Source organism: Lycium barbarum, chromosome 7, assembly GCF_019175385.1.
Source record: "Lycium barbarum isolate Lr01 chromosome 7, ASM1917538v2, whole genome shotgun sequence".
Taxonomy (NCBI): Eukaryota; Viridiplantae; Streptophyta; class Magnoliopsida; order Solanales; family Solanaceae; genus Lycium; species Lycium barbarum.
The window spans coordinates 32,452,365-32,524,453 of NC_083343.1; the positions used below are offsets into that span (position 1 = coordinate 32,452,365).

A 72,089-nucleotide genomic window follows, 5' to 3' on the forward strand; every position below is an offset into this window, starting at 1 on the left:
CCTTTCCAGGATGATACAAAATACTCACATCATAGTCTTTCAGTAGCTCTAACCACCGCCTCTGCCGTAGATTCAACTCCTTCTGCTTGAAAATGTATTGGAGAATCTTGTGATCGGTATAGATATCAACATGAACACCATACAAATAATGCCGCAACATTTTTAGTGCATGAATAACCGCTTCATGGTCATGAGTCAGATAATTCTTCTCATTTTTCCATAACTGCCGGGAAGCATAGGCAATAACCTTACCGTGTTGCATCAACACACAGCCCAACCCGACACCGAAGGCATCAAAATAAACAACATAGCCTTCGGATCCTTCTGCAAGTATCAGGACTGGGGCTGAAGTCAATCTATCGTTCAATTCCTGGAAACTATGCTCACAAGCATCGGTCCATTGAAACTTTGTTGATTTCTGAGTTAGCTTTGTCAATGGTGCCGAAATAGAAGAAAATTCTTCTACAAATCTTCTGTAATAGCCTGCCAATCCCAGAAAGCTACGGACATATGTAGGTGTTATAGGCCTTGTTCAAGTCTTCACGGCCTCAATTTTCTAAGTATCTACCCTGATGCCATCAGCTGAAATAATATGGCCCAGAAAAGTTACAGAATTCAGCGAGACCTCGCATTTTGAAAACATGGCATATAATTCTCGAGTCTAAAGAATTCCAAGAGCGCAAATGATCTGCATGTTCTGTTTCTGATCGAGAGTACACCAGAATGTCATCGATGAACACGATCAAAAATAGATCTAGGAAGGGCCTGAATACATTGTTCATCAAATTCATAAATACTGCCGGGGCATTAGTCAATCCAAATGACATCACCCGAAATTCATAAAGACCATATCTAGTTCTGAAAGCCGTTTTCCGAATGTCTTCTTCTCTAACCCTTACCTGGTGATATCCTAATCTCAGATCTATCTTTGAAAAACACTTAGCACCCTACAATTGGTCAAATAAATCATCAATTCTTGGAAGCAGATATTTGTTCTTTATTATCACCTTGTTTAACTGCCTATAGTCGATACACATTCGCAAGGAACCATATTTATCCCTTACGAACAAAATAGGTGCTCCCCATGGCGATGAACTGGGTCTAATGAATCTTTTTTCAAGCAAATCCTTGAGTTGTGCCTTTAGCTCTTTCAATTCTGTAGGAGCCATTCTGTAAGGAGGAATAGATATAGGTTCGGTATCCAGTAGCACATCAATAGTAAAATTAATCTCCCGTTCCGATGGAAGACCTGGAAGTTCATCTGGAAATACATCCGAAAACTCATTTACTACCAGGACGGATTGAAGAGACGGTGGCTTTGCGTCGGTGTCGTGGACCCAGATCAAATGATAAATATAGCCTTTTGCAATCATCTTCTTCGCTTTGAGATAGGAAATAAACCTACCTCTTGGAGATGCTGCGTTACCTTTCTATTCGAGCACCGGTTCTCCTGGGAATTGGAATCGGACCATTTTTGTTCTACAATCCACATTAGCATAACAAGAAGCGAACTAATCCATGCCCATAATGAAATCAAAATCGAACATTTCCAGCTCAATTAAACCAGCAATAGTGCGACAATCACATACCACAATTGCACAGTGCTTGTATACAGGTCTAGCTACTATTGGATCACCAACAGGAGTAGACACTTCAAAAGACCTGATTGGCTCAGGTTTCACCCCGATACGGCCAGCAACATAGGGAGTGATATATGACAAAGTAGAACCCGAATTAATCAAGGCATAAACATCATAGGAGAATACGGATAATATACCTGTGACAACGTCAGGGGAGAACTCAAGATCCTGTCACCCGGCTAATGCATATATACGGGGCTGGGGGCCACTCGAACTGGATGCTCCCCCTCTGCCCCAGCCACGATCTGCTGAAGTCTAGAGAGTCTGCCCTACAGGGTGCATGGACGAAAAAGAACCAACTACTGATCTTGCAGGCTGAACCCCAACTCTGCCACTCATCGATAGACAATCACGCATCATATGCCCAGTCTGACCACAGGCATAACAAGCATCTGAACCTCGACGGCACTGACCCACATGTAATCTACCACACTGGCTACATCGTGGTACCGGTGATATCCTCTAACTAGAATCACCTCCAAACTGGGAACCCAAAACTCTCGAACTCTGACTCAGTCCAGAATAAATGGGGCGATCGAATCTCCTACCCGCATCGAGGAGGTGCGCTAGCGGCAGATTGATCGGAATATCTGGAATACTATTGCCTCTGGCTCCCTCTATACTCACTACTAGCAATGGCAGATCTGGCCCTCTTACTATGCCCTCTATCAATATCGCGCTCACCCCTGTGCGACTGTTGCTGCTCTTCCAAATTCTGAGCATGAGCTTGAATACAAGATATATCTATCCCTTCCTGGAGTGAAGCTGTCAAGAAATCTTTGATCAATGTGGCCCTAAGCCACTCACGAATCGATGCACTCGAACTCCTATATCGGTTACCATGGCCGGAGCATACCTTGCCAATGAATTAAAACGGAGACTATACTCTCGGGCACTCATGTTTCCTTGCCTTTAATTCAAAAACCTGTCAGCTCGAGCCCGACGGACCTCAGGTGGAAAATAATGGCGGATGAAAGCATCTACGAATTTCTGCCATACTGGGGGAGGTGCATTTTTGTTACACCTTGGAATTTCGTGTCGCTCACATTATGAACGTGACAAGTAAACCTAAAGTGGCCATGAAGTCCTTGTAAGTCTAAAAAGGATGTTTGATGATTCTAATTAAGATTCCAAAGGCATTTGAGGCTAACGAAGTAAGTTCATCAGAGAAAGTTAAGGTTGAGCCATGTTGTGGGAAATTTCGTTTCACTTGAGCTATGTATTGCCTAGCATCACCTTGAGGCAGAGATATGAGCCCGTTAGATGGTTAATGAAGTTCTATACAAGTGCAGAGAAGGTTCTATAAGGATTGGAGATCAACGAATCGAAAGGATCGCAATTTCGCGGAACCGGAAGAAAGTGGGCAGTGTGCGGTCGCACACTCAATGTGCTGACCCGCACACTGGGCGCCAACTTGACAATATGGCTGGCCTTTCTGCCCAAGCCCCTTTCCAATCCAAGGGAGGAGTTTGCGGCCGCACACTCAATGTGTTAAGCCGCATACTCTTCGCCAAGTCGGTCGGGGTGTATTTTTGCCACATTTTTAAAACCTAAACGACCCTAAATTCATTTCCACCTTCTCTCACTTATTTCCTTACCTTTCTAGAGTATTCTTGAAAGCTTTTAAAGGTTCCCAAAACCCTTCTCACCTTTCCATATCATCAAGAGAGAGGATCAACATCTAGAACTCAAGGTAATCCACGGAAGATGAAGTTTCTTACTTCTTTTCAAAGTGGTGGTGAACTTGAGCTTAGAGGAAGTTGAGTGAAGAGAAGTTCTTTGATTACAAGGTATGTTTTCCATCTTATTCTTATGGTTGAGCCGGTGTAAAGGTGTCACACCCCAAAACCCACCCTTGACGTGACCGGCATCCGACGTCATGAACAACAACGGAAGAACCTAAAAGATGCAATAACAATATTTGAACCCGCTAGGTTCAATATTTGCCTCCAAGAGTTTATAAAATAAATGTAACAACTCATCAATATATGAATTAAATCAGCGGAAGTCTTTATTAATCAAATACTTAGTCAAACGTAATAACATGCCTGAGAGTTAATCAATAACTCAATAACTATCCACAAGAACGTATACCATGGAGCTTCTAAGATAATGAGCAATGTCTAAATCGTTAGGACGCAGCCCGAAACTAAAAGACGAAAAGTAAAGATAGAATGGTGCCCCACGAACAATCATGTCGGCTCACCGAATAGTCTCGAAAGCAGCAAGTTCTCTTAAGTCGTAGGCGCATCACGAACCTGCTCCTCAATGATACCTAACATACCATAAAAAAACAATAATGGTATGCCTGAGTACTGGGTACTCAGTGAGTGTCTAAGGGGCAATAGTTAGCAAAACAAGATATAATGAATAAAATCAATAAAATGATATCAATGAAAATAACAGTTTAAACCCAGGAATAAAGTGAGTCGGCAACATTAAAGAGTCATCAAAGAATCCAACAATGACAGACACATTAACTTAACTCCTTACCAATTACCAGGCCAAGTATTTCACTGACGAATTCAAATAACCACAAGCCACTCATAGGCAACAAGATATGAAATGAGCCACTCACAGGTAGATCAATCAATATGAAACGAGCCACTCACAGGTAGATCAATCAATTGATACTCCGGGTTAGGAAACCGCGGAGGCTAATCGTCCTCTGGACTAGCACAGCAATAGATACTCCGGGCTTGGAAGCAACGGAGGCTAATCGTCCTCTGGACTAGCACAGCCATGGATACTCCAGTCTAGGAAGATGCGGAGGCTAATCATCCTCTAGACTAGCAAAACAATAGATACTCCGCGCTAGGAAGCAACAGAGGTCAATCGTCCTCTGGACTGACACAACAATACTCGTATTGATACGTTAGGATCCATAACGGCTAATCGTCCTCTGGATTAGCACAGCTTGCCCATACAAGCCCAAACACCAACAAAATACAAGTCATGGCATATTACGGAATCATCAATCATGGCTTAGAGCCGAATCTCACTTCTCAAGTCATCATCTCAAAATAGAGGCATTTCAAGTCATAACCGATTTAGAATCTTATTCAATCTCTTATTCAATTTCAAGTTCAAGAAACCCATTCAACAACAAAATAAGTTTAAGGTCCAGCCTTTAGAAGATTAAGTTCAATCATCCAATAATGGGAAAAGCGAGTTTCACAAAGTAGTATAGTTCTTATAAGGTTCGATGCGGGCTTGGCCCTACACATGCATGACCTTATCTAAAAGAAATCATCTTTAATTCCAGAATAAATTCCACCAAACAAGAGTTATAACTTATACAAACAATCAAGGAAGGATTCTCAAATACAATTCATGCTTTCACAATATAAGCATACTTCACAAGTAGACATAGTTGAAAAGATGATTTTTGGAATATAGACATACTTCAAGATTTTTTTTTAGGAAAATCTAGACATACATGAAAAGACGAATTTTGAAATATAGACATACAAATCACCTTCATAGTCAAAAAGGATTTTAAAAAGAGACATACAAATCATCTTTATAGTCAATTTGTCATTACGGTTCGTTATGCCATATTGAAAGAATAAGTCATTCCAACTAATGTTTTGAAAACGTATAACTTCTTTACGAAAGATTTCCATGTCCTAATTCATCAATGAGAATATCATTAATAACCTTTAACCATCATTATTAAACATCTCTTATAGAGGAAAACATTCATAATATCACATACATATATAGGGTTTGTTGCAATCTAGGTTTAATGTGGGTTTGTCCCATTACACACATTAAAACCCATTTAAACATGAATTGGAGTCCAAGAAACATAAAAAAAATAATTTTCCTTTCTCTCATTAAAGAATCTTGAATAAAATTTATACTTCCAACAATAGTTTCAAAAGTGATTTTCATTAAAAATAAGTTTTCAAAAGAGAGACATACCTTAATACGTTAAACCAAGTTTAACAATTCACTTTCCTAATGAAGAACACCCAAACCCTAGCTTGAATCACTTTGGGAAGAATTATGCTGCAACCCTAGGTTTTGGTCATAGGAATCATGGGTTTGATGTTAGAATAGATTAGTAATGTTAAGGGTGTTCTTACCTTTGATTTGAAGACTTGGAGGGATGATTTTCGTCCCCAGGGTTTGGAAGGATGAAAGAAATGGGAACAAAATAAGACCATTCCCATTTTAAACCCAAATTTCTGCCAAAAACGGAAGAAGTACGTCCTAAAAGGACGTCCCGTACATTCTGGGCGTACTTTGGGTGAAATCTCCAGCTTTTGTGCTCTTCAGTAAAACAGACATAACTTTTTGTACATAACTATGATAGGGCTGGGCGACCTACCATTGGAAATATATTTCAAAGATATAAAAGTTTCATGAAGGAAGTGTTTCCAAATTTGTAACACATTTTCATGAAAATTGCCCAGAAGATAAACCTACCAAAACTTAGGCGAATTTAAGAGCCCTTAAGAACTTCAATTGTTTGTTTGACTTCAAAACGACCATCTTCCACCTGAATTCATCAAGAATGGATTCATATAGATATAATATCATCTTAAAACTAGATTTTTACATATTCACACCTAACTTGAATTTACGGAGTGTTACAAAAGGTTTAGTACTCCTTAGAGAGGAAAAGAATGAAAGTGGAGAAACCATGGATGATGTAATGGAGAAGATGACTTTGAGTGAACTTAAAAAGGGGATTTCGGCCCAACTTGGGATTTAATTGAATATAACTCCTTGATTGTGATATTATGTATGTTGTTATGGTTGTTGGGGAGTTGTTTGCCATATGGTGGAATTCGATAAAATAGGGGAAGTGCTGCCCAAATTTCGTTAATCTCGTTAACTATGATAGTGTGAGCTTAAGAGTGTTTCTTCAAGATTTAAATTTAGTATAATTCATCTTTAATGTAGACTTTGAAAATTGGAAGGAGAACGTTAAGCGATTAAAGAGATGCTAAGGTATGTTAAGGTCATTCCTTCTTCATTTTTGGTATGATCCTATGCTATAACCCAACAAGCGATTAAGTGAGCTTCCATATTACTCTACTCTTAGAAGCACTAGGAGTACTTCAGTCTTTGATGCTCCTATACCCCATATGATTGTTCCTTCTATTCATGGGTCTTGATATTTCTTATGTTAATGATGTTAGCTCTAAGGTTGCTCATCGGAGGTAATATGACTTTATGTCACTCCGAGAGTTCTATGTACACGATTCAGTGATGCATTGCATTCATATACATATGCATATTGACCCATGACCAGAAGGTGTTATATCCGCGTGTATTATATATATATGGGGCATGGAGGAAAAGGACAGGCGTTATATACGCATTATCACCTGATCAGCTGGTGCACCAGGATGTTGAGCTATGGATCGGGCTGCACGTTCCGCAGCAATGTATATGATGATGATGATGGCTGCAGAGAGGCCGATATGATATGATAGGATGCCCATAGAGGCTTGACAGGCGTTATATACGCATATATATACATGTATGGCCTATATTTATATACATGAGCATGATTATCATTGAGAGCATGCAGATCATGCGCCCACAGAGGCATTGGCAGTTATACAGATTTATGCATGCTTACAGATACTGGTTCATACAAGTCTATGTGGACAACAAGTGGCATTTGAGTTCTAGATTCCAATTGTGATTCTTATGATTATGCTTATGCTTATGTTACTCTTATGGCTTCCATACTCAGTACATTATCCTTACTGACTCCCCTATTACTCAGGGGGCTGCGTTCATGCCAGCAGGTTCAGGTAGACAGACAGGTGGTCCAGTTCAGTAGGACCTCTATATCCAGCAGTGGTCAGTGCGCTCCATTTGATCTGGAGCCGCAGTCTATTTTTGTATGCCATTCTTTTGGGATGTACATGCATTATGGGTATGACGGGGCCCTGTCCCGTCCTTTCTACAGCAATGTACACCAGTAGAGGTCTGTAGACAGTAGTATGTATATGTCAGATGATGTAGCCTTGTCGGCTTCTATTCTTTTGGGTACAGTATATGTAGCAGCCTAGTTGGCTTGTGCTGTTCTTTCATCATGTATATATGTATTTTGAGATTATACACAGTTCTTAATGTCACCCTTTCGTAAGGCAGTATTGTTACACCTCAGAAATTTCTCCGTAACGTACAATGAATAGACCACCGAAGAGTATGAGTGTACGATGTTTTATTAAGAAGGGGATGACTACTTATGAGTTTTGAAAATGCGAAAGTTGCAGATTTGCACTTCGGCCCAGTTGGTCGTAAAATAGAATACGGCCCGTAAAGTGGTTTACGGACCATAAACTGCTATCGTCTTTCAACATTCCAAAACTTCAACTTTCTGCCATATGTCTAAATGGTTAAATACGACTCAGAATACGGACCGTAAATCGAAATACGGCCCGTAAACTGTGACCGTAAACCACCATGACTTCAGCAAACCTTTCTGGTTTCGTTATGCTTAAATACGGTCATGAAAGACAGACCGTAAACCATAATACGGCCCATAAACTGGGTTTACGGCCACTGTGCACTTCAGTCACTGTTCATTCCGGATTAGATTTTAAGTCATTAAAAGGAGACCTAACCTCATTCAATTCATTTCATTTCCACGATATTTCTCTCTAGAAGCCTCTAGAATACTCTCTACTCTTCATCACAAGAAAACCAAAGGAAATTAGTGATCAATTACGTAAAACCCACGAAATCAAGTGTAAGAATCACACTAAAGTTCATCTTTCTCAAGAAAACCCAAAAAAAGTAAAGTAGGGTTTTGGTGCTAAAGGAGTAATTCCATTCAAGGCTTGTTCGACCATCATCTAAGGTAAGTTTCATGACCAAAACATGTTGTTTAAGATATTGGAAGGTTAAGATACTTGAATTGTAAAAAGACATAGGAAATGGGTCATTTGTGAGTGAATAGTGTCATGGTTGGATAGTAGTTGGGTTGGATTATGAATGATGGAGTGTTGTGATTATGAATACGTTATAAATGACATTTAGGCCATGAAATAAGCATTAGATATGAGGAGACGCGATAGTAAGCTCTAACCTTAAATGTGGAGAAATTGAAGAAAAATGGTGGATTCTGGTCAATGTATATAAATGATGATTGTTGATTGCGATATTGTGAATGTTGTTGTGAGCGTGTGGGAGTTGATATAGAATGTGGGAAAAGTAGTATAACCAAAGGAAGTGTCGCTCAATTTTCCCTAGAAATAGTAGTGCGTTCTTATAGTCGAATTAACTAACGATAGTGCGAACTCTCTTTTGAAGGTAGAAACGTGATATCGAAGGAGAGAAAGCAAGCGGTATCTTAGTTAAACGTCAAAGGTATGTGAGGCTAGTCCTTTCTTTCTAATGTCATGAATCTCATAGCATAATTTTTGTTCCTCTTCATGAGTTCCTATATTCTGGAAAGCCAAAAGCCTATTTCTATGAATGGTAATATAAGATAAGAGATATGATATGATGATACGAAAATGGCATGATGTTATTTATTGCTCACACTCACCTTATATGTTAGTTCCTTCAAGATGAGGCAGAATGTCAATAATTGCTCTATAGTGAAATCGGGGGATCACGACCTTACGTCACCCCGATAAAGTAAAGTTGTTCTTAAGCCTTATGCATGTATTATGATAAGTATGTTACGATAAGCATATTATGATGAGCAAGTTTGATGATGATATAACACCGCGCCTACTTGGCCAGGCAGTCACCGATAAGGCGGGCAGCTATACGATACACCATGGCCAAATGGCATGGGCAGACACCACTAGTGGGCGGCATGAGATGATACCCTGGATGCGGGAGGCCTGGACGCAGGCTAATGTTATGATTATCACACCGATCCTATATGGACGGGCAGCTTATATATTTATGCATATATGACATGATGATGATTATGAGTAAGCCAGTATGCATTATTTCTTTTACACTTGACAGTCAGATACAGTTATTCCATATTGATACTTCTTTTATATCATTGCCTTATTTCCTTGTTTATGCCTCTCATACTCAGTACAATGTTCGTACTGACGTCCGTTTTCTTTGGATGTTGTGTTCATGCCCACAGGAAGACAGGGAGGAGAACTCGATCCAGATCAGCAGTAGCTGTCAGCTGATTGAAAGCACTCCTTTGTTTCGGAGGTGCTTATGATGATCATTTTGTGCATATTCATGTATATGTATTTTTGGGCATGACGGGGTCTTGTCCCGTCCTTATGTATAGCACTCCAGTAGAGGCTCGTAGATGCGCAGTGTGGGTTAGATGTTTTCACGATTTATTTCTATGTATGTATATATTATTTTGATAGCCGAGAGGCTTATGCATATAAAAGTATTTTTATGTTCTTGATTGAAAGATGACTTTTCCTACGATTTGAATATAAATTGATGAAAGAGCAATAAATGAGTAAGGTGAGTAGTAGGATGAGTGGTGCTCGGTGGTTAGCCCCGGGTACCCGTCGCGGCCCCTAGCTGGGTCGTGACAAAAGTGGTATCAGAGCGGTTCAGTCCTAGGAAGTGTTTACGAGCCGTGTCTAGTAGAGTCTTGTTTATGGTGTGTTGCGCGCCACATCAATAAACAAGAGACTACAGGGCATTTAGGAAAAATGACCATCTTTCTTCTCATGAGATCGTACGATAGAGCCGCGTATAAGATTTTATCATCCCTAATATTGTGTGATGATTTCAGAATGCCGCCAAAGGGAAACGCTACAGCCGCCCAGAAGGGCAAGACTACGACAAAGAGGCAGGTCGAAAGAGAGCCTCCGATGAATATAGAAGAAGGCGAATCACATAATGAGGCCTTGTCTAATACTTCTTCTACCCCGCCTAATGTGGAAGAGCAAAGGGGAGCCCCAGCTCCAATCCCTCCACCGGTTGCTTCGGGTCAACAAATGACCGAGGCCATACATCTATTGACACAGTTGGTCGCCGCTCAGGCACAATGGCAAAATGCGAGTTCAAGTGATCGGGCAGCAAGTACCAAAGCCGGTGATTTCATGGGTCTAAATCCTCCGGAGTTATTCGGTTCAAAGCCGGATGAAGACCCGCAAGGTTTCATAGATGAGGTGCTGAGGACACTGAAAATTGTCCATGCCTCTGAAACTAAATCCGTGGAGTTGGCATCTTATAGACTCCAGGATGTGGCAGTTTTATGGTATAACAATTGGGTATTATCAAGAGGAGAGAATGCACCTCCTCCGGTTTGGCAGGAATTCGTGGATGCTTTTATTCGTTACTATTTTCCACCCGAGGTCCACCGAGCTAGAGCGGATAGATTTCTAAATCTGAGGCAAGGAAATATGAGTGCCCGGGAGTATAACATGCAATTTAATTCTTTAGCTAGATATGCCCCGGCTATTGTGGCCGACATGGGAGATCGGGTACATAGATTTGTAAGTGGCCTAGGGCCACATTTATTCAGAGATTGATTGACGGCTTCCTTGCAAGACGGGATGGATATTTTCTGAATACAGGCCCATGCTCAGAATTTAGAGGGGCGACAACCACCACCAAGAAGTGACCGCGATAACGAAAGAATGCAAGGCAAAAAGGCTAGATCTATGGGAGCAGGCAGTGGTTATAGAGGGGGATCAGGGCAGACATATTCTGGCTACTCAGGCCAGTCGGTGACCAGTGCACCTCCTCGATTTACAGGTAGGAGATTTGATCGCTCCTTCCGCTCAGGACAGGGCCAGAGTTTGAGGACTCCGGATTCCCAGATCAGGGAAGATTATAGCCAGAGGAGACCCCCAGTACCGCGATGTAGCCAGTGCGGTAGATTGCATTCCGGACAGTGTCGCCAGGGTTCGGACGCTTGCTATACTTGCGGCCAAGTTGGGCACATGATGAGAGATTGCCCGTCGATGAGTGGTAGAGTTAGAGTTCAGCCCACAGGTTCAACAGCTGGTTCTTCCTCAGCACGCCCAGCAAGACAGATTCCCCAGATGTCAGCAGGACGAGGTAGAGGTAGAGGGGCAGCATCTACTTCGGGTGCCACTCAGCCCCATGTATATGCTTTAGCCGGACGACAGGATCTTGAGTCCTCCCCGGATGTGGTTACAGGTACATTGTCTATATTCTCCCGTGATGTGTATGCATTGATAGATCCCGGTTCTACATTCTCTTATATTACTCCATATGTTGCTGGTTGTATTGGGGTGAAACCTGAGTCAATTAAACCTTTTCAGGTACTCATTCCGGTTGGTGATCCCATGATAGCAAGGCAAGTGTACAAAAATTGTGTCATTGTGATATGTGATCGTCAGACCAAAGTTGATTTGATTGAGCTGAAAATGATAGATTTCTATGTAATCATGGGTATGGATTGGTTGGCCTCGTGTTATGCAAATGTAGAGTGCCGCACAAAAGTGGTTCGATTTCAATTCCCGAGAGAGCCCATACTTGAATGGAAGGGTAACACGGCATCCCCAAAAGGGCGGTTTATTTCCTACCTTAAGGCGAGGAAGATGATAGCGAAAGGCTATATTTATCACTTAGTTCGGGTTCATGACACCGAGTCAAAGCCACCAACTTTCCAATCAGTTCCGGTAGTGAATGAATTTCCGAATGTATTCCCAGATGAACTTCCAGGTCTTCCTCCAGAAAGAGAGATTGACTTCACCATTGATGTTGCCGGACACCAAGCCTATTTCTATTCCTCCTTATCGAATGGCTCCGGCAGAATTAAAAGAGCTAAAGGCGCAGTTGAAAGACTTGCTTGATAACGGGTTTATTAGGCCCAGTTCATCACCGTGGGGAGCACCAGTCTTGTTTGTAAGAAATAAAGACGGATCTCTACCAATGTGTATCAACTACAGGCAATTGAATAAAGTGATGATAAAGAACAAATATCCTCTTCCAAGGATCGATGACTTATTCGATCAATTGCAAGGTGCTATGTGGTTTTCAAAAATAGATTTGAGGTCGGGTTACCATCAGGTGAGAGTTAGAGAAGCGGATATTCCCAAGACGGCCTTCAGAACGAGATATGGTCACTATGAATTTCGAGTGATGTCGTTTGGGTTGACTAATGCTCCGGCCGTGTTTATGAATTTGATGAACAATGTATTTAGGCCTCTCTTGGATTTATTTGTGATAGTATTTATTGATGATATTCTGGTATATTCTCGCACGGAATCAGAACATGCAGATCACTTGCGAATTGTTCTTGGCATTCTTCGAGCCCGAGAATTGTACGCAAAATTTTCAAAGTGCGAGTTCTGGCTAAATTCTGTGACATTTCTGGGTCATGTTATTTCAAATGATGGCATTCGAGTTGACACTCAGAAGATTGAAGCTGTGAAGACTTGGTCGAGGCCTACGACGCCTACAGAAGTTCGTAGTTTTCTGGGCTTGGCAGGTTATTATAGAAGATTCGTAAAGGGTTTTCATCTATTTCAGCCCCATTGACGAAGCTAACCCAGAAGTCAGCCAAATTTCAGTGGAACGATGCTTGTGAGCGCAATTTTCAAGAGTTGAAAGATAAATTGACCTCAGCTCCGATCTTAACACTTCCAGAAGGGTCAGATGGCTATGTTGTGTATTGATGCAACAGGGGAAAGTTATTGAATATGCTTCAAGACAACTACGGAAACATGAAAAGAATTATCCAACTCATGATCTCGAATTGGCTGCGGTTATTCATGCCTTGAAAATATGGAGGCATTATTTGTATGGTGTACATGTTGATATTTATACAGATCACAAAAGTCTTCAATACATTTTCAAGCAGAAGGAGTTGAACCTGCGGCAGAGGCGGTGGTTAGAATTGTTAAAATATTATGATGTGAACATTTTGTACCACCCTGGAAAAGCGAATGTAGTAGCTGATGCGCTTAGCCGCCGGTCAATGGGCAGTCTATGTGAAGTCCCTCCGGAAAAGAAAGAGATGGTTCATGAGCTCCACCAATTAGCTAATTTGGGAGTACGTGTGATTGATTCAGGTAATGTGGGGATTAGTATCAATGATCCCACAATTTCATCCTTGGACATAGAGGTGAAAGAACGCCAATATGAGGATCCTAAATTATGTCGTTACAGAGACACGTCTCATGGAAAAGAGAAGTCTTCATTTGAAGTTCCTATGGATGGAATCCTTAGATACCGAGGCAGGCTATGTGTGCCGAATGTAGCAGAATTGCACCAACGAATTCTAGAAGAAGCACATTTTTCTCGGTATTCTATTCATCCAGGTGCAACTAAAATGTATCATGATCTCAAGATGATGTATTGGTGGGATGGCATGAAGAGAGACATAGCCGAATTTGTAGCACAGTGTTCGAATTGCCAGCAAGTAAAAGTTGAACATCAAAAGCCAGGAGGCTTATTGCAAGTAATGGAAATCCCTACTTGGAAATGGGAAGTGATCAACATGGATTTTATTGTGGGATTACCTCGTTCCCGCGGCAAGTATGATTCCATATGGGTGATCGTGGACAGGTTGACGAAAGCAGCCCATTTTCTCCCAGTTAAGACTACGTACTCAGCTGAAGATTACGCAAGGTTATATCTCAAAGAAATTGTGCGACTTCATGGTATTCCATTATCCATTATCACAGATAGAGGAGCACAGTTTACAGCTAAGTTCTGGAAGTCCTTCCAAGTAGGTCTAGGCACTCAAGTGAAGCTTAGCACGGCATTTCATCCGCAGACCGATGGAAAAGCCGAGTGTACTATTCAAACCTTGGAAGATATGCTACGAGCATGTGTGCTGGATTTCGGTGGTAGTTGGGACGATCATTTACCGCTAATCGAATTTGCGTACAATAATAGTTACCATTCCAGCATTCAAATGGCTCCATATGAAGCTTTATATGGAAGGAAATGTAGATCCCCAAACGGATGGTTCGAAATAGGAGAAGCACAACTAGTAGGTCCTAAATTAATTCAACAAGCGGTGGAAAAAGTTAAGGTGATCCGAGATCGATTGTTAACATCCCAAAGTCGCCAAAAGTCTTATGCAGACAATCGCCGACGAGACTTGGAATTTCAAGTTAGTGATTGGGTATTTTTGAAAGTATCGCCAATGAAAGGGGTGATGAGATTTGGTAAGAAAGGGAAGCTAAGTCCTGGATACATTGGACCCTATAAAATTATCCGCAAGGTGGGTCATGTAGCCTATGAACTGGATTTGCTTTCGGAGCTTGAATCAGTCCATCCAGTCTTCCACATTTCGATGCTCCGCAAGTGTGTTGGAGATTCCACAAAGATTGTCCCGATAGATGATGTGCAAGTGACAGAAAGGCTAACCTATGAAGAGGTACCTATTGCTATTTTAGACAGGCAAGTGCGAAGACTCCGAAATAAAGAGGTAGTTTCAGTTAAAGTCTTATGGCGAAACAATAACCGGGAAGAAATGACTCGGGAAGCAGAAGAGAGTATGAAGTCTAAGTACCCGCACTTATTCCAACCCCCAGAGGAAATTCAAGATGAAACGCCAATGATATAAGGTATATATGCTTACTTTTCATGCTTTTGGTTGTGTGGGAGGCCATAGATATGTTGCTATTGTGATGTAGCCCTGTGAGACAATGATATTATGGGTTGTTGTGACAGGATAGTAGTGTCGTGTTACAAAGGAAACTCTGGCAGAATTTTTCTAGAGTCCTCGCAGACTTAACGTTCGAGGACGAATGTTCCAAAAGGGGGGAAGAATGTAACACCTCGGAAATTTCTCTGTGAACGTACAATGAATAGACCAACGAAGAGTATGAGTGTACGATGTTTTACTAAGAAGGGGATGACTACTTATGAGTTTTGAAAATGCGAAAGTTGCAGATTTGCACTTCGGCCCAGTTGGTCGTAAAATAGAATACGGCCCGTAAAGTGGTTTACGGACCGTAAACTGCTATCGTCTTTCAACATTCCAAAACTTCAACTTTCTGCCAAATGTCTAAATGGTTAAATACGACTCAGAATACGGACCGTAAATCGAAATACGGCCCGTAAACTGTGACCGTAAACCACCATGACTTCAGCAAACCTTTCTGGTTCCGTTATGCTTAAATACGGTCGTGAAAGACGGACCGTAAACCAGAATACCCATATGAAGCTTTATATGGAAGGAAATGTAGATCCCCAAACGGATGGTTCGAAATAGGAGAAGCACAACTAGTAGGTCCTAAATTAATTCAACAAGCGGTGGAAAAAGTTAAGGTGATCCGAGATCGATTGTTACAGCCACTGTGCACTTTAGTCACTGTTCATTCCGGATTAGATTTTAAGTCATTAAAAGGAGACCTAACCTCATTCAATTCATTTCATCTCCATGATATTTCTCACTAGAAGCCTCTAGAATACTCTCTACTCTTCATCACAAGAAAACCAAAGGAAATTAGTGATCCATTACGTAAAACCCACGAAATCAAGTGTAAGAATCACACTAAAGTTCATCTTTCTCAAGAAACCCAAAAGAAGTAAAGTAGGGTTTGGTGCTAAAGGTGTAATTCCATTCAAGGCTTGTTCGACCATCATCTAAGGTAAGTTTCATGACTAAAACATTTTGTTTAAGGTATTGGAAGGTTAAGATACTTGAATTGTAAAAAGACATAGGAAATGGGTCATTTGTGAGTGAATAGTGTCATGGTTGGATAGTAGTTGGGTTGGATTATGAATGATGGAGTGTTGTGATTATGAATACGTTATAAATGACATTTAGGCCATGAAATAAGCATTAGATATGAGGAGACGCGATAGTAAGCTCTAACCTTAAATGTGGAGAAATTGAAGAAAAATGGTGGATTCTGGTCAATGTATATAAATGATGATTGTTGATTGCGATATTGTGAATGTTGTTGTGAGCGTGTGGGAGTTGATATAGAATGTGGGAAAAGTAGTATAACCAAAGGAAGTGTCGCCCAATTTTCCCTAGAAATAGTAGTGCGTTCTTATAGTCGAATTAACTAACGATAGTGCGAACTCTCTTTTGAAGGTAGAAACGTGATATCGAAGGAGAGCAAGCAAGCAGTAGCTTAGTTAAACATCAAAGGTATGTGAGGCTAGTCCTTTCTTTCTAATGTCATGAATCTCATAGCATAATTTTTGTTCCTCTTCATGAGTTCCTATATTCCGGAAAGCTAAAAGCCTATATCTATGAATGGTAATATAAGATAAGAGATATGATATGATGATCCCAAAATGGCATGATGTTATTTATTGCTCACACTCACCTTATATGTTAGTTCCTTCAAGGTGAGGCAGAATGTCAATAATTGATCCATAGTGAAATCGGGGGATCACGACCTTACGTCACCCCGATAAAGTAAAGTTGTTCTTAAGCCTTATGCATGTATTATGATAAGTATTTTACGATAAGAATATTATGATGAGCAAGTATGATGATGCTATAACACCGCACCTATTTGGCCGGGAGTCACTGCTAAGGCAGGCAGCTATACGATACACCATGGCCAAATGGCATGGGCAGACACCACTAGTGGGCGGCATGAGATGTTACCCCGGACGCGGGAGGCCTGGACGCAGGCTAATGTTATGATTATCACACCGATCCTATATGGACGGACAACTTATATATTTATGCATACATGACATCATGATGATTATGAGTAAGCCAGTATGCATTATTTCTTTTACACTTGACAGTCAGATACAGTTATTCCATATTGATACTTATTTTATATCATTGCCTTATTTCCTTGTTTATGCCTCTCATACTCAGTACAATGTTCGTACTGACGTCCGTTTTCTTTGGACGCTGTGTTCATGCCCACAGGCAGACAGGGAGGAGAACTCGATCCCGATCAGTAGTAGCTGTCAGCTGATTGAAAGCACTCCTTTGTTCGGAGGTGCTTATGATGATCCTTTTGTGCATATTCATGTATATGTATTTTTGGGCATGACGGGGTCTTGTCCCGTCCTTAAGTATAGCACTCCAGTAGAGGCTCGTAGATGCGCAGTGTGGGTTAGATGTTTTCACGATTTATTTCTATGTATGTATATATTATTTTGATAGCCGAGAGGCTTATGCATATAAAAGTATTTTTATGTTCTTGATTGAAAGATGACTTTTCCTACGATTTGAATATAAATTGATGAAAGAGCAGTAAATGAGTAAGGTGAGTAGTAGGACGAGTGGTGCTCGGTGGTTAGCCCCGGGTACCCGTCGCGGCCCCTAGCTGGGTCGTGACAAGTATGAGTTCAGTTTAAGTTATTTATGGGCCCTTGATGCTTAGTATGGTCCAGATATAAGCATAGGGGTGTTTGGTCACTAGAGATCAGACACTCGTCATGACTCATCGGTTTGGGTCATGACTGAAGTGGTATCAGAGCAGTTCCATCCTAGGGTTGTCTACATACCGTGTCTAGTAGAGTCTTGTTTATGGTTGTGTCGAGCACCACACTTATAAACAGGAGGCTACAGGACATTTTAGATGATGTCATTCTTTTCACTCTTAGATCGTGCGATAGAGCCATGAGTTGAGAGTTTATCTTCTGATGGTTTGTTCTGATTTCAGCGATGCCTCGCAAGAAAGCTACAGCTACCGAGAAAGGAAAAAGAGTGGCTGATGGGGCCACTAGCCATACTCAGCAGGCTACGAGGGCTAGAGATGAGATTCAAAGTGAGATCCCGTTTGAGACTTTGCATACCCCGCCTCCAGCACCTGCCCCAGTTCCTCAGCCGGATACACCGAGCCAGGATGTGAGGGATGCTGTGCAGTTATTGACCAGATGTGTAGCCGTTCAGGCTCAACGGCAGGGGTTGGTGTTGATCAGGCAGACAGAGCTGGTAGTTCGAGGGTTAAGACTTTCCTCGGGCTAGGTCCTCAAGAATTTTCGGTGATAAAGCAAAATATGGACTGCCAGGATTTCATTGATGGTATGCAGAGGACCTTGAGGGTTATGCACGCGGACGAGGTTGAGTCTGTGGAGTTGGCTTTGTATGGGCTTCATGACACTGCAGTACAGTGGTATCAGACTTGGGAGTTATCTAAGGGAGAGAACGCCCCTCCAGTTGTTTGGAGAGAGTTTTCAAATGCTTTTATCTGCCATTATTTACCTCCAGAAGTCCGACGAGCCCGATCAGATAGGTTTCTGCGTATTGACCAGGGCAGTATGAGTGTCCAGGAGTATTGTGCGTACTTTGATTCCATGGCTACATATGCCCAGCCATGGTGGCTGAGATGGAGGATAGAGTTTATCATTTGGTAGCTGATCTAGGGCCACATTTGATAGATGCTTGTACGACTGCCGCATTACAGCTAGGCATGGACATCTCCCGTATACAGGCATATGCACAGAATGTGGAAGATCACAAGCGTCAGAGGAGGACAGATCATGATCGCGACCGGGGCCATGGTAAGAGGGCCAGATCTTTAGATATCGGGGTTGAGTCCAGGGGAGGACAGAGGCAGCAGTATTCTAGATATCCTTTCCTTTCAGCAGGGAGTTCATCTCCACGATTTTTAGGTCCGAGATTTGATCGGTTTTCTTATTCCGAAGCGGGCCAGAGTTCTAGAGCATCAGGCTCTCAGCACAGACTAGAGTCAGGCCAGATGAGACCCCATTTGCCTTGGTGTGCCCAGTGTGGCAAGTTACACGCAGGTTAGTGTCGGCTGGGATCAGATGGTTGTTATGCTTGTGGCCAGCTAGGTTATAGGGTGCGACAGTGTCCGATGAGAGAGAATGGGAGTATGGTTCAGCCCACAAGGTCGGTAGCTGGTTCATCTTCTGTAGTACACCCTCCAGGGCAATTTTCTCAGGCACCAGCAGGAAAAGGTAGAGGGAGGAGTGGAGCATCTAGATCGAGCAGTCCTCAGCACCGCATATATGCACTAGCTGGTAGGTAGGATCGCGAGTCATCTCCTAATGTCATCATAGGTATATTATCAATCTCCTCCTATGATGTGTATGCTTTGATTGACCCAGGTTCCACTTTATCATATGTTACGCCATTTGTTGCCGGCAAGTTTAGGATAGAACCTGAATTGATTAAACCGTTTGAGGTGTCGACACCAATTGGTGATCAAGTCATAGCTAGACGGATATACCGAGGCTGTGTGGTGATAGTTTGCAATTGCCACACCATGGCAGATTTGATTGAGTTGGACATGCTTGATTTCGATGTCATTATGGGTATGGATTGGTTAGCCTCCTGTTATGCTAACGTGGATTACAAAACGAAGATAGTTCGATTGCAGTTTCCAAGCGAGCCAGTCCTAGAGTGGAAGGGCAAGGCTGTTTCGCCGAGGGGTAGGTTTATTTCCTACCTTAAGGCAAGGAAGATGATCAGAAAAGGGTACATCTATCACCTAGTTCGGTTTCAGGATGTACAAGAAGAATCACTGACCCTTCAGTCTATCCCTGTGGTTAATAAGTTTCCAGAAGTATTCCCAGATAAGCTTCCAGGCATTCCACCAGAGCGGGAAATCAATTTTGCTATTGACTTATTGCCAGTTACTCAACCAATATATATTCCTTCTTATAGAATGGCACCTGCAGAATTGAAAGAATTGAAAGAGAAATTGAAGGATTTTCTTGAGAAGGGTTTCATTAGGCCCAGTACATCGCCGTGGGGAGCGCCGGTATTATTTGTACGAAAGAAAGATGGCTCCTTCCGAATGTGTATTGATTATAGACGATTGAATAAAGTGACTGTGAAGAATAAGTATCCACTTCCGAGGATTGATGACTTGTTTGATTAGCTACAAGGCGCCAGATACTTCTCGAAGATAGACTTGAGATTGGGATATCACCAAGTTAGGGTGAAGGAGGAATATATTCCGAAGACGGCATTCCTGACTAGATATGGCCACTATGAGTTCCGTGTCATGTTATTCGGATTAACTAATGGTCCAGCAATATTCATAGACTTGATGAATCGTGTATTCAGGCCTTTCCTAGATCTGTTCATGATTGTGTTTATAGATGATATTCTGGTTTACTCACCGTCAGAGGCTGAGCACGCAGAACATCTACGAGCAGTGCTTGGAGTTCTTCGAGGTAGAGAGCTGTATGCCAAGTTATCCAAGTGTGAATTCTGGTTGAACTCTATGGAATTTCTTGGCCACATTATTTCAGATGAAGGCATTAGAGTAGATGCTCAAAAGATTGAGGCTGTGAAGAATTGGCCAAGGCCCACGACACCAACGGAGATATGTAGTTTCTTAGGTTTGGCTGGTTATTACAGAAGGTTCTGTCACGACCCCACTAGAAGTCGTGACGGGTACCCGATACTACTATACCGAGCACCTCTTATCTCGCATCCTACTTTTACTACTGAGTGGGCCGTATGGACGATACCGTTATTGCTTTACTCAACACCATCATTAATAGCATACTCATAAACAAGTGTCAGTAAACTTTACTAATATATTATACAGCGACAAGGACGAACAAGATTGTGAAACATCTGACTGTACATATCTGTCTACGAGCCTCTAAACAAAATACATATATTCATTCACAAGGAGGGTCGGGTTCTGCCGTGCCCAAATATATACACAAAAGTAGTACCGATAAATAGAAGCTCCGGAACAACTGGAGCGCTCTCAATGTACCGCTGGTGGAGCTCCTAGGGATCGAACGCGTCTACCTGCTTACCTGCGTGGCATGAAACGCAGCGTCCACAAGAAGGACGTCAGTACGAGTAATGTACCTAGTATGTAAGGCATGAATAATATTGTACGAGAGATACATAGCATGAATAATGACATAAAGAAAATATAGAGCATATCATGAGATAGAAGAGCAACCTGTACATTCGAGTGCCTCATAGGTCGGATGCCATGCATGCTTATCTTTCCTTTGAAAACATTTCTTTTTCATATACATAGAAAATAGAACATATTATATTGCCGAGTAATATCGGCTCCCATTCATGTAACCAAATATATCCCGCGTCCGGGACAATAGTGACCGATGTGGGATTTGCCTGAACCAATGTGGGATTTGCCTAAACCAATGTGGGATTCGCCTAAGGCAAGCCTTACACTCACCCCCTTTGGGACTCAGCGTTCTTGCTGAGGTTTGCCCCACCACTGGGTTTGCCCCACCATTGGGTTTGCCCCACCACCGGCTCTGATACCAACTGATCAGGTGGCTATGCGTCTATAGCGCCTCACCTTTTCCCTTACCACATATACATATACATAAATCATGTTCACGTATCATATACATATATCATGTAAGCAGCATGCAAGAGAGCCCAAAGAATGTTATGTCTCTATCGGAGTGACGTAAGGTCGGTAACCTCCGAATATATTATGGAAGACTCGATGGACAAGTATACTTACCGACACCTGAAGGCTCAGAAACAAGTTTCGGGTCAATCCGACTTAGTATAAGAAAGTTATGGGCGTTTGAAGTACAGAACCTTCTACAAGCGTTTCAGAAGCTATTTTTGGAAAATCAAAGCAACAATCATATCAAGTACCTTTCGGATTTCGTTATGGATCAAATCAAATATAGCTTTTGGAACCATATGTACATATCTAAATATATCAAAGACTCAAAGGAATAATCAAACGTGCTTTCATTTGAAAATCAATACATTAGTCATATCAATTATCTCTCGAATGTCATTCGGAAACATATCAACCGAACTTTGGACATCGTAGATAGGCATCAAAACCATATGAAACAGCTTATGGAAATCAAGAACGTTAGCCATCCTAGTGGCTCTAAGAATGGGAGTTTCTTTGAAATCATACATATACTTTGTCTTGTTGGTTTCACAAAGATCATGCCAAAAGAAAGAAAGGGTAAGCCTTACATACCTGCTCCGCGTCCTATTAGCTACGCTTAGTTGTCCAAGCTCGCTATCGCTAGTCTACATTCAAGAAGATTCACATAATCGTTAGATTCATCATCATATACTTGTCTTAATCCTTCAAATGAATTAATTTATATTCTGCCGAAATTTCGGCAGCATTTCCCCTGTAAATACACCATCCCCGAGAATCTAACTCGGCCAATTTCATCAACAACAATCTGAGAATTCAACTCGGCCAAATTATCAACAATAGTACCAACAATCATACTAACAACTTCAACAATCAATCCAAAATATATTCTACCATTAGCAATCTTCGTCACACAATTCAACGGCATTTCATTTATATTCAATTCAGTCACATATAATCCAACTAACACCAATGATCCCACATTCAAGTATTAATCTGAAATCTTGCTAACATGATTCAAGAATACTTCAAACAATTCACATAACATTCAAAAAAACCCAATCAACATACTACTTCACCCGAGACCTTCCAAATTCAACAAGAACAATAACAACATATTTCCTTCTTTCAAGTTCATAAACCATACCAACAATTTACACACTAACAACATCATTTTCCATGAATATAAGAAATGATCTTTAACATCACATTATCTTCCAAACAACTCTCCAACACTTACAACTTTAACTAGAATCATTAAACTTTCATTCCCCTCATAGATTCCATTACAACAACAACCAAAATACTAAGTAAAATTGATTCATTTTCTTCCACACCACACCATATCCACACGGCCACACACTACATATACACGGCCACATATAACATCCCTATTTTCATGAATTTCATCCACTTTTACATACTACAACATACATAATCATCCATAACATATAAGAAAAGGATTAAACCTTACCTTTTTCCCTTAACTTCTCACTTGGCTAGAATTGTAACTTGTAAGAATAGATGTTTTACTTGCTCCACTGACCACTTCACTTATCTAGGGATACAGCTCATCAGAAGGAAAAGACATCTTTTATTATTACAGAAAATGGAGTACTCAGATATCGAGGTAGATTGTGTGTTCCTAATGTTTCAGGCCTCCATCAGCAGGTTATGGGGGAAGCCTATTACTCTCGCTATTCTATCCACCTGGGCACAATAAAGATGTACCATGATCTCAAGTAAGTGTATTGGTGGGATGGTATGAAGAAAGATATAGCAGAGTTTGTCGCTCAGTGCCCAAATTATCAGCAAGTCAAGATAGAGCACCAGAAGCCTGGAGGTTTAGTGCAGTCTATGGAAATTCTGACATGGAAATGGGAGGTAATTAATATGGATTTCGTTACAGGTTTGTCCCGTACGCAATGGAAGTACGATTCAATATGGGTCGTAGTTGATAGACTTACAAAGTCAGCCCATGTCTTGCCTGTTAGAACTACTTATGCGGCTGAAGACTATGCGAAGCTCTACCTTAGAGAGATGGTGCGACTTCACGGTGTTCCTACAGCCATTATTTCAGATAGGGGAGCACAGTTCACATCTAACTTCTGAAAATCTTTTCAGAATGGATTGGGGACTCAGGTGAGTCTTAGTACTACATTTCACCCGCAGACAGACGGACAAGCGGAGTATACTATACAGACAATTGAGGATATGTTGAGAGCTTGTGTACTTGATTTTCAAGGCAGTTGGGATGATCATTTACCTCTTATCGAGTTTGCCTATAATAATAGTTACCATTCCAGTATTCAGATGGCTTCTTGTGAGGCTTTATATGGACGAAGATGTAGATCCCCTATAGGGTGGTTTGATATTGGAGAAGACTGGTTAGTGGGCCCAGATTTAATTCAGCAAGCAGTTGATAAGGTGAAAATGATTTGGGAAAGATTGCTAGCATCACAGAGTTGACAGAAATCCTATGCAGATAATCGGCGACGCAAGTTAGAGTTTGAGGTAGGCGATTGGGTCTTCCTGAAAGTGTCACCTATGAAAGGAGTAATGAGATTTGCAAAGAAAGGTAAATTGAGCCCTTGATGCATAGGACCATATAGAATTATTCATACAGTGGGAAAGGTGGCATATGAGTAGGAGCTACCTTCTGAGTTGAAGTCTGTACATCCAGTATTTCATGTATTCATGCTCTGTAAGTGTATAGGAGATCCTTCGACAGTCATACCGATAGATGATATTTTGGGTTGTTGTGTACAAGATGGATTGGTACATTTACAAGGGAAACTCTAGTGAAATTTTTATAGAATCCTCGAGAGTTTAACATTCGGGGACGAATGTTCTTAAGGGGGAGAGAATGTTGCACCTTGGAATTTCGCGTCGGTCGCATTATAAATGTGCCAATGTAAACCTAAAGTGGAAAAAAATCCCTTGTAAGGCTAAGAAGGATGTTTGATGATTCTAATTAAGATTCCAAAGGCATTTGAGGCAAACGAAATAAGTTTGTCGGAGAAAGTTAAGGTTGAGCCATGTTGTGGAAAAATTCGTATCATTTGACCTATGCATTAACTAGCATCACCTTGAGGAAGATATATGAGGCCCCTTAGATGGTTAATGAAGTTCTAGACAAGTGCCAAGAAAGTTCCATAAGTATTGGAGATCAACAAATCGAAAGGATCGCATTTTCGCGGAACCCGAGGAAATGTGCTGACCCGCACACTGGGCGCCAACTTGCCAATATGGCTGGCCTATCTGCCCAAGGCTTTCCCCAAGCCAAGGGAGGAGTGTGCGGCCATACACTCAGTGTGCTAAGCCGCATACTCTCCGCCAAGTCGGTCGGGGTGTATTTTGGCCAACTTTTTAAAACCCAAAAGACCCTAAATTCATTTCCACCTTCTCTCACTTATTTCATTACCTTTATAATGACCATCCTTCTTCCTTGCCGGCTTTTATTCTGTTGGGTACATTATATGTAGCAGCTTAGTTGGCTTGTGTTCTTTCAGCATGTATATATGTATTTTCAGATTATACAGAGTTCTTAATGTCACCCTTTCGTAAGGCAGTATGAGTTCAGTTTAAGTTTTTTATGGGCCCTTGATGCTCAGTATGGTCCAGATATAAGCATAGGGGTGTTTGGTCACTAGAGGTCAGACACTCGTCAAGACTCATCGGTTTAGGTCATGACAATATTCGTTTCTCGAAGATATCATGTTATTATACCATAGAACAGCTACATCCCGCAACCTACAGGAAGCCAACTCCACCGACTCAGTGTTGGAAGCATGTATTTTTCTCAGCGTCCTCAGCATCTCATCTATAAAGCCATGTGGGTCTTCATTCGGCTTTGACCCGAAAAATTCTGGAGAATTCAAACTCAAAAAATCACGGGCCCTTGCACTAACTGCTCTATGGCTTGGACCCGCACTCTGCCGCTGAGCCTGAGCAGCCACTAGCTGGGTCAATAACTGAATAGCCTCGATCATCTGCTGACTCGAAGCACACGGTGGAGGAACTGGAGGCATTGGAGCTGGAACTGAGTCCCCTTTACGCTCCTCTACAACAGGCGGAGTGCGATAAGTATGGGATGGAGCCTCATTGCGGGACTCACCCTCTTTTATATTTACCGGTGGCTCCTGTTCAGTCCGCCTTCCTACCACAGACTTGCCCTTCTGGGCGGCTGTTGCTTTCTTCTTCAATGGCATCGCTGAAATCAGAACGCACAATTAGAGAAAAGAGAAATCTTATATTATAGCTCTATCGCACGATCTATGTAGAAGAAGGATGGTCATTATTCCTAAATGGCCCACAGCCTCTTGGTTGTAAGTTTGGCGCGCTTCACACCCATAAACAAGACTTTACTGGACACGGCCCGTGGACACACCTTAGGACGGAACTGCTCTGATACCACTTTTGTCAAGACCCAACTAGAGGGCCATAATGGGTACCCGGAGCTCGCCCACCGAGCACCACCTTTCCTTTTATCATCAACTCAACTTGAACATATACCATTCCCAACATAAACTTATCATGAAATGATCTTCGAATATCTCTCAAACATACACGTACATAAGCCCACGAGGCTACAAAATGAGAATAGAGCATATACACTAAGATATCACATAACATCTACTACCTACACATATGTATCTACGAGCCTCTAACTGGAGTACAGAAATCATACGGACGGGACAGGACCCTGCCATGCCCCAAATATGTACACAAAAGAATATACCAATAAGCTGCAACTCCGGAGTAGTAGAGTGCTCCTGTATATCTATTGATGAGCTCCTAAGTGTCTGTGCCATCCCCCTGTCTACCAGCAGACATGAACGCAGCGTCCATAAAAGAAAGGACGTCAGTACGAACAATGTACTGAGTATTTAAGGCATGTATAACAGCATAGTAGAGAAATAAGAGAACAAAAGCAAAGGAGATAACCTGTAACTGATCGTCTCTTAAGGCCGAGTCATGCATGCTAACTTTTATATTTAAAACATCATCACATCATATATACATATATAAGCTTCCCACCCATATAGGTGCGGTGTGATCATCATTAGCCCGCATTTGTGCCTCCCGCATCTGGGGTAACCATTTCATGCCGCCCACTAGTGGTGTCTGCCCGGCCAACTAGGCACGGTGTTATCCATAAGCCGCCCACTTACGCCCAGCATAGTGGTGTCTTCCCGACCAACTAGGCATGGTGTAAGCATCATCATATACATAACATAAAGCATGCATGAGAGCTCAAGTAAAAGCTGTAACTCTATCGGAGTGACGTAAGGTCGGTAACCTCCGATTATGTTATGGATCAAACATCGTCACTAGGTCTCACCTTGAAGGAACTAGTATCATGAGGTGAGATGGCCAACAATGAGCAACATCAACGAAATTATGGAATAAGATCATTAAACTCATAGTAGCATCAATTCATAAGCTTTGGAATCTCTAGAAGTAAAATCATCATCATTATCCTTATCATAGAACACATATTTTCTATTTCTCATAAGAAGCTCTTAAGAACCTTTAACTTTCAAATTTTGGAATGTAAGAAGGTCATGGAAACATAGAGAGGAAACCATAATATAGAAGTCATGCCTTTGAAAGAAAGGGACTAGCCTTAACATACCTTTTACGTCTCCTTAACGACTAAACGTGCTTCTTCCAAGCTTACAACTCTACATTCAAGAGAATTCGTACTAAATTAGATCGTTTAGAACATACTTAAGTCTAAACTAAAGCAACTAAGAGCTAACGAAAATTGGGCAGCATTTCCTTTGTTTCAACAACTTCCTCCATATAATAAATAACTCCCAAACATCAATAGCAACACCCATAATATCATAATGAATAGACTTTTTCAAGTTAAACATTGTTCAATCCTCAAAACTCCTTTTCAATGTCATTCATAACCATAGTTACAATACAACACCATATTCATTTACATATAGTACTTCCTCAACATCCTTAGTATTATTCATAACAAGATATACTCATAGCATGCTAAGAATCATGGCTCAAGTTAACTTACTACTGAAAATCTCATTATTTTCATATTTAAGCTCATATTCTTTTTCCTTCTCTCATCCAAGTCATTAAACCACTCAAATAATTTTAATATCATGAAATAGATGTAAAACGCACCTTTGATCATGTAAGGATGAACTTTGGATGGATATACTTCACTAGAGAAAAACCCCAACTTTAATACCAAAAAGGATCTTGACTTCTACAAACCCTAGTGAGCCTTTTTGCAATTGATTCTCTTGATTCTTGGTGTTTAATCTTTGATTTCCCTTGGATTTGTGTTGATATGGTGTGGGGAATGTTCTAGAGCTTTCAAGAGTTGTAGAGAAGGTGGGAAATGAATTAAATGATCATGGGTCATATATATATAAAAAGAGAAAATTCTGGAAAAAGTGACCCGATTGAGTTATACGGACATTTATACGGTTCGTATAAGTGACCGTATAATACTACCAGGGCCTGACCTTCTCTAGAAAGGTTATATGGACCCTTATATGGACCGTATAAAGTTATACGGACCGTATAAGTGGTCGTATAACTCATATTTTCTGAAGTCGTCTCGTTGATTCGTTTAACTTCCAATCCTTGTGGGACCTTCTTGGTACTGGTATAACACTTCATTAACTATCTAAGGAGCCCTCTAGCTTCTCCTCGAGACATTAATAAATAATCATCAACTCGATAATTGCGATGCCTTCCCAAATACAACTTATACTTTACTTCTTTTGGCGAACTTAATTTCTCCGAGGCGTAATACTTCAAAATCTTATAGTATACACCTTCAAGCTACCAAATACCCTCCTTAAGGTCATATGGACTTCATGTTCACCTTAAGCTTCGGTTAGTCTATTCATAGCACAACAACACGAAATGTCTGAGGTGTAATATTCTCCCCCTCTTAAGAATATTCGTCCTCGAATGTTAAGTTCTCGGGGATTCTACAGAAAGTTCGCCAGAGTTTTTCCTATAATATGACACTACCATCCTGTCACAGCAACCCAAAATATATTGCCTCACAGGGCTACTACTACAACAACAACAATAGAAAACATGGCCACACACGACCAAAAAAGCATCAAGAGAAACATTACATACCTGAGGACAATGGCGTCTCGTCCTGAGCCTCTTTTAGGGGTGGAAATAAATGCGGATATCTGGACTTCATATATTCTTCTGCACAGGACCTTAACTGAGACCACGTCTTTAGTTCCGAGCTTCCGCACTTGCCTATCTAGTATGGTAATGGGTACTTCTTCGTAAGCTAACTTCTCGATAACTTGAACATCATCTACAGGCACGATTCTGGAAGGATCTCCAACACACTTACGGAGCATCAGCACATGAAAAACTGGATGAACTGATTCAAGCTCTGGAGGCAAATCTAGTTCATAAGCCACTTGGCCTACCTTGTGCACAATCTTGTAAGGTCCAATATTCCGGGGACTAAGCTTACCCTTCTTGCCGAATCTCATTACACCTTTCATCGGCGACACTTTCAGGAATACCCAATCATTAACTTCGAATTTCAAGTTTCGTCGACGGTTATCTACATATGATTTTTGGCACCTCTAGGCTGTCAACAATTGATCTCTGATGAGTTTGATCTTGTCTACTGCTTGTTGAATCAATTCTGGACATATTAGTTGTGTCTCCCCTACTTCGAACCACCCAATTGGTAATCTACACTTTCTTCCGTATCGAGCTTCATACGGGGCCATTTGGATACTAGATTGATAATTGTTATTATATGCAAATTGAATAAGTGGCAAATAATCATTCCAATTACCTCCGAAATCTAATACACATGCCCGTAACATATCTTCCAGGGTCTGAATAGTGCATTCAGCTTATCCATCAGTTTGTGGATGAAATGAGGTGCTAAGTCTTACTTGAGTTCCCAAACCTTCTTGAAAGGACTTCCAGAAATTAGCTATAAATTTTGCCCCTCTATCTATGGTGATGGCTATTGGGACACCATGAAGTTGCACTATCTCTTTAAGGTATAGCTTTGCATAATCTTCTGCTGAGTCTGTAGTTCTGACGGGTAGAAAATGAGTTGACTTTGTCAGTCTGTCAACAATTACCCATATAGAGTCATACTTACGCCAAGAACGAGGCAAGCCTACAATAAAATCCATGTTGATCACTTCCCATTTCCAAGCTGGAATTTTCATAGCCTGCAACAATCCTACTGGCTTTTGATGCTCAATTTTCACTTGTTGACAATTTGGACACTGAGCTACAAATTCTACTATATCTTTCTTCATTCTATCCCACCAATACATTGATTTGAGATCATGGTACATCTTTGTCGCTCCTGGATGAAAGGAATAGCGAGAGCAATGGGCTTCTTCCAGGATCTGACGGCGTAATCTTGCAACATCCGGGACACATAGCCTGCCTCAATACCTAAGAACCCCATTTGCAGAAATCTCAAATGGTGACTTCTCCTTCTGGGGAAGTGTATCTCTATAATAACTCAACTTGGGGTCTTTATATTGACGCTTTTTCACTTTCACGTCTAAGGATGAAACAGCTGGATTATGAACGGTAACTCCTGCATTACCCGATTCCATTAAGCGAACTCCTAGGCTAGCCAGCTGGTGGAGCTCATAGACATAGTCTTTCAGTAGCTCTAACCACCGCCTCTGCTGTAGATTCAACTCTTTCTACTTGAAATTATACTGCAGACTCTTGTGATCGGTATAGATATCAACATGAACATCATACAAATAATGCCGCCATATTTTTAGTGCATGAATAACCGCCAGCTAATTCAAGGTCATGAGTCGGATAATTCTTCTCATGTTTCCGCAACTGCCGAGAAAGACCTACGCAAACGCACTAACTATTGGAACATTCTCCAAAGAAGGAGTGTCCATGTTCGTATCATGAATATGAGTCAAATAGGCTAGACATCCTCTATCCACTAAATTCATCGCTCGGAGGTATGAGATGATCTTCTTAGGAGCAGGGCTAGGAGTACCCTTCCGGTCCAAACGCGGAATGCAGGGCATAGCTAATGTGACTGTCTTAGTGTGACAGTTCAAGATCGCATGGTACAGAGATAACTAGTTCATTCCCAAGATAATATCGAAGTCTTCCATACTAAGGTTTACGAAGTATGCCCACGTATCATAGCCCAAAAAAGTAATCACACAAGCCCGATGGACTCGATCTACTACCACAGAATCTCTAACCGGAGTAGACACACATATAGGCACATAGAGAATATCACAAGTTATATTCATCCAGTAGAAAAATAGGTAGACACGTATGAGAAGGTAGAACCCAGATAAAATAAAATCAAAGCGACCCGATGATAAACAGAAATGGTACCTGTGATGACAACATCAGAAGCCTTCGCCTTTAGTCTACCAGGGAAGGCATAATAATGGACTCGTCCGCTACGGGACTGTGCATCACCATCACCACTCTTTCCTGACTGAGCTCCTCCCCTAGAACCCTGAGAATCTCCCCTGCCGGACCTCTAACAGACTGAGAACCACCGCGGCCTGTTGGTGCACCGCCCCTACTCGAATGTCCACCCCTACTGAATAAGAAGATATATATATATATATATACATATATATAATGAAAATAACGTGTATACATGATATGTATATCATGGGTAACTAAAAATAGTTATTGGTGGCGTGATAGTACTATATAGATGCATATATGTGAAGACGACCAAGAGAATTAACGGAAATAAGGTAGTATATGTATGGTACGTGTAAAAAAAAAAAATAGTATATAGGCATACTCATTGTAAAGTTATATGTACATGTGTATTTTTTGAAGATCAGGTATAAATATGGTTATTGTATATAAGGACAATATATATGATGTAGAGTATGGAAATACATATTTATTATGTGAAAATAACATATACATGGAGTATGTTTATCGTATGTAAAATAGTATAAAGAAGTACACTTTCAGAAATAGCCATGAAAAATATAATAACATGTATAAGTACCGTGATATATATAAGTACACCACAATGTAGAGATGATTGGATGATTTAATAAGAAATAAAGTATATATATGTATATGAAAAATAGAGTACATACCTGGTGGCTTTCGTAAAATAACTTGGGCCACTATACTTGAGCCCTAATATAATTTTCTTGTTTTCAACTTGAAAAATAAAACCTGCTCGACGTTAGTGCAAAAAGAACAAATTCTGAAAATATGTTTTGGGTCACTAAAGTTCTTATTTTTTTTCTCTCCAAAAACTGGTGTTTTTATCACTTCTAAAAAAAATCCATGTGTGGGCCTTTGCATAGAATATGCCTAGCTCTTGCTTGAAACATTTGAAAAAACGTTATTAGCAAATTCTTTATTTCGAAAGAGAAGTCTCCAGTTTCACCTTTTAGAAAAATCCAATTTTCTTACATCCTGAAAAAAAAAGTTGACATCATTTATGTGACTACTCTAATACGCCTAATCCGAATAAATACACTAAGTTCAATATCTTAAAACAAAAAGAGTGTAGGGAAGATAATGCCTAAACTTACTAATATACTTCAGTCAAGTTACGCGTTCAAAACAAAACTACAAAAAATACAAATTCACAAGAGTGTTAGTCAAATAATATAAATAGCATGTATCAAACAATATGGAGGCTTGAAATTTTGAATAAGGAAGAAGGACGGAGACTCGAGACGTGGACGAGGTGGGACTGCTAGACACGAGTAAATAATCTGCTGCTGGCCGCTCTTTGATATGGGCAGAATCCGGAGTTGCCATAACTCCAAATGCTCCCGAAGTTGCTCATGAAAAAAAAGAAAGAAAGAAAAAGATAAGGATTAGAAACAATTCTCAACAAGGAAAAAAGAAGTCTATATAACTTTAATTAATAAAAGCTAGATAAAAGAATCGAATGTCCAGAGATACTTAGCATATTTTTTCTAGGTTCAAATAAGGAAAAAAAATAACTTAGCATATTAATTGCACCTGAACTTGAGTATAGCAGCCCCGCTCCCTTTTATGCAAGTTTTAAGTGTTCAAATCAGTAAACTTTCAATCAAGTATGGAAATCCATTCTTTTAAAAGCGAGGCCTCAAGTTAAATAACTCTTCATCGGCCCAAGTGTAGAATATGTTCAAATCGGTTAAGGGTTTAAAGTGCAACTCTAGCTCACTGTTAAATAGGCAGCAACCCATTGACTCAAGAGACAGCATATTTCAGACCAAAATGCGGTGTAAATAACCAAAATTGCAGCGGCAAGTATAGCCTCAAAGTGCAGCAAAATCTGCTCCAAAATGCAGTTGTTTACAGCAGTGATTCGGCTCAAATTGTCATGTCAATTCAACTAAAAAATGCAGCAATTGCTGCATCTTAAACTGCAGCATTAGGACATCAATTATAGCATTTATTTTTGTCTCAGAAAAGGCAGCAGAAACAAAGAAATATAGAATCTATTTCCTTTACTCTCAGAAGTACTCTAAACGTAGTATCAATCCCATACTGCAGCAAAAAGCCACAACAAAGGACAGAAACAGTGAAATAAAACGGCAGCATAGGAGAGCCTCTTGAACATAGCAGTGGCTTTAAGGTTCCGAATGTGTCTCAAGAATGTTGCATTTTTCAGCCTTCTCAAATGCAGTACCAGTGTAATATCTGTTACTTTATTTCTCAAGTGTAGCAAGCTTATCAGGTGTGGCATTTGTTCTTTTTAGCAAAAAATAGTAGCTCATCAAACAAAACAACAACAACCATTTTTAATGAAAGACAGGACTGAGAACACATCAATCAACCCATTCAAAAGCAGTAGGAATCTGCCCTCAAAGGCAGCAACGAAGTACCCTTATAGTGTAGCAACACCGCCTTAGAAAAGTAACTACGGTGAGCCAATAACATAGCCAAACATTCCATCAGAAATCAGCAACAGAGTGCAAGCAAAGTAGCAATTTTTTGGCCCAAAAAACGCAGCAGCAGTGGGCAGCAACTAATATGATGGAAATTTAGACATAGCTTTTTTAAAGAAAAAGAAAAATCCCATAATATGTCTTGACTTTCAGCCTTCACAACAACGAATTCAACAAGGAAAACCGCTAGGAGAATATCTTAGGAGAATTCTCAAACCAAACGCTAAAATAGGGAACTAAGATTGGAGCTAAATCATCATATGCTTAGGCTACCAAAACCTTGATACTAGGTATTTTTAAAGAAAGCAGTATAACTAGACTACTTAACCAAACAACACTTAAACTGGGCTACCAATGATTAGTCCTAAGTTTAGCTAGTTATAACAACAAAGTTGGAACTGGGCATTTATGAAATCATGCTTGGACAGGGAATATTTTGGAATTTAAAGCATATAATTCACAACCAGTTTATATTAATCAAACTAATATAAACTATAGCAATTATACCAAAACAGTGTACAGTCACATACATTAATCTCCATTTTTAAACATTGAACCTGATCTAGCTTAAACTGAGACAAATAGCAAGCACACTTAACACATGAAGGGAAATTAAACTAATTACTTAACTCTAATACGATTGCAACTAGACACTCTACATGAAACAGAACAAAAAGATAAAATGCTAGGGCAAGGGGGAAAATAATACTTCCAAATCAGCAACCTAACATTAAAACAAACCAAATCACTCTAATTACAGAAAGATTCGAGATAAATAGAACCAAGACAAGAAAGGAAGATTAAATAAGAAATATCACTACGTTTTCCTTTTAGTTTGATAACCCGAAAATGAAATGTAAGACGAGGACGAAGATGATTACTAACTTAGCTAGCCATATAACGAGGGCAACTCGCAAAACAGAGAAATTAGCCCAAACGATGAAGTCAAACACAGATTTGACAAATTTAATTTTCACGAATCGGTAAATTTTCCCTTCAAGACAAGTAACTTTCCCTACTCAAAACAGTAGGTTTTTTTTTTATCAAAATAGTATCCTTTTCCCTAATCAAAAATAGTAACTTTTTGACTAGAAAACAGTAACTTTTTAGTAAAAAAAAACAGTAGCCTTCTTTTTCTGTCAAAACAGTAACTTTTCTTAAGTTCAGCAGAGACAACAAGAAGCAGTAACAGTAGGCAACAGCAAGTGTATCAGCTTGAGTGTATTAAACAGCACTCCAAACTTAATGGTAAGACAAACACATTTATCCCAAAAAAATCAGTCATTTGGCCTTAACTTGCAGTAGCCCAAGGCCAGAACCAGCAGCAAATGCCAAACCAATCCCTTAATCAAGTGTGAGTCTATTTCTTTTTAATGAATGCAACAGCTTTATCCCAAAACCAGGCAAGATTTATCTTAAACACAGCAACAAGTGACAGCAACATGTAGCAGTAGTAATGTCTTTTTTTTTTTTTTTTTTTGCCTTCCATTAAAGTATGACAACTTTCAAAAGATAGCATAATACATGCCAAAACAGCAAGCTGTTTGGCCAAAATATTACAGCCATTGATAAGGATAATGTAGCAGCCAAGAAGTGCATCAAACAAAAAATGGGCAGAAACCATTTTCTCGAGTGTAGCAAACTGTTTCTTTTCGTGAGGGCAGTAAGTTCTGCTTCAAAATGTTCCAACAACAAGCTGGTTACAACATCCTAAAGTGCACAGTTGACTCTTCCAAAATATAGAAACTTAAGTGCAGCATATTTTGTCTTAATATAAAGAGATCATTTGCCTGTGAAAAAAAACTCTGACATTGTTTAAACAGTGAGGTAATAAGTCTTTAAGGGATTTATTTTTTAAGAGAAAACAAATGAAGTATCAAGTGGCAGCATCAACTTACTGCCACGACTGAAAACAACTGTTTAACTACACACTCAAGTATAAGAGAAGAACAAACTGAATTTAACTCCTTCTAAGCATTCTTAACTGTGGAAACTGGATGCTATCCTTTTAAACAAACCTGACTGCTTTAGACAAAAGAAGTAATTTACAATACATAAACATGTCCCTAGGCAGTGCTTCTTTAACCAAATTTGCCAGCATATATCAGAAAGGCAAGGTATAAAGAAGCCAAAGACACTTCTCTAGATGCAAGAATAGACTGATTTATAAGCCAATTAGGTTGAAGTAGTTATTGAAATCTTCAGTTTGGAAGTAGAGAGGGAAGATGACTGATGGTTTATGTTCTGGAGAGTCACATAAGCTAACAGCCATACCATGAATCAATGTTATAGCTACTGGAAGATCCTTAAATCATGAGAGGTAATCAACTCAAACAAAATGACATATCTTGCACATTTTATACCATACAATTAAGTAAATAGGCTGAACTACAATCAACAATACTTCACACATGTATTCCACTCAATTCAAGTAGCAATGATAATAAGTTTCTTGTAGCAAATTCGTTATGGGAAAATCATGAACTACCCATGAAATGTGAAGAAAACAAGGTTAGATAGAACGACAACTATTTGAAAATACTTTACTGAGTTTGAAGACAGATATGTGAAAGATTTAAAGCTCAGATTTCAAAGAGAAAGGGCCTGGGAGCGAGATTTGAAGTAAAATCTCGTTAAGGTCAAAACAAAAACATCTCTGGTTCAACATAGGCATCTCTTTGAGAATAGAAAGCACACTTTTGGACCTAAAAAAATATTCTAAAACAGCTTTTAGTTTAAAAACACTTAACATGCACGAGAAAGAACTGATTCTAGAAAATAAAAGCAGATTACTACAAAGGGGTTATTGACTTAAAAAAAAGGGAAAATCCAGAGCAAACCAAAGCTATTACTTTGAAATGAATTGAAATATGAGTACAAGTTAACCATTGCCTTCTATTTTTGAACTGATCCAACACGCTAGGAAATGCAGTTCTCTACTCCTAGTTTAAGCGTTTAAAGAATTAGATAGACTAATATTTCTTATTCGGACTGGACTAAAACCAAAGCTAAGCCACATAACCTTGAAAATAGGAAGAACTCCATAGAACGTTAAACCAAAAGGAAAATTACTAAACTAATGATTGAACCTATCCATTGCTTGGAATGAACTTGAAACACAAGTTGAATTTAAGATGGGAGTGGACAGTGCTAAAATTAACCATACAATGAGCTCTACCAACATGCTTTCCCACATCCTTAAAGAGAAACAAGGATACATTATAACTCAACAAAGCATATTTTTTCTTTTCTCAATGATCAATCAAACAGGCAATCAGTTCACTTTGGACTTACTTAACTTTGGGTCCTACTGATCCATGACCTCTGTTATTCCAAAGTACAGATCATGATTTCTAAGATCAAATAATTAAGCAACACTAGTAACTGCAGAAACAACCATGACAACAGCTTTGCTAACTACAATTGAATCCAAACAAACAGGAATCCCAATGTTAAACATGCTAAAGCAAGTATAGAAAAGTAGAATTGAAAGAAATGGAAAGAAGAGGAAAATTACTAAACTAGTAACCTGATTCACTTATAATGAAATAGTTAGCCCCAAACTGATAACTAGACTCTAATGGACAGATATAACGATATGCTAAAATAACAAAAGATTACAAATTTAGGTTAATTCCTACATTTTTGGATTGTAAGACGACCTATAGAGAGAAACACAAGATGAGCTGTAGATATCTAACAATAACGGGCTGAAAACAGGACTAAAAAGTGAGGGAAGAGGTTTGAGGATATGATTCAAATAAAGCTTAGCCTATAACAGATTTGTTGAAACTAAACAAAGAGTTAAAGCCTATTTAAAGCTGATCAGCATTAACAAGTTGACAACAAAATAAAGACGTTATTGATAGTGACAATCAAATTAATAATAGCGGCAAGCTAATGACGACAACCAACTAATCACATAAATTTAATTAATTACTTCCAACTAAACCAGCAAACAACCAAACGATTAATAAACATTTCCTAAGCCTAAAACAGTGAACGGGAAATGAAAGGGGAGACGAATGTTGCCTTTTCCCCGAGCAGCGACGGGGCGACGGGAGTTAAACACATATTCGACCAAATTAGTCGTTTTTACGCTATTTTACAACAAACGAGGAGAATACATATTCCAGCAGCCAACTAAACCAAATAAACGACAAGAAATACTTGAACGACTACATCTCTACTTCTACTAAATTAAAGACGAAGATAGGAAAAATGCGATTACCTTCTTTGTGACAGCGAACTGAGGCTAACGTCGTCGTCGAGTCTCCGAATCCGCTTGATGAGCTTGTTTAGCCGAGAACCACCAAAGAATTCGACAAAAAACAAACTTAAAGTTAAAAGAGAGATTTGTTTTTTTTTAAGAAAACAGATGAGATTTGTTTTGGGTTATTCAAGAGAAACTTGCTCCAAATAGCTCACTAAGGGCTTCTATTTATAGGTAACAACTGAGGGTTTCAACAGCTTGAATTCGAAGTTCAAAAATAATGAAAAGGGGGGAAATTTTGGGAGATGTTTTCAACAGATGAGATGATGAAAATAGGGATGGGACTTACCATGAAATCCGCTGAAATCGCACATGGAGCCTGCAAGCTTCAGAGATGGAGTGTGAGAAAGGAGAAGAGGGGTGTAGGTAGCGGAATTTGTGGGATATTGCTAGGCTTACGTTGAAGAGATAAGGGGATCGCTTGGTTCAGCTGCAGAGAAAAAGGGTTCGCTTTGGTTATGGTACTGAAGATGGATTAGGAACTTAAGGGGGCTTTAGTTGTAGGTGTTTGGGCCGGGTCGGGTCGGTGGGGATGTGGGTTGGGGCATTTGTTTGGCGAATTGGGCTGCAGAAAATGGCTTTCAAGAAATAAGAATTGGCCCAAGTTTAAAAATTAGCTGAATTAGTTCCTAATCTTACTTTCTCTAATCCCTTTTTTTTTTTACTTCAATCAATTAAAATATGCTTCTTTATCCTAATTAATTCCCGCAAAATGCCTGCATATATAAATTACAATATAAGAAATCTAATTTACATATTTAGTTTCAAAGCAAAGTAAAATATTATTGGTACAACAATAAGTAGGATTAAAGGAAAAATGTCAACACCCATATTGATATCGGAATATCAATGTTATTTTCGAGTGATTTTAGTTATAAAATGTTATGTTTAGTAATTTTTTTTTTAGGAATGATAAAAATAATCTTAATAATATCTTAAAAAATTAGTTTGGTAATTAGCAAAAATATTCAAAGCTTATTTTGGGGAATTTTCAGGACTAAGAAGCATAGTGAAATTAATTAAGTAAAAAAGGAGCGCCAAAATTGGCTGTCAACACTATCCAATATGGGGGAATAGAAATAGGGTGAGTGCTCGAATCTAAGTCATTATAGAAATTAATGTCACGATCGGGTGGCATGCCCGCAGATCAGACGGGAATACGTCTGCGAACTCGCTCACATTAAGAATGGACTCAAGGGGGTGGAGATGCAACAGTCGTGTCTTGCACAAGAGCCAGATAGGCTAAACACCCCTTATTGACTAACTTCTTCGCCTGAAGGAAGGAAATGATCTTCTTTGGAGCGGGACTAGGAGTGCCCCTCCACTTAAGCCTAGCAATGCCCGACATGGCTAAGGTGACTTTCTTGGTGTGACAGTCCAATATCGCATGAATAAGGAGAAAGCCAGGACATTCCCAAGATAATATCAAAGTCTACCATATCGAGAATCATTAAATCTACCCAAGTGTTATACCCCAAAAAAAGTAACCAAACAGGACTAGTAAACTCAATCAACAATCACAGAATCTCCAATCGGAGTAGACACATGAACAAGTATATCTATGCTATCACAAGGCAAATCCCAACCAACGGCGTGATATGCAGACACATATGAATAAATGGATCCAGGATCAAATAACACAAATACTACTCTATGACAGACATAAATGGTACCTGCAATAACAGCATCTGAGGCCTCTGCCTCAGGCCTACCAGGAAATGAGTCAATATTCCCCACCACGTCCAGTCTGAGATCCCCCTTTCACACTCTGGGACCCACCTCTAACTGCCTGGGATCGACCTCTAGAACTCTAAGAACCATCATGGCCTGACTGAGCACCGCCCCTCTGAGAAGCACCACCTCGACTACCAGATGATGTTGAAGTCCTCTGTGACTGATAATCCCGCCTGGTTTGGGAATAGCTCCTAGCAATATGCCCAACCTCTCCACACGGAAAACAGATCAAAAGGGACGAAGGTTGATAAACTGAAGCTGAGGACCCAGATGAAACAACCCTGTCTACCGGTCAAGAAAATAAACCTTCCGGAGTTCTCTGTTTGGGTGGCTCATTGGAGGAAACCCGCAAAGCTGAGTGCACATGGCGGCGGAAATATGGCTGATATGACCTAGAAGACTGACTGGCTCCTCTCGATCTAGAACCACCATAACTCCCAATCTGACGCGATCTCTTATCACCACTACCTCCAAATGCACGGGCCTTAGCAGCCTCAACCAAAGAAGCATGCTCGACGATGGACTAGAAGGAAGCCCCTATGGCCTCCATCTGAAGGCAAGGAATCTGAAGAGGACCAACCAACCTACTAAACGCCTAATCCTGTCAGGCTCAATAGGGATTAAGAGGGTGGAACAATGGGCCAGATACATATAACGAGTCACATAGGCCTCCACAGTCATACCCATTTGCTGTATATGTTGAAACTCCTCCCTACATGCCTCTCTCAAAGACCGGGGCACATACTTCTTAAGGAAGGCCCGATAGAACTAAGTCCAAGTCAGGGGAGGGGAACCCTCAAGTCTGCAAGCCACAAAATGCCTCCACCAAGCCTTCGCATCGCCTCAAAACTGGTAGGACACATAGTCAACTCCATGGGTTTCCACGATCCCTATCCTATGCAGCAACTCATGCATATCCAGAATGAACTCATAAACGTCCCCAGAAGAAGTACCCGAAAACCTCGACGACTCTAACTTCCTGAACCGCCTAACAAGATCCTGATCAGACACAGTCATAGTAGCGCTCTCCATGGGCCTAAGATTGTCACAAGGAGCGGGTACCGCATCAATACGAGAAACCATAGCTGCAACGGGGTGTGCTACTCGAGTAAGTCTCTGCTCAGGGGTCTGCGCCCCAACTATGGTCTGTGAACCTCCGTTAGGAGTAGTAATACCAGCGGCAGCCTGCTGGGCATCTAGATGATGTAAGACTCTGGCCATAGTATCCTGCATAGCCTGATTAGAAGTAACCTCAAGCTGTGTCCGTGCTGAGGCCACACCATCCTCTGCAGCCTGGTCTTGATCCTGCTGATACTCAGGATCTGGAGACGGAGATCTTCCATGTCGTTGTCCTACTGAAGGATCCCTGCCCCTGGCTAGGGCAGCCCCGCGGCCTCTAGCTCTGCCGAGTCCTCGAGCTACCGTTCGCCCTCTGGTGCCAACTATAGCTACGGGCTCTGGCACCTGATCTCGGGCTATAATAGCTCGAGTCTCATAGATAAGAGTCAAATACTAATTTGATTGTTCCATATACCAATTAGAATAAAGGAACACAAAAAAATAAAAGAAAGTGAGATTTCCTAAATGTCCTATAGCCTCTCGCAGATAAATACGGAGCTCATCGTACTGATCCATGAGACTCTTGTCACGACCCAACTAGAGGGCCATGACGGGCACCAGGAGCTAACATACCGAGCACTTCTAAGCATACATCTCATAATCATCTCTGGGTGGACCATAAAGATAGCTCATAGATATCACAATCTGTAAGGACATACATCATAATATGACGGCACATCTTTATATACTCCTCAACAACTATGCCCTTCATCACCAGCCGACAAGGCTACTAAAATATAATACAACAATATGAACCAGTAGGGTTATGAAACGTCTAACTATACACACATGTCTACGAGCCTCTACATAGAATACAAGTGACCATAAGGTCCAATACCAAATAGACTGCAGCTCCGAAGTAAGTGGAGTGCTCCTGAGAATCCGCTGATAAAGCACCTACGAATCTAATCTGTCTCCCTGCCTACCTGCGGGCATGAACGTAGCGTCCATAAGAAAGGACGTCAGTACGAACAGTGTACTGAGTATGTAAGGCATGAATAACAACATAACACGAGATATGGAGCATAACATGATATAAAGAGATAACCTGTACTTCTGATTGCCTCGTAAGGCGGATACCATGCATGCTTAGCCTTTTTAAAGAATACATTTTTCATACATATAATACTCAATAGTGTTGGGCCCGATACATATGTCATCATTAGCCCGCATCCGGGTAATCATCGCACGCCGCCCACTAGTGGTGCTGCCCGACCATATAAGCGCGGTGTTATTATCATTATCCACAAGACGCCCACCGTAGTGGTGTTGCCCGGCCATATAGGCACAGTGTTATTGTCATTATCCATAAGCCGCCCACTGTAGTGGTGCTGCCCAGCAATATAGGCAGAGTGTGAGAAAATACAAGCATATACATCAAGCATCCATGAGAGCCCAATTAAAAGCTACAACTCTATCGGAGTGACGTAAGGTCGGTAACATCCGAATTATATTATGGAGAAAACATCATCGCTATATGTTCCTTGAAGGAACAATTATCACAAGGTGAGATCAACAACAATGAATAAAATCAAGAAATTCGTGAAATAAACTCAATAATCTCATAATAGCATTATGAGTGTAAACCTTGGAATCTCTAGAAATGGGATCATCATCATCATCATTATCATCATAGGATACATCTATCTTTAGCAACATAAGAACTTTTGCTTTTTGGGAATAGGGATATTATGGAAAACATGTATGAGTTCATAAGGAAAGAGTCATGCCTTTAGAAAGAAAGGGATTAGCCTTAACATACCTTTTTGATCTCCTTAGCTACTTAACGCTTATCCTTCCAAGCTTGTATATATAGTAGTCCAATTCGGTTTTGGCTGATGGCCCGAAATTGGTGGGTTTATTAAGTAGTTTCTATAATTTCCGCGTAGGTTCGTAGGCTTCTAGCAGTCCGTTTTAAAGCTCCCATAATTCCCTACTCCGATGTCGTATTGACGAACGGTTTGTTGTGTTGGATACTACACTCGACAAAATTCATTTTAGGCTCTTGAAACACCTCAAAACTCATGATATACCAGGAGATACATCTCTCTTAATTTGACCCAAAATTCCGTCCAAACTTCTGCCAAATTGTTTTTCAAATTTTCGACAAACTTATTTTCTTCGATTTGCTTGATCTCGGAATCTTCTGAAACTTTCTATACTTGATATTTATCATTAATTATACTTGATAAGGGTCATGTCCTTTGGTTCCAAGGTTTTCTTTCCCGTTTACGACTTACGAGATCATAATTCATCCTTTACTTCATTGTTACGTACTTCTCATGGCTTGTACCTTTCAAAACTTCACGGGACGTCTCCAATACTCCATTAATGCGGTGAAATACATGGCTTCATCATGCTCTAAAAGTACGAGGTGTAGCATCCTCCCCTCCTTAGAAAAATTCATCCTCGAATGTTGTAGCTTGCGATGCTATCATTAATTTCGTGGAATGGTTGTCCTCCTTTAGATCCTGATCTTCATACTCTTATAATATGAGCTCATCAGTCTTCTTTTATGTTCCCCTAATTCTCTGTCAAACTCATCCATTAGTTTCATATCCTCATGTATGTAACTGGTGGTCAACTGATATATAGCTATCATCTTTTTCTCATTAAGGTGGTCTTGGCTCATGATCGCTACTTCTCTCCGCTGATCTTGCGAGCATTCTTAATTGTTGTATCCCTTTTTTACTTGCTCTTTATTTCTCTACTAGTGGACAAACTCTCTTGTTCAGGTATGACACCTTTCCTTGCTTGCTTCTCTGGTGCTATTTTAGATAATCATTTTTTTGTACTAGTCGACCTTATATACATACCATATCATCTCCTTTTAATTCCTTGGTTGGACCCCTTAATTCCTTACAATATCATCATATTCATATTTGAACTTTTCCTCCAATTTCCTCTTCTCAATTTTAACATAATTACAAAATAAACTTATGATCATGAAACTAAAATAAAATACTACTTAATCATAATTCCTTTCAATATGAGTATGCTTCCCTCCTTAAGTCCTTGGCTCTCTTATACCGGTGACTAATTGAGACTTAAGCTAACCTCCATTCTTCGGCTCCTTATCGTCGTCCTTGCACTATTCTATTGATTATTTCATCATGGTGATATTTTATATGGTTCTATGTCATACACTCTTACAATTGATATAACCAGCGACTTGGAATTTCACGACTTATGAGGTACTTCCTAATCTCAGGCAGGACTGCTGTCTTGCTATCCATAGACACACTATCTTCCTTTCCTTTGAAGATTATTGAACTTCCTATAAATATTCCTCTTTTAAAGCTTTCATCTCTTCTAGTGCTACAAGTTCTTTTTAGTAGTCTCGATTGTCCCTTATACTTGTATTCAATCCATTTCCACTTTTGTTTTTTAAATTTGGGAATATTATAATTCATCTCAGAACTAAATCTGTTCTTCCCCCCTTTTTAAAGATGTCCTCATATACCAGTAACATTCAAATATTAACTGTCTTTGGTAGTCATCTAGCTGACTTTAGTGGCCCTTCAACTCCTCTATTCCATATAATGTCAGAGTTCCTTTCATCGCATGGTTTAACTTATTTCCTTTTTGCTAACTGGATTCTTGTACTAAGTAAAATGTTTACACACATTAAATATAATTTAGATGCTTTCTTTATTAATCACCTCTTCCTTTCATAACTAACAGTCCCCTAGGCTAATGAATCAATGATGACGCCGGAATTCGTTAGACTCCTTATGGAGTGTCTAACCTCTAGCCCTAATCTTCCTTCATAACTATCTTTTTACTAATATCCTTGAGATTCTTCTTGCTTTTAGTTCCCAATTCCGATTTATATCTATACTATACCATTAGAAGTTGATACTCTCTACCTTTCATTCCCACAACTCATCCTTTCATTAGCTTAGCTCATATTGTCTCGTAGTTCTCTTAACTACTTGTTTGCATCACAGCTATGCATCATAGTCCTTTTAATATTCTGCCGGTTCCTGTTTTTATCATGAAAACTTCACGAAGTACACCTTTTTCTTTCTCCTTGCGTCAAGTCCTCATCTTCCCTTATGATACTAAAACTTATTCGTATTTATACATACCCCCCATACATTCATCCTATTTCCTTCATGAACGAATTTCTATACTCCTTATCAAGACTCTTATCCCATGTTACCGATATTTTGCCTCTTGGCCAGACTTGTTAGCTTATTATCCTTCCTCTTGTCCTTGATGGCTACACAACTTCCTTTGCCAATTAATTAGTCCACTTTTCTTACTTTTGCCCTTAGGGTCTTTCTTGACTTCCCTTTCTCATAAAACACTCTTCCCCACTTGCCATTTTGCAGCATTGGCCCTGGAATTCGTAGAATATTCTATTAGAAATACGAATCCTTTCTATTCCTAAGATCGCCTTGGGGGGGGGGGGGGGGTTTCCTCTTTCTAAGTGAATGTATCAATATGGCTTTATATTTATCCTCTCGGATGTACCTTAAGAGTAAAAAATCCCTTGACACTTTTCATAAAATCTGATTATTCCCTCTCAGGTTATATCTGTTACACCTCGGAAATTTCGCCGTACTTGTATGATGAGTGGAATGATGAAAATTGAGTGAATGATGTTTTATTAAGTCGGGAATGGCTAGTTAAGAATTTTTGGAAATAAGAAGTCGCGGAAAATTTTTCAGCACAGTGGTCGTATATGGCACTATACGGCCCGTAAAGTGATTTACGGACCGTATAGTGCAGTCGTCCTCCAGCTTGTCAAAAATCTCAACTTTCTGTAAATGTTGAATATGGTTAAATACGACCCAGTTTACGGCCCGTAAACTGGTTTACGGACCGTAAACCAGGTCGTAAACTACCATGTCCATCAGCCAAAACTTTCTGTCTTTGAAATGGTTAAACACGACTTGGAGGACGGCCCGTAAACTGGTTTACGGACCGTAAACCTCAGTCGTAAATTGCCATAATCCCCAGCCAAACTTTCTATTTTTTTGGAATGCTTAAAAAGGACCACAGTGGACGGACCGTAAATCAAAATACGGTCCGTATATGGTGGTTTACGACCACTGTTCACCCCGACAAGAATTCATTAAAAATTAGATTTTATGATTTTTAAAAGGGACTTAAGCCTCATCCACTTCATTTTCAGCCATACACCTCAAGAGACATTCTAGAACTCTCCAAATATTTCCTCGACAAGAATTCAAGAGAATCAAAGGAGATATCAAGATTATCAAAACCAAATTCATAAAAGTAAGTGTAAGAACACATCAAAGGATCTTCTAAGTCAAGAAATTCCCAAGAAGGTGGAACTAGGGTTTTGGCTAATTGAAGTATTTCAACTTAAGGATTGTTCAACCATCATCCAAGGTAAGTTTTATGATTATTCCATGTTGTTTGAAGTATTGGAAAGCTTAGACACTTGAAATGTAGAAGAACATAGAATTGGGTCATTATTGAGTGAATAGTGACATAAATGAATGATCGTGGAATTGGACTATGAATATTGAAGTGTTGTGAGTACTAATACGTTATAAATGATGTTTATATCACGAAACAAGCATTAAATGCATGAAAACGCAAGGATGAGCTAGAAGTAGAAATAAGGGAAAATTGAAGGAAAATGGTGGATTTTGCCAAATGTACGTAAATGACGATTGTCGATTATGATATTGCGAATAATATTATGAATATTAGGAGTTGATATAGAACGTGAGAAAAATAGTATGAGCGAAGGAAGCGTTGTCCGACTTCTCCTAGAATTAGCGACACGTTCTTATAGTCAGTTACTAATGTTGATACGAATTCTCTTATGAAGGTAACGACGTGATATCGACGGAGAACAAGTGAGCGATATCTTAGCTAAACGACCAAGGTATGTGAGGCTAGTCCTTCTTTCTAAAGGAATGAATCATTTAACTTGAATCCCTATTCCTTTCATGAGTTCTTGCATTCTAAGAAGTTAAAAGCTTATGCCTATGAATGTCTATATGAGATAAGTTATGCGATATGATGACACTCGAATGATGATGATGTTATTCCTTGCCTATACTCACCTTATGTACTAGTCCTTTCAAGGTGAGGCGGAATGTCCATGATGGTTCCATAATGTAATCGAGGGATCACGACCTTACGTCACCCCGATATAGTAAAGTTGATCATGAGTCTTATATACGCATTATGGTAAGATAAGTATTTTATGATAAGCATATTACTATGAGCATGTCATGAGCATTTCACACCGGGCCTAGTTGGCCGGGCAGACACCGCTTCGGCGGGCGGCGATATGGATACACCACGACTTACGGGCTTGGGCAGACACCACTAGTGGGCGGCATGAGATGGAACCCCGGACGCGGGAGGCTTGGACGCGGGCTAATATTTTTGATTATCACACCGTTCCGACATGGACGGGCAGCTTGCACATGATGCATACATGTTATGATGATGAGTATGAGTAAGATAGCATGCATTACTTCATTTATGATTATCAGTCAGATCCATATGTCTCATGTTGATGTTATTCCCATATTACTGATGTCTCCTTTCATTATGTATGCCTCTCATACTCGGTACAATATTCGTACTGACGTCCTTTCTTCGGACGCTGTGTTCATGCCCATAGGTAGACAGGGAGGAGAGCTTGGCCCAGGTCCTCAGTAGCTGTCAGCTGATAGATAGCACTCCATTGTTCGGAGGTGCTTATAACTATTCTTTTGATGTACATTCATATATGCATATTTTGGGCATGACGGAGTCTTGTTCCGTCCATGTATTCATTATGTTAGTAGAGGCTCGTAGATACGCAGTGTGGGTTAGATGGTCTCACAAGATGTTTTCACATATATGTATATTATTTTTATGGCCAAGGGGAAAATGTATATAAAGTATTTATATTTTTATTAAATATGATTTTCCTACAATTGGTATGTAAAATTGATAAAAGAGTATTAAATGAGCGAGACCAGCGGTAGAGTAAGCGGTGCTCGATAATTGCTCCGGGTACCCGTCGCGGCCCCTAGCTGGGTCGTGACAATATCCATGTCCATCGTTATTATACTTTAATCCTTTTTATCAAGATCTGTTTCCGAAATCTTCGCATTCGTCTTTTATTCCATATTACCATACTCTACCCTTACTGCTTACTTACTTTAGAAATTTATTCGGATGGCTCTTTGCATCTACCGTCGCCTTAAATATTTTCTTGGAAACCTTACTTGACCCTTACTAGCAACATACTTCCCTTGCTTACCCTTCTCCTCTTCTCATGACATCATAATCTTCTTACTCTTATATACACATATTCTTCTTCTCCCCGATATTATTGCATCATGATTATCCTACTTTAACATTCGGAGAAAATAATATCAACCTGCCCTGTAGCATTTGCTACCTTAACTTCAATACCCAGTTCAATCAATACCTTTAACATATCGTAAGATCAATCACAAGGGCACACATAATATTTAATGTGACCACTCATGAGTTATTGTTTACATCTCTTATTAATACCTCAGCTACGAAATATCCCAATACTATTTAAGATTGTCCTGTTTACTTTGTAATTGTATCTCTATTTCAAGTCCATTATCTTACGCTATCAATGTCTACCTTTAGCCAACCTTACTAATTTACTAGACTTCCTCTTATCGTCGATGGTCACATAACTTCCTTTAATCAATTCATTAATGTACTTTCTCTTACTTTCGTCCTCAAGGTCCTTCTTGATTTCCTTTTGTCACGACCCAACTGGAGGGCCATGACGGGCACCCGGAGCTAACACACCGAGCACCTCTAAACATACATCTTATAATCACTTTCGGGTGGACCATAAAGATAACTCATGGATATCATAATCTATATATATATATATATATCACAACATAGCGACACCTCTCTAGATAATCTTTAGCAATTATGTTCATCATCACCAGCCAACAAGGCTGCTAAAATATTATTCAATAATATGAACTGACAAGGTTATGAAACGTCTACTGTACACACATGTCTACGAGCCTCTACATAGAATACAAGTAACCATAAAGACCAATACCCATAGAGTTCAACTTCGAAGTAAGTGGAGTGCTATTGATAATCCGTTGATAAATCACCTACGGGATAGATCCGTCTACCTGCGGGCATGAATGCAGCGTCCACAAGAAAGGACGTCAGTACGAACAGTGTACTGAGTATGTAAGGCATGAATAGTAACATAGTAAGAGATATAGAACATGAAAAATAACATAATGAACGTATGAAGATAAAGTAATATAAATGAGATCAACCTGTGCCTCTGAATGCCTTTTTAAGGCGGATGTTGTGCATGCTTAGCGTTTTAAAGAAGAGACTTTTCCATATATACATATATAATATCTTGTCCGGCCATTAAGGCGTGGTATTATCTTGCCCGGCCATAAAAGAACGTTATTATCTTGCCCGGCCATGTAGGCGTGGTGTTAACTTGCTCGGCCATAAAAGCACGGTATTATCTTGCCCGGCCATATAAGCGTGGTGTTATCTTGCCAGGCCATAAAAGCACGGTATTATCTTGCCCGGCCATGTAGATGCGGTGTTATCTTGCCCGGCCATATAGGCGCGGTATTATCTTGCCCGGCCCGTTATGGGACTCGGTGAAATATAATATACCGTACCCGGCCCATTATGGGACTCAGTGAAATATAACACGTACCCAGCCCATTATGGGACTCGGTGAAATATAACACGTACCCAGCCCATTATGGGACTCGGTGAAATATAATACGTACCCGACCCCTTATGGGACTCGATAAAATATATAGCATACCCGACCTTTTCGGAACTCAGTGTTATACCCAACTAATCAGTGGGAGTGCAATGCATACATACATACATATATAAACATAAAAAATACATAAATGAAATCAACATTATAATTAGCATTATCATTATCACTATCACTATATCATTCCTTGAAGGATCAACCATCGTAAGATAAAATAGATAATGTCATGAGAGTATCGAGAGCCATGAACTTAGATAGCATTAGAAATAAAATCGTCATCGCTATATATCACCTCGAAAGAACAAGTATTATGAGGTGAGATCAATCACAAAGAATAGTATCAATCACAAAGAATAGTCTCAGGATCATGAATAAGCTCAATTATATCGTAAGGATCATGAGATTTATAGTCTTTTAGCATTCGTGGAGGCAAGGATATTATGGATATGGCACAAAGGTTTATAACAAAAGAATCATGCCTTTAGAAAAAAAAGGGTTTAGCCTTAACATACCTGATTGATCTCCTACCAATTAACTCTTATTCTCCCGAACTTGCAAATCTACATTCAAGAGAAATTATACTACCGTTAGACTTATCGTCATATGCCTATCTCAAGTCCTTAAACCAAACTCCTTTAGAATCTGCCAAAATTCGGGCAGCATCTCCCCTGTTTATATGCCTAGCCCGAAATCACAATCCAGCAACCAACAACAACAACAACAACAACAACAATACCAACATCAACAACAATATTATCAATACCAATAGATTCCATAAAACATTCTACATGATGTTTTTCAACATACAACAACAATATACACTCCCTTTCTTTCCAATCAAGGAGCATAATCTCATCAACGCACTAACAACATTAGATACCATCTCTATACATGTAAATCATCCTAGTCACATGCCCACAACATGCTCAAAACAGTCCATAAACACAACAACTACAGCACGACACTTTATGATCTTTCCTCCATAACTATTTTCACTTTTAAGACTTGGTAAACCTTCAAATCAACTCAACATAAGAGATAAGATGAAGAACATACCTTATACTTGAATAAATTCAGCCACACCAACTTTCTTCAAGACCAAACTTACCACAACATCAAGTAGAAGCAAGAACAATCACCTTTCATAGACTAGTTTGGTGTAATCTTGTTAAATTCTAGATTTAATGGGCTATAAATGTTCGGGGGTTGTGTTGAGACGTTTCAAGGACTATTGAGAATATAAAAATTCTGAAAAAATGGAGTTAATGGGGTATTATACCCCTCATAAGTCGGTTCCACCGACCTTCTCAAGTGGGACCCGCGAAAGCCATTTGGCAGCTTGGAGTCTTTATCTTAAAATGGCCATAACTCTTGATCCCGATATCTTATGAGGGCCCACAACATATGGTTGGAAAGCACTTTCAATTTTGTACAACTTTTATTTTTGGTGTGTTTCCAAATTACAAACTTATAATGGCATTTTGGTCCCTCCAATTTAGATCATCTGAAAACGTATCCTTAAATCATCCTTTTGGAGGGCTTATGCCCATATTTGGCTTAAGGGTCCTTCTTAAGACTTGCTCAACTTCCCATGTACTACTCATATCACTTTTCTTATGTCCTTTATAACACCCCGACATGTGAGCTCCACCTTAACTTATGGTTACGAGGGCTATTCATCAAGTAACGTGGTAACTGATTTACTCCATACGGTCTCCAATGTCATATATATATATATATGTATTCTTATACTCAGATCATATAATCTTCATCCCTAATCCTTGGATAACTTTACTCTACCTTGAGCTCATACTAAGCCATCTACAGTCTTGGTAACGCGAAATTTTCCAGGGTGTAACACGTTTGCTCTTAAAGCGCTCTTTTCCCTTTGCTAGTTTATAGTATGTGCCTAGAAATTTGTAGAACATTCCACTATAAGAACAAACCCGTCATCAACCCGTCTTGATCTTGTCCTCATCTCCTCATTATCTCTTACTCACTAATCTATAAATTGTAATACTCCATTTGAGTTCTTAATGTCAACTTTCCCTATATCTTCAATAATTCTCAATTTTCTGAAATCTTGAATGCAACTCATTCCAGTTCCTTTAATTAATCATTTTCCCCCTCCAGGGTTCTTCCCTTAAATTAAATTAAAATCATTCTAAAACTTCTCTTTGAAAGCGTCTCATAATTGTTCATTCAATCATAACTTACCAAACATCCGATTGTCACATTTTCCCTTCATTCTTTCTCTATAGCATAGACATTCAAACAATTCAATTTGTAAAAAAAAATCCGACAAAATTTCCTCTATACGTCTTACTGCCTAATTCATGTATGCAACCCAGAAAATACATCCAATGCCTCACAGAGCGATCACAATTACCCGTAACATCTAGCTCAAGTTCTTATATCAAAGTATATCAATATCAATAAGGCAGGAAACATACCTTTCGGAGTAACAACTTCAATTCTCATCAATTACCTTATAGCGGCATAATCAACTGCTTATCCACAATCAAAACATTTAAGGGTAGAATCAGGGACATCACATCCTATAATTTAGCTCTATGGCACAATCTAAGATGAGAAGGAATGGTCAATGGTTCCTAAATGACATGTAACCTCTTGTTTATAAGTGTGGCACGCTTCACATCCATAAACAATACTCTACTGGACACGGCTCCCATACACACCCTAGGACGAACTGCTCTGATACCACTTTTGTCACGACCCAACCAGAGGGCCATGACGGGCACTCGAAGCTAACATATCGAGCACCTCTAAGCTTACATCTCATAATCATTTCTGGGTGGACCATAAAGATAGCTCATGGATATCACAATCTGTAAGGACATATATCACAACATGACGGCACATCTCTATATACTCCTCAACAACTATGGCCTTCATCACTAGCCGACAAGGCTACTAAAATATTATACAACAATATGAACTAGTAGGGTTTTGAAATGTCTAACTGTACACACATGTCTATGAGCCTCTACATAGAATACAAGTGACCATAAGGTCCAATACCAAATAGACTGCAGCTCCGAAGTAAGTGAGGTTCTCCTTAGAATCCGCTGGTAAAACACCTACGGATCTAATCTGTCTCCCTGCCTACCTGCGGGCATGAGCGCAAGGTCCACAAGAAAGGACGTCAGTACGAACAGTGTAATGAGTGTGTAAGGTATGGATAATAACATAACACGAGATACGGAGCATAACATGATATAAAGAGATAACTTGTACTTCTGATTGCCTCGTAAGGCGGATACCATGCAAGATTAGGCTTTTTAAAGAAAGTATTTTTCATACATATAATACTCAATAGTGCTGGGCCCGATCCATATGACATCATTAGCCCGCATCCAGGCCTCCCGCGTCCGGGGTAATCATCGTACGCCGCCCACTAATGGTGCTGCCCGGCCATATAGGTGCGGTGTTATTGTCATTATCCACAAGCTGCCCACCGTAGTGGTGCTGCCCGGCCATATAGGCACAGTGTGAGAAAATACATGCATATACATCAAGCATGCATGAGAGCCCAACTAAAAGCTACAACTCTATCGGAGTGGCGTAAGGTCGGTAACCACTGATTTATATTATGGAGAAAACATCATCGCTATATCTCACCTTGAAGGAACAATTATCATAAGTTGAGATCAACAATAATGAATAAAATCAAGAAATTCGTGAAATAAACTCAATAATCTCATAATAGCGTCAAAACTGTAAACTTTGGAATCTCTAGAAATGGGATCATCATAGGAAACATCTATATTTAGCAATATAAGAACTTTGAGAATCATGAACTTCTAGTTTTTCTGGGAATAGGGATATTATAGAAAACATGTATGGGTTCATAAGGAAAGAATCATGCCTTTAGAACAAAAGGGACTAGCCTTAACATACCTTTTTGATCTCTTTAACTACTTAACGCTTATCCTCCCAAGCTTGTAAATCTACATCCAAGAGAATTCATACTATTGTTAGGCTTATCGTTATATGCTTGTCTTAAGCCTTCAAATTAAATCCTCTTAGAATCTGCCAAAATTCGGGCAGCATCTCCCCTGTATTATCTACATCCTCCAAATTCCAAAACAACTCCGAAACATAATTAACAACATTAACCATAACGTAATCAAGATACTACATGACAAACGTATACAAATCCGTCTGAAACTTCCTTTGAAAATCAATCCATAAGACAACAACATCAACATATCTATCTACGACCTTTGTGTCATGTTTTCCCTTACTTTAAGCCATTAAAATCCTCTAAAGAAACGAATTAATATCAAACTCAAGATGAAAAACATACCTTATAACTTGAAGAACTTCACCTCACACAATTCACCCTAAAGCTTATCCACCACAACTTCAATTAGAAGTACGGACAAGCTCCTTGCATGAACTAGTTAAGGATTTTATGGCTTGATCTTCTCTTGGTTTGACTTGGAATGGTTTGGAGTGTTGGAGAGAGCTCCTAGGGTCTAGAAGGTTCGGTTTTGGTGAAAATATGAGCCCCAAAGTTGTGGCCCTTCTTTGATTCATCGAGATTCATTGTTAATACAAACCCGAGCTTAATTTGATATAGGAACTCATAAATTTACTATATCTTGGTGTAAGAATATTGAATGAATGTTGTGGGAGCTTCTCAAGAAATGTAGAGATGAGAAATGGTGAAAAATGAGGTGATTTAGATGACTTAAGAGGATATATATATAGTAGTCCAATTCGGTTTGGGCTGATGGGCCGAAATTGGTGGGCTTTTTAAGTAGTTTCTAGAATTTCTACGTAGGTTCACAGGCTTCTGGCAGTCCGTTTTAAAACGCCTATAACTCCCTACTCCGATGTCGTATTGACGAACGGTTTGTTGCGTTGGAAACTACACTCGACGAACTTCATTTTAGTCTCTTGAAACACCTAAAAAATCTTGATATACCTCTCTTAAGTCGACCTAAAATTCTATCCAAAATTTTGCCAATTTTTTTTCCAAGTTTTAGACAAACGTATTTTCTTCAATTTGCTTGATCCCGGAATCTTTCGAAACTTTCCATACATGATATTTATCATTAATTATACTTGATAAGAGTCATGTCCTTTGGTTCTAAGGTTTTCCTTCCCGGTTACGACTTACGAGATCATAATTCATCCTTTACTTCATTGTTACGTACTTCCCATGGCCTGTACCTTTCAAAACTTCACGGGACGTCTCCGATACTCAATTAATATGGTGAAATACATGGTGTGCTCATGCTCTAAAAGTATGAGGTGTAACAACTCTACTAGACAAGCGCTTATATTATAGACCGGGTAACCTAAGGCTCTGATACCAACTTATCACATCCCAATTTGGCTAAGCTATACGGGCACTTACCTTTCCCACCTCGGTAAGCGAACCCTCATCCCAAAGAGAATAAAGGCATAAACAAATAAATCAATTAAGCGGAAGAGAATAATCACATAAGTCTTACGATAATAAAATGGAAAAAGTGCGGAAATAGAGAAATACACCCCGGGTCTGGTCTAAGCCATACAAGAGCATCTAGAATTCAAAATATACAAGTATGGAAATATAATAGTATATCAAATCTGTATATGCCTCAGAATGGAAAAGTAAGACATGAATGAGGAGAAGTTTTCAAGGATACAGACATCTCGTGCTCGGCCTGTCGACTCGAAGCAGTCCTGATAGCGACTATCAGCCACGGGACACGGAAGAAGACCTAACCTGAAACTCTGCATTCATAAAAGAATACAGCAAGTGTAGGTCAGTAAAATCACAATACTGGTAGGTATCTTAGGCCGACTAAGTATAGCTAACATAATCCAGATAATAAAGCAAGATAGGCAGATAAATCAATAAGTATAAGTCAACACAATCGGAACCAAGTACACGTCATCTCCTAGGTAGTGCATCTAAACCTAAATGTGCCAACTCTCAATATGTCCAATCCGAAACCAACATCACAAGTAAAACACCAGATCATCACAATATAAGCCATGTTGCAATGCAATGTAATAATGTATGAATGCAAATGCAATGCCATGCAATGTTGTGTGCACATGTACTCTGGATGGAATACCTCCACATCTCGGTTGCACAAACCAAGGTTACTCACGAAGTCTAAGTGCTACTCGACCCGGATCATTGCCCAACAGATAGACGATACTCCGAATCTTTGCCCATGGAGGATTTTTATCAGCACCACCCTGGGGGACCCGCGGAGTCCATGCACTCACTCAATCCACGATTCCGGGACAAACATCGGATATCGGACTTTTACATCACTCTCATCCAAACCGATCCCAGCTCATCACAGTGTTTCATCAAGTATCAACTATGTATCAACAATATATCATAAAGGATGAGAATGCATGCAATGTATGTGTCAACGTCAATAATCAATCAACATCACAAGTACCAAATATGGGTACGCCAACAATATCATGAAAGACTACACAAGTCATATAGAACCATATCCTCGTATCAACATCAACAAGTGAGGTACTACAATATCACAAACACGATGGAACAACAGTCCCAATATCTACTATCAACACGTGGCATCAAGCCAATAACGATAGAATAATTAAGTCACAACACAACGAGGTGTCTAACCCTAATCACACAACAGGGCCCATCTTAAGACAATATCTAACCCAACTTCATACCTGAAGGTTTACATACTGTGTCTGACAATATCATCTAAATATATGCTTCGCTACACGAAGTCTCACCAAGGGTAAGCCATAACATACATGGCTGGCCGAACAACAATACAACAACAATCACTCCTTAACCTTGCCCTTTTGCTGAGCCTCAATATTAAGAAATCTAGGCATATTTGAAATCTAGATTAGAAATCATAAAGATTGATACCTATATTGCTATCATTCAAATTAGGTCAAAACGAACCTTACAATTTGGGGAAACGGGACCCACAATGTCAAAATAGGAAATTCGAGGGTAAAATACCCAATTAAACACTAGGTGATCAAAATCCATCAACTAATTGCTAAATTAACTCAAGGATTCATCCAAATTCGAAATCCAAGCAAAACCCCCAATTTTGGATATAAACCCTAACTCTTTGATTCAAGGATTCAACACTAATAATGGAAGATATATGATTTACAACATTAATTACATCATAATCTAGCATAAACACAATCAATTTCATCATTTAAAAGCCTAAGTAGAATATCCATTAAATCCACTTTTTACCTTCCATTACTACGGAACTAACAAGGAAAGACGGATTCTAAGATGATTAGGAATAAGGAACTTGTAAGGAGATTAGCAGGACTTACCATCAAGAATTTCCCCCAAGAATCTTCTAGAACAGTTCCCAAGAGCTCAATTTTCATAATGGTAATAAATGATAGGCTAAGGGCTTTTAACACACACTTAATGAAAATAACAGGACCGCTACGGCGCCACTGCCCCGACATTCACCTAGACCGTTAGGACGGTCAGGCAAAAATAAGCTTGGCCGCCCCAGCGACCATCATATCGCTACGGCGGTGCCGTTGGGACGGTACTAGTGCCGCCCTGGCAGACACCAGGTACCAAAAATCCCAATTATTTCCCAGGTCTCAACCAAAATCCCAACCAACTCCTGAGGCCATCTGTTCATAAACCACATACCCAGACCCACATAAAAACACGCTACGAATGCACTTGTGGCCTCGAAATTCCCAGCAGAGGTCTCGTTGACCAAGTCAACCCCCGATATCTATATTCCAACTTCCCAACCCAAGTCTCAAAATGCATCTGAGTGCATTGGGAAGCAAAACAGATATACTTACAAGTTCTAAACGACTATCCGGACCTCTCGAAATCGACGGATTCCCGAAAAAGTCCATTTACCCAAAATCAACTTTAAGTCAACTCTTTTCGCTTTAAGCCCAAATTTCATAAAAAGTCACCCGAATCAAATCTAGACACTCAGGCAGTGTGCCAATGGTCCCCTTAGGTCAAGAGTGAGCTAACCAAGTTCAAAAAGGGGCGAACAGGTCATTACAGATCTATAAGTTGTTCTTTTTTATCTCATGTTACTTTCATGTCTTTATTATGTTGTTCTCCATGCCTTACATACTCGGTACATTATTCGTACTGACATCCTTTTGTTTGTGGACACTATGTTCGTGCCCACATATAGATAGGGAGACGATTCACATCCTTAGGCAGCCTTCTTAGCGCTTGTACTGGAGCACTCCACTTGTTCCGGAGTTACCGTCTAGCTTGGTGTAATTCTTTTGTGTACATTTGGGTATGGCGGGGTCCTGTCCCGTCCTTATTATGTTTTGCACTCTAGTAGAGGCTCGTCGAAAATATGTATGGTTATATAATCTATAGCCTTCTCGGTCTATATATAGTTGTACTATTATTTTGATAGCCTTGTTAGCTTGTAAACTTGGGTTCAACATGATGACGCATGTATATGTATGTGTGTGTATATATATATATTTGGCTTGTGTCCCTTCCAACTTATGATATTTATTAGTTAGCAAGTTGTCTTATGACGGCCCTCATAGCCAACATTTAGGAAAGACTATGTGATTCATGTATGTTTTGTGGTGCCTGGTAGGTTAGATCCGGTGCCCATCATGGACCTCCGACTGGATCGTGACCAAAGTAGTGTCGGAGCAGTTGATCCTATGGCTGTCTATGAGCCCTGCCTAGTAGAGTCTTGTTTATGGGTGTACAATGCACCACATTTGTAAACAGGTGGCTGCGGGGCACTTAGGATGGTTCACTTTCCTTCTTATCCTAGATCGTGCGATAGAGCCATATTATGAGGATTCCCTTTTCCTGACCATGTATTGTGATTTCAGTAATGTGACGAGGAATGCTTCAGCGGTCCAGAAGGTAAAGTCAGTAGTAGGCAAGAGAACTGGTTGGGTACCATCTGTAGATGTTGAGGAGGTCGAGTCCCAGAATAAGGTTCCATCTCAGATCTCTCATACTCTCCCCTCTCCAGAGGAGCATAGAGGAGCTCCATCCCTAGCTCTAGCTCCGGCACCCCCAGTTTCTCCACCTGATGCCTCAGGACAGGAGATGTGAGAGGCTATTTAGTTGTTGACTTAGTTAGTGGCCGCTTAGGCCCAGTGTCAGGGTACGGGTAGGGTACTGGCTATGGTGACAGGGCTGTTAGTGCCAGGGTTTGAGATTTTATTAATTTAGACCCTCAAGAATCCTTTGGATTGAAACCAGATAAGGACCCGCAGAATTTTGTAGATGGGATGTTGAGAACGTTGTGGGTGATGTATGCCTCAAACACTGAGTCAGTAGAATTGGCTTCCTATAGACTACGAAATGCAGCTGTTCATGGGTATGAGACTTGGGTGTTGTCTAGAGGGATTAATGCACCCTTACTCGTGTGGCAGGAGTTCACAGATTCCTTCCTTTTGTATTATTTGCCACCAGAGATTTGACGGGCCCGAGTTGATAGGCTCCTGAACATTAGGTAGGGGAACATGAGTGTTCAAGAGTATAGTTTTCACTTTAGTTCATTGGCTAGATATGCTCCAGCTGTTGTAGCTGAAATGGAGGGTCGGGTTCACCGGTTTGTGAATGGTTTGGGACCGCATTTGATTGATGACTGCACGATGGCCTCACTTCAGACAGGCATGAACATTTCCCGCATTTAGGCGCATGCTCAGAATCTTGAGGAGTGTAAGCAGCAACGGAGGGCTAAGTGTGAGCATAATAGGGGTCAGAGTAAGAAAAAAATATCTTCAGGTTCTGTCAGTGAGTTCAGAGGTGGTAAGAGGCAGCAATATCCTAGGTATTCAGCCATTCAGTGGCTAGTGCACCTCCGCAGTTCACAAGTCAGAGATTTGATCGATCTACTTATTCAGGACTAGGTCATGGTTCTAGAGCCTCAAGTTCTCAGTATAGAGATGAGTCAGGACAGATGAGGCCACCTTTACCACGATGTACTCGGTGTGGTAAGTTACATGTTGGGCAGTGCTATTTGGGATCAGATACTTGTTATGCTTGCGGTAAGTCAGGCTATATTATACGTGAGTGTCCATCGAGAGGTGGTAGAGGTATAGTTCAGTCTACTGGATTAACAGCTGGTTCGTCATCATCTTTATGCCATCCGAGGCGAGGCTCTCATACATCAGTAGGCCGCAGTAGAGGCATAGGAGGAGCATCTAGCTCGAGCAGTCCTCAGAACCGTATTTATGCATTGGCTTGTCGATCGGATCTCGAGTCTTCACCTGATGTTGTTACAGGTATATTATCAGTATCTTCTTAAGATGTATATGCATTAATAGATCCAGGTTCTATGTTGTCGTATGTTACTCCTTTTATTGCTGGTCATTTTAGGGTGAAACCCGAGTCGATTAAACTTTTTGAGGTGTCTACACCTGTTGGTGATCCAGTGATAGCTAGACGGGTATGCAGAGATTATGTAGTTATAGTCTGTTATCGTCATACTATGGCTGATTTAATTGAGTTAGATATGATAGACTTTGATTTCATTATGGGTATGGATTGGTTGACTTTTTGTTATGCGAATGTTGGTTATAGAACGTAGATGGTTCGATTTCAGTTTCTGGGAGAGCTAATTCTAGAGTGGAAGGGTAATATGACATCGCTGAGAGGTAGGTTTATTTCCTATCTCAAGGCAAGAAAGATGATTGCCAAAGGTTTTATATATCATATAGTCAAGGGTTCAGGATGCAGAAGCAAAGCCACCGACTCTTCAGTCTGTTCCAGTGGTTAATGAATTTCCAGACGTCTTTTTGGACGAGCTTCCAGGTCTTCCACTAGAGCAGGAGATTGACTTTTCCATCGATGTGTTACCAGATACTCAGCCGATATCTATTCCTCCTTATAGGATGGCGCCTGCTGAGTTGAGAGAATTGAAAGAGCAGTTGAAGGATTTGCTTTAGAAAGGCTTTATCAGGCCTAATAAGTCGACGTGGGGAGTACCAATGTTATTTGTGAGGAATAAAGATGGCTCCTTCCGAATGTGTATTGAGCATAGGCAGTTGAATAAGGTTACAACAAAGAATAAGTATCCACTTTAGAGGATTGATGATTTATTCTATCAGTTGCAGGGTGCTAAATGGTTCTCAAAGATAGATTTGAGATCAGGGTATCATCGGGTGAGGGTTAGAGAGAAAGACATTCCGAAGACAGCTTTTAGAACCGGATATGGCCACTTCGAGTTTCGTGTAATGTCGTTTTGGTTGACTAATGCACCGACAATATTTATGGATTTGATGAACAACGTGTTGAGATCCTTCCTACATCTATTAGTGATTTTGTTTATTGATACTTTTTGGTATACTCTTGGTCATAGGCAGAGCATGCAGATCATTTAAGTGATGTCCTTAAAGCTCTTCAGAAGCTGTATGCAAAGTTCTCTAAATATGAGTTTTGGTTGAACTTTGCGACTTTTCTGGGGCATATTATTTCAGATAAAGGTATCAGGGTGGATACACAAAAGATTATAGCCGTGAAGACTTGGCTGAGACCCAAAACCCATGGAGGTTCGTAGTTTTCTAGGCTTGGCAGGCTATTACAGGAGATTTGTATAGCGGTTTTCTTCCATTTCTGCACCATTGACGAAGCTGACGCAAAAATCATCTAAGTTCCAATGGACCGATGCTTGTGAGCGTAGTTTTTAGGAGTTGAAGAACAGATTGACTTCAACACCAGTTCTGCACTTTCGGAGAGATTGGAGGGTTATGTTATTTATTGTGACGCTTTAAGCATTGGGTTAGGTTATGTGTTAATGTAACATGGAAAGGTTATAGCTTATGCTTCAAGACAATTGTAGAAGCATGAGAAGAATAACCCAACCCATGATCTAGAGTTAGTCGCAATGATTTATACATTAAATATGTGGAGGCACTACTTATATGGTGTCCATGTTGATATCTATACTGACCATAAAAGCCTTCATTATATTTTTATGCAGAAGGAGTTAAATTTGCGTCAGAGGCGATGTTTGGAGCTATTGAAGGATTATGATGTCAATATCTTGTATCATCCTGGGAAGCTGAACGTAGTTTCGGATGCCCTTAGAAGCAAATCTAAGGGTAGCTTATCTTATGTTCAGTAGGAGAAAAGGGAACTAGTTCATGATCTTTAGTAGTTAGCTAGGCTAAGAGTTCGATTATTGGACTCGGGCGATACAGGGGTTACTATTCAGGATTCAGCAGTCTCATCCTTAGTAGCTGAGGTTAAGGAGCGACAGTACGAGGATCCTATGTTAGCCCATTATAGATATAAAACTCATCAGTAGAAGAAGTCTCCATTTGAAATTACTGGAGACGGAGTCCTCAACTATCGAGGCAGACTGTGTGTTCCTAATGTTGCAGGATTACATCGTCAGATTATTGTAGAGGCTCATTACTCACGTTATTCTATTCATCCAGGGACGACCAAGATGTATCATGATATTAGGGAAGTTTACTAGTAGGACAGAATGAAGAAAGACATAGCAGAGTTTGTATCCAGTGTCCTAACTGTCAGCATGTGAAAATTAAGCATCAGAAGCCCAGTGGATTATTGCAGGCTATCGAGATTCTGACCTGAAAATGGGAAGAAATTAATATGGATTTTATTACAGGCTTTCCAGTTCTCAGCGTAAGTTTGATTCCATATGGGTGATTGTTGATAGATTTACAAAATCAACCCATTTTTTACCTATCAGGACTACTTACTCAGCCGAGAATTATGCGAAGCTTTATATGAAGGAGATAGTACGACTCCATGGTATCCCAGTATCCATTATCTCTGACGGGGGTGCGAAGTTTACAACTAACTTCTGGAGGTCCTTTTAGAAGGGTTTAGGGATTTAGGTGAGTCTTAGCACACCATTCCACCCTTAGACAGACGGGCAGGCTCAGCGTACAATTCAGACTGTTGAGGATATGCTATGGGCATGTGTATAGATTTCAGAACTAGCCGAGATAATCATTTGCCACTTATCAAATTTGTGTATAATATTAGCTATCATTCTAGTATCTAGATGGCCCTGTATGAGGCTTTATATTGGCGGAAATGTAGGTCACCTATTGGATGGTTCGAAGTGGGGGAGTCTAAGTTCTTGGGGCCAGATTTGATTTAACAAGCAGTGGATAAGGTCAAGCTTATTCAAGATAAATTATTGGAAGCTCAGAGTAGTCAAAAGTCTTATGCAAACAATAGCCAACGAGATTTAGAATTTCAGGTTGATGACTGGGTATTCCTGAAGGTATCGCCTATGAAAGGCGTTATGGGATTCGGTAAGAAGGGTAATCTTAGTCCTTGGTACATCAGGCCTTACAGGGTTGTACATAGAGTGGGCCAGTTGGCGTATGAGTTAGATTTCCCTTCGGACTTAGAATCAGTCCATTCGGTTTACCATGTGTCGATGCTTCGCATGTGTATTGCATATCCTTTAAGAGTCATACCCGTTGATGATGTTCAGGGTACCGAGCGACTATTGTATGAAGAGGTTCCCATTGCTATACTAGATAGACAGGTTCGGAGGTTGAGGACTAAGGATGTAGCTTCAGTGAAAGTCCTTTTTGCAGGAACAAGAATGTCGAGGAGATGACTTGGGAAGCTGAGAAAGATATGAGATCCAGGTATCCGCACTTATTTCCAGTCCTAGAGGACGTCCAGATAGAGACACCATTACCCTCAGTTGCGTAGTGTTTCATTTCTATGATTACTGGTCGTGTGAGGCCACTATTATTATTGCTTGTTGTGGCCCTTTGTGGCGTTGTGTATTTTGGGTTGCTCTATCATAGGTTAGTAGTGGTACAGTTCTAGGGGAGACTCTGCCGAAATTTCTATAGGACCCTGAGAGTTCAACATTCGAGGACGAATGTTTTTAAGGGGGGAAGAACGTTACACCTCATCTTTCGCATAAGTTAAGTCTTAAGTCGTTTGTCGTAGGCTTGTATTGGAAATCATTTGGGAAGTTGTGTATGAGGCCTATGGGTGTATCTCGGAGTTATATATTTTCTTAGACATGTTGGGAAAAGAGTATGAAGGTTAGATGTCAAACGAATTGAAAAGAATATGTTTCGTTGAAAAATTGGATAATGACCATTCCACGACCATTTCCACGGACCGTGAATAATTTCACAGGCTGCAAAATTGTTAGTTGGCCACCGTGGAATGGGTGGAAGATGGATTGCTCGCTGGGAGTGTTTCACGATCACTTCCACGGACTGTGAAAGTGCACCGTGAAATTGAGGCGGTGGAGATTTTCCCTTTTATCATAAATTAATTGGCACAACTTGGGGCTCATTTATTCCAAAAAATCAGAACATTATTGACCCTCTAAGCTCTATCGATCATCCCAAATATTCCCAAACCATTATAAGAGAATATCAAGCTCTAAATCTGCAACTAGTTCATAGAAGGTAATTGTTCTTGCTTCTACTTGATGTTGTGGGGAATTTTGTCTTGAAGCAAGTTATGTGGGCTGAAGTTCTTCAAGTTATAAGGTATGTTCTTCACCCTATTTCCTATGTTGAATTGATTTGGAGGCAAGTCTTAAAAGTGAAGAGAATCATGGTAGATAGGTCATAAGGTGTTAAGTTGAAGTTATTGCCTATGGACTGAATTTGAAAGGAAGTTTTGGACTGATTCGACTCTAGTGTAAATGTAATCTCTTGGCTATGGTATTGTTGATGTTGTTATTGGTGTTTAGAGTTTTTTTTTGTAATTGGGTGGAGGCATATGATATAGGGGAAATGCTGCCCAATTTTCGCTAGCTACCAATTAATTTAGTTTGACCTTATGAGAGTTTCATTGACATAACCTTATTATGAATCATCTTGAATGTATATGTTCAAGCTAGGGAGGATAGACATTGAGTGGTTAAGTAGACGACTAGGTATGTTAAGGCCGTCACTTTTTTTCCTTTAGCATAATCATATTGATACGACCATATACGAATGATATCCATAATGATTCCACTCCTAGAAATATTAGGAGCTTATGTTCTTGATCTTCTTATGATGTTATTGGTCTTGTCTCAGAAATATTGATCTTTTCTCATGGATATTGATTTTTGTCTTATGGCTATTGATCTCGTCATATGATTTTTGATCCTTTAAGGTGAGATATGTCGTTGATGATAGTTCCATAATGGTAATCGGAGGTATAACGACCTTACGTCACTCCGACAGAGATGTAACACTTCTTTGTACTCTCATGCATGCTTTATATATATATATATATATATATATATATATATATATATATATATATATATATATATATATATATATATATATATATATATTATAACACCGAGCCACGCTATAATCGGCCGGGTACGGCACCTATTATGCGCACCACTGCAGTTGGGTACGGTATGATGATGTTAGCCCCATGAGTGGCTTAATGATGATGATGCAACCCCATAGAGTGGCTTATATATGTAAGAAAATGTTTTTTTTAAAAGGAAAGCATGCATGTCATTCGCCTTCAGAGGCATTCAGATGTACAGGTTGTTCTTTTTTATCTCATGTTACTTTCATGTCTTTCTTATGTTGTTCTTCATGCCTTACATACTCAGTACATTATTCGTACTGATGTTCTTTTATTTGTGGACGCTGCGTTCATGCCCACAGGTAGACAGGGAGACGATTCACATCCTTAGGCTGCCCTCTCAGCGTTTGTTCTGGAGCACTCCATTTGTTCCATAGTTGCCATCTAGCTTGGTATGATTCTTTTGTGTACATTTGGATATGGCGGGGTCTTATCCCGTCCTTATTATGTTTTGCACTCTAGTAAAGGCTGGTAGAAGCTATGTACGGTTAGATAATCTATGGCCTTCTCGGTCTATATATTGTTGTATCATTATTTTGATAGCCTGTTCAGCTTGATGACATATATATATATATATATATATATATATATATATATATCTTTTGGGTTTGTGTTCTTTCCAGCTTATGATATCTATTAGTTAGCAGGTTGTATCCTAACGACCCTCATGACCCACATTCAGGTATGACTATGTGATCCATGTATGTTCTGTTGTGCCTGGTAGGTTAGATCCGGGTGCCCGTCATGGCCCTCCGATTGGGTCGTAACAACAAGTTATGTACTTCTCCAAGAACGCCTGATTAAATTGGGCCCAAGACAACGGAGGCAACTCAGTCGGACGACACTCAACAAAAGACCTCCACCACATCTTCACGTACCCACGCAACTGATAGGACACGTAATAAACTCGATGTGAATCAACAAGACCCATCTTATACAACCTCTTATGACTGTTGACGATACACTCATCGACATCCTCAGCTAGAGTACTAAAAAACTTCGGCAGCTCTATCTTCATGAATCTGGCGAACGACTCCTGATCCCCAATGATCATAGCTGGACCGGCAACAAGTTTAGGAGCACATGCAGGTGCTGGGATCTCATTGATATGGGGATCTATAGCAATAGCTGCCTGCATCCCCCGAGTCTAGCCCTACTCGGAAGCCTGCGCTCATGCTCGAGTGTGAGATCATCTTGGAGTGGATGGAAGGCCACCCATCGTGTGCATCCCATTAAGATAGTGCAGTATAAGAACTACGGTGACTTGAAGCACAAGAGTAAAAATCAACTCGGGCTAAGTCTGGGTTTTTACCAGCTCTCCCTCATCCACGGGCTCATGCTCAGGCTGATGCTCTGGCTTTGGAGATAAGGATCTAGCTCATCACTGACCGACCGTAGGGGCCGTGCCCCTGGCTGGTGCTGCGCCACAGCCTCTACCACGGCCACGACCTCTCGCTCGGCCTCGTCCTAGTGCTTCGGCCCCAGTAGCCAGCTTGGGCACCTCATCCCTCACAATAGTAGCACGGGTCCAAACCATCTGTGAGAGAGTAGGAGTGAAGTCACATACCAATTTGAATAAAGTAGCACGAAGAATGAAAGAATTGGAAGTTTTCTAAATGTTCTATATCCTCTCGTAGATAAGTATGAAACTTATTGTGCCGATCTGCAAGACTCTACTAGACAAGATCTTGTACTTATATGACCGGGTAACCCAGGGCTCTGATACCAACTTAGCACGACTCAACTCCTGGGTTGAGCGGGCACCCATACAATCCCTCCCAGTAGGCGAACCCTTCTCTTACTCAATAATTCAAATAATCATGCGGAAGAAAATATAAGGACTAAACAGTCTCGAATCATATAAATATATATATTAGTGCGAAAAATACTACAACACACCAATGAGATCTAGTCTGTAACAGTACAAGAGCTACTATATTATCTACCATAAGTCTGAATATAGAAAATACATAAATATCTAAAATACTGTCTTGAAACAAAGGACAAATATCATAAGAGGAGTTTTTCGGGCTGCAGATCTAGAAGATGGATCACCCTAGAAACTCATACTAGAAGCCTTGGGAATCACTCATGAGGTGCTGATGTGCATCTGATAGCAAAATATGCACTCAGGAAATAGTACAGCAAGGTAGTATCACTACAAACACTATGTACTAGTAGGTATCATAGGCCGACAACAATTAGTTCACACGTTCATGAAACAAATTAACAATGAAACCAAGTCAATATCAATTCCATGTACAAATCAACAATGCCGAATGAATGTAAGAGGGAATGCACATGCAATGCAATGCACTGGCCAATACCTCGAACCTGTACACACTGACGGAAACCTCCTCGTCTTAATAGTCATGACCCATGAGGGACCTGTGAAGTCCATGTACTCCCTCATCCTGGTAAGAAACCTCGGGCAGCGAGTATATCACATTCCGCTTCGGTGGGATCACAGATTCCCATCTCTCTTTTACACAATCTGGCAAAGAAATCAGATGTTCCTTGGTCTTACTTATCATCGTCAGTCACATTTCATATCAATGCACATATGAATGAGAGTGTATGCCATGCAAGATATCATAATCAATAATAAATCATAATCGGAATCTCATCCGTGTCTTATCATAAGCACACATCATAATTCAAGACTAATCTTATGATTCTTCCCCTTTCCGATGATAAGTAACATAACTAGAGAGAGATGAATACATACTCAAGTCAACACAAAGCACATAAGGTGAACATCCCAATCATAACATCAAGGCGACAAGCTCACAAACAACAACAACCAACCTAATAGAATTCCATCTCAACTTCATACCCGAAGGCCTAGCATGCTTTCCCCGTCTATATCTAACTCCTACATATGCTTCACTAATTGGAGTCTAACCGAAGGGTAAATCGAAACCTACCTTGATGCCCAGCGGGTGACACGAACTATCAAACATGAGCCTTTTCCTTTCGGAGAGCTTTTGAATGTTCGAAGTCTATTCAATAACACATTCTATATAAGAAATGTAGACTAACTGTTACACCTCGGAAATTTCTCCGTGAACGTATAACGAGTAGACCAATGAAGTGTATGAGTGTGTGATATTTTACTAAGTAGGGAATGACTATTTATGAATTTTAGAAATGAGAAAGTTACAGATCTGCACTTTGACCCAGTTGGTCGTAAAATAGAATATGGCCCGTAAAGTAGTTTACGGACCGTAAACTTCCATCGTCCTTCAACATTCCAAAAACTTCACCTTTCTGCCAAATGACAAAATGGTTAAATACGACTCAGAATACGGACCGTAAAGTGAAATACGGCCCGTAAACTGTGACCGTAAACCACCATGACTCCAGCAAACCTTTCTGTTTCTGATATGCTTAAATACGGTCGTGAAGGATGGACAGTAAACCAAAATACGGCCCATAAACTGGGTTTAGGACCACTGTGCATCCCGACTACTGTTCATAAAAATTAGATTTTGTGATTAATATAAGGGACCCTTTTCATTCATTTTTTATTTCATTTCTCATCTACACAACTCAAGAGAACTCTAGAACATTCTAAACATTTCATCCACAAGAATTTAAGGGAAATTAGTGGTAAACTACATGAAATCCATGGAACCAAGGGTGTGAAGCTCATCAAAGTTCATCTACACCAAGAAATTGCAAAGGAAGTGAAATAGGGTTTTTGGCATAAAAGAGTGTTGTTGCTCAAGGCTTGTTCTAACACTACCCAAGGTAAGTTTGATGACCTTCTCATGATGATTGAAGCATTAATACATTGAAACACTTGGATTATAGAAGAGTGTAGTAAAATGGGTCATAAAATGTGAATAGTGCCATAGTTGAATGATAGTTGGATTGCATTATGAATGTTGATGAGTTTGGAGTATAAATATGTTATAAATGACGTGTAGACCATGAAATAGGTGTGATGTATGAGAAAATGTAAAACCCATAAATGTGGAGAAATTGGAGAAAAATGGTGGAATGTGGTAAACGTAGATAAATGATGATTGTTGAATACAATATTGTGAATGTTGTTGTGAGCGTTTGGGAGTTAATATAGAATATGGGAAAAGTAGTATAACCAAAGGAAGTACTGCCCAAATTTTCCCTAGAATTAGTAACGCGTTCCTATAGTTGATTAACTAACGTAAAGGCGAATTCTCTTTTGAAGGTAGAAAGGCGATATCGAAGGAGAGCAAGCGAACGATAGCTTAATTAAACATCAAAGGTGTATGAGGCTAGTCCCTTCTTTCTAATGGCATGAATCTCATAGCATAATTTTCCTCCTCCTCATGAGTCCCTATATTCCGGAAAGCTAAAAGCCTATATCCATGAATGGTAATATAAGATAAGAGATATGATATGATGATCTTAAAATGGCATGATGTTATTTATTGCTCACACTCACCTTATATGTTATTTCCTTCAAGGTGAGGCAGGATGTCGATAATTCCTCCATAATGAAATCGGGGGATCATGACCTTACGTCACCCCGATAGAGTAAAGTTGGTTATAAACCCTATGCATGTATTATGATAAGTAGGTTACGATAATCCTATTATGATGAGTATGTATGATGATGATATAACACCGCACCTAGTTGGCCGGGCAGTCAACGCTAAGGCGGGCAGCTATACGATACACCATGGCCAAATGGCATGGGCAGACACCACTAGTGGGCGGTATGAGATGATACCCCGGATGCGGGAGGCCTGGACGCAGGCTAATGATATGGTTATCAGACCGATCCGATATGGACGGGCAGCTTATACATTGTGCATACATGATATGATGATAAGTATGAGTAAGACAGCATGACTTAATTCTTTATGCATGACCGTCAGATATAGATGTTCCATATTGATATTTCCATTATGTCATTGTTCTATTTATTTGTTTATGCCTCTCATACTCAGTACAATGTTCGTACTGACGTCCGTTTTCTTTGGACGCTATGTTCATGCCCACAGGTAGACAGGGAGGAGAGCTCGACCCAGACCAACAGTAGCTGTCAGCCGATCGAAAGCACTCCTTTGTTCGGAGGTGCTAATGACGATTCTTCTGTGTATATTCATGTATATGATTTTTGGGTATGGCGGGGTCTTGTCCCGTTCTTATGTTTAGTACTCCAGTAGAGGCTCGTAGATGCGCAGTGTGGGTTAGATGGTCTCACGAGATGCTATTATATGTATATATATTATTTTGATGGCCGAGAGACAAATGTATTTAAAAAGTATTTATGTTTCCATATAAAATATGATTTTCCTACAATTTGAGTATAAAGCTGATAAAAGACCATTAAATGAGCAAGATAAGTAGTAGCACGAGTGGTGCTCGGTGGATAGCCCCGGGTACTCGTCATGGCCCCTAGCTGGGTTGTGAAAAAAGTGGTATCAGAGCGGTTCAGTCCTAGGAAGTGTCTACGAGCCGTGTCTAGTAGAGTTTTGTTTATGGTGTGTTGCGCGCCACATCAATAAACAAGAGGCTATAGGGCATTTAGGAAAAATGACCAGCTTTCTTCTCATGAGATCGTGCGATAGAGCCCTGTATAAGATTTTATCCTCCCTAATAGTGTGTTGTGATTTCAGAATGCCGCCAAAGGGGAAGGTTGCAGCCGCCCAGAAGGACAAAACTACGGCAAAGAGGCGGGTAGAAAGGGAGCCTCCGATGAACATAAAAGAAGGTGAATCACACAATGAGGCCTTGTCTAATACCTCTTCTAGCCCGCCGAATGTGGAAGAGCAAGGAGGAGCTCCAGCTCCAATCCCTCCTCCAGTTGCTTCGGGTCAACAAATGACCGAGGCTATCCATTTATTGACACAGTTGGTTGCCGCACAGGCACAACGACAAAATGCGAGTTCAAGTGATCGGGCAGCATGTACCAAAGCCCGTGATTTCATGAGTCTAAATCCTCCGGAGTTTTTCGGGTCAAAGCCGGATGAAGACCCGCAAGGTTTCATAGATGAGGTGTTGATGACATTGAAAATTGTCCATGCCTCCGAAACTGAATCCGTGGAGTTGGCATCTTATAGACTCCGGGATGTGACAGTTTTATGGTATAACAACTGGGTAATGTCAAGAGGAGAGAATGCGCCTCCTCCGATTTGGCAAGAATTCGTGGATGCATTTATTCGTCACTATTTGCCACCCGAGGTCCGTCGAGCTAGAGCGGAAAGGTTTCTAAATCTGAGGCAAGGAAATATGAGTGCCCGGGAGTATAGCATGTAATTTAATTCTTTGGCTAGATATGCCCTGGCTATTGTGGACGACATGGGAAATCGGGTACATAGATTTGTAAGTGGCCTAGGGCCACATCTATTCAGAGATTGTTTGACGGCCTCCTTGCAAGACGGGATGGATATTTCTTGAATACAGGCCAATGCTCAGAATTTAGAGGGGCGACAACAACCACCAAGGAATGACCGCGATAATGAAAGAAGGCAAGGCAAGAGGGCGAGATCTATGGGAGCAGGCAGTGGTTATAGAGGGGGATCAAGGCAGACATATTTTGGTTACTCAGGCCAGTCGGTGACCAGTGCACCTCCTCGATTTACAAGTAGGAGATTTGATCGCTCCTTCCGCTCAGGACAGGGCCCGAGTTCGAGGACTCCAGATTCCCAGTTTAGGGAAGATTATAGCCAGAGGAGACCCCCAGTACCGCGATGCAGCCAGTGCGGTAGGTTGCATTCCGGACAGTGTCACCAGGGATCAGACGCTTGCTATACTTGCGGCCAAGTTGGGCACATAATGAGAGATTGCCCGTCGATGAGTGGCAGAGTTACAGTTCAGCCCACAGGCTCAGTAGCTGGTTCCTCGTCAGCGCGCCCGGTAGGGCAGGCTCCCCAGATGTCAACAGGACGAGGTAGAGGCAGAGGGGCAGCATCTACTTCAGGTGCCACCCAGCCCCGCGTATATGCTTTAGCCGGACGACAGGATCTCGAGTCCTCCCCGGATGTGGTTACAGGTATATTGTCTATATTCTCCCGTGATGTGTATGCATTGATAGATCCCAGTTCTACATTCTCTTATATTACTCTATATGTTGTTAGTTGTATTGGGGTTAAACCGGAGTCAATTAAACCTTTTGAGGTACTCACTCCGGTTGGTGATCCCGTGATAGCAAGGAAAGTGTAAAAAAATTGTGTCATTGTGATATG

The 72,089-nt window shown here is 40.3% G+C and overlaps 1 long non-coding RNA gene across 3 annotated transcripts; it reads right to left on the reverse strand.

The window, feature by feature from the left end:
• Positions 1 to 3,645: 3,645 nt before the first annotated feature.
• LOC132603379 (uncharacterized) lies at positions 3,646 to 38,431 on the reverse strand. Of its 3 annotated transcripts, XR_009568195.1 has the most exons (4): positions 31,175 to 38,431; positions 22,394 to 22,446; positions 21,132 to 21,218; positions 3,646 to 3,915 (listed from the first exon to the last, which is right to left on the reverse strand). It is a non-coding gene; the product is annotated as an uncharacterized LOC132603379 (long non-coding RNA). The 3 variants fall into 3 exon arrangements; XR_009568193.1 differs by lacking the exon at positions 3,646 to 3,915 and having other exon boundaries at positions 20,972 to 21,218; XR_009568194.1 differs by lacking the exons at positions 3,646 to 3,915; positions 22,394 to 22,446 and having other exon boundaries at positions 20,972 to 21,218.
• Between the last annotated feature and the right edge of the window lie 33,658 nt (positions 38,432 to 72,089).